This window comes from Ovis canadensis, chromosome 5 (assembly GCF_042477335.2).
Source record: "Ovis canadensis isolate MfBH-ARS-UI-01 breed Bighorn chromosome 5, ARS-UI_OviCan_v2, whole genome shotgun sequence".
In the NCBI taxonomy this organism is placed as follows: domain Eukaryota; kingdom Metazoa; phylum Chordata; class Mammalia; order Artiodactyla; family Bovidae; genus Ovis; species Ovis canadensis.
Genome location: NC_091249.1, coordinates 53,056,774 through 53,117,938, shown reverse-complemented (window position 1 = coordinate 53,117,938; position 61,165 = coordinate 53,056,774). Strand labels below are relative to the sequence as shown.

General features: G+C 45.2%; 1 protein-coding gene, 1 long non-coding RNA gene, 5 other non-coding genes and 2 pseudogenes across 10 annotated transcripts; 3 read left to right on the top strand and 6 right to left on the bottom strand.

The window, feature by feature from the left end:
- Window positions 1-3,484: 3,484 nt before the first annotated feature.
- LOC138441231 (uncharacterized) lies at window positions 3,485-5,541 on the bottom strand. The gene is made up of 2 exons (XR_011257284.1): window positions 4,915-5,541; window positions 3,485-3,971 (listed from the first exon to the last, which is right to left on the bottom strand). It is a non-coding gene; the product is annotated as an uncharacterized lncRNA (long non-coding RNA).
- Window positions 4,266-4,338, top strand: TRNAV-AAC (transfer RNA valine (anticodon AAC)). Its single transcript has one exon. It is a non-coding gene; the product is annotated as a tRNA-Val (tRNA).
- A 6,339-nt stretch (window positions 5,542-11,880) lies between the features above and the next one.
- Window positions 11,881-11,953, bottom strand: TRNAK-CUU (transfer RNA lysine (anticodon CUU)). The gene has a single exon. It is a non-coding gene; the product is annotated as a tRNA-Lys (tRNA).
- A 468-nt stretch (window positions 11,954-12,421) lies between these two features.
- TRNAA-UGC (transfer RNA alanine (anticodon UGC)) lies at window positions 12,422-12,493 on the bottom strand. Its single transcript has one exon. It is a non-coding gene; the product is annotated as a tRNA-Ala (tRNA).
- A 2,691-nt stretch (window positions 12,494-15,184) lies between these two features.
- TRIM7 (tripartite motif containing 7) lies at window positions 15,185-31,088 on the top strand. Of its 4 annotated transcripts, none has more exons than XM_069591825.1 (8): window positions 15,185-15,316; window positions 16,380-16,974; window positions 17,856-17,951; window positions 24,933-25,163; window positions 26,654-26,676; window positions 26,957-27,072; window positions 27,553-27,588; window positions 29,496-31,084. In XM_069591825.1, exons 1-8 carry the CDS (start codon window positions 15,279-15,281, stop codon window positions 30,005-30,007), a joined length of 1,647 nt encoding a protein of 548 aa, XP_069447926.1. In that variant the 5' UTR covers window positions 15,185-15,278; the 3' UTR covers window positions 30,008-31,084. The 4 variants fall into 4 exon arrangements, with proteins under 4 accessions (XP_069447926.1, XP_069447928.1, XP_069447929.1 ...); XM_069591828.1 differs by lacking the exon at window positions 15,185-15,316 and adding an exon at window positions 28,493-28,581 and having other exon boundaries at window positions 16,110-16,974; window positions 29,496-31,088; XM_069591827.1 differs by lacking the exon at window positions 15,185-15,316 and having other exon boundaries at window positions 16,104-16,974; window positions 27,553-27,637; window positions 29,496-31,088.
- A 2,485-nt stretch (window positions 31,089-33,573) lies between these two features.
- TRNAT-UGU (transfer RNA threonine (anticodon UGU)) lies at window positions 33,574-33,646 on the top strand. Its single transcript has one exon. It is a non-coding gene; the product is annotated as a tRNA-Thr (tRNA).
- A 4,436-nt stretch (window positions 33,647-38,082) lies between these two features.
- TRNAL-AAG (transfer RNA leucine (anticodon AAG)) lies at window positions 38,083-38,164 on the bottom strand. The gene has a single exon. It is a non-coding gene; the product is annotated as a tRNA-Leu (tRNA).
- A 3,649-nt stretch (window positions 38,165-41,813) lies between these two features.
- On the bottom strand, window positions 41,814-44,861 carry LOC138441570 (EP300-interacting inhibitor of differentiation 1-like; annotated as a pseudogene).
- Window positions 44,862-58,525: 13,664 nt separating this feature from the next.
- On the bottom strand, window positions 58,526-59,229 carry LOC138441220 (large ribosomal subunit protein uL1 pseudogene; annotated as a pseudogene).
- Between the last annotated feature and the right edge of the window lie 1,936 nt (window positions 59,230-61,165).

Sequence of the window (61,165 nt, the reverse complement as noted above, 5' to 3'; positions counted from 1 at the left end):
ATGGCATCAGGTCCCATCACTTCATGGGAAATAGATGGGGAAACAGTGGAAAACAGTGTCAGACTTTATTTTGGGGGGCTCCAAAATCACTGCAGATGGTGATTGCAGCCATGAAATTAAAAGACGCTTACTCCTTGGAAGAAAAGTTATGACCAACCTAGATAGCATATTCAAAAGCAGAGACATTACTTTGCCAACAAAGGTCCATCTAGTCAAGGCTATGGTTTTTCCAGTAGTCATGTATGGATGTGAGAGTTGGACTGTGAAGAAGGATGAGCACTGAAGAATTGATGCTTTTGAACTGTGGTGTTGGAGAAGACTCTTGAGAGTCCCTTGGACGGCAAGGAGATCCAACCAGTCCATTCTGAAGGAGATCAGCCCTGGGATTTCTTTGGAAGGAATGATGCTAAAGCTGAAACTCCAGTACTTTGGCCACTTCATGCAAAGAGTTGACTCATTGGAGAAGACTCTGATGCTGGGAGGGATTGGGGGCAGGAGGAGAAGGGGACGACCGAGGATGAGATGGCTGGATGGCATCACTGACTCGATGGACATGAGTTTGAGTGTACTCCGGGAGTTGGTGATGGACAGGGAGGCCTGGCGTGCTGCGATTCATGGGGTCGCAAAGAGTCGGACACGACTGAGCGACTGAACTGAACTGAATTGCTTTACAATATTGTAGTTTTTTCCATACATTGACATGAATCAGTCACCGGTGAACATGTGTCCCTTGGTCCTGATCCCCCCTCCAACATCCCTCCCCGTCCCATCTGTCTGGGTGGTCCCAGTGCAATGTCTTTGAGTGCCCTGTTTCATGCATCAAATTTGGACTGGTCATCTGTTTCACATAAGGTAATATACATGAATCAATGGTAGTCTCTCAAATCATCCCACCCTCGGCTTCTGCCACAGAGTCCAAAAGTCTGTTCTTTATATCTGTGTCTCTTTTGCTGTCTTGCACATAGGGTCATCGTTACCATCTTTCTAAATTCCATATATATGCGTTAATATACTGTATTGGTGTTTTTCTTTCTGACTTACCTCACTCTGTATAATAGGCTCCAGTTTCATCCACCTCATTAGAACTAATTCAAATCCATTCTTTTTAATAGTTGAGTAATATTCCATTGTGTATATGTACCACAACTTCCTTATTTGTCTGCCGATAAACATCTAGGTTGCGTCCATGTCCTCGCTATTGTAAACAGTGCTTTGATGAACATTGGGGTACACATGTCTCTTTCAGTTCTGGTTTCTTCATTGTGTATGCCCAGCAGTGGGATTGCTGGGTCATATGGCAGTTCTGTTTCCAGTTTTTTAAGGCATCTCCACACTGTTCTCCATAGTGGCTGTACTAGTTTATAGTCCCACCAACAATGTAAGAATGTTCCCTTTTCGTCACATCCTCTCCAGCTAAAGTGCCCTTTTTTAAAAAGACCCTAACGTGAACATCTTCAGCAGGTCTTGTCGCCAGCTTCTTCCTTAACTTCACATGAATTCATTCTTTTCCATTTATTGTTCCTCAGTCCTATAAATTCATCTCATTTTCTATTTTCCATCTGTAGAAGTCTCCCCACATACATACCAGACCACAACAGAAGTCGGCTGATTATATAAAGCTGGTTTATTAAACTTTCTAAGTGAAGGATAGTTATCACCTTCAGTCTCAGAAGTGTATGGAAAGGAAGAGTTAGGGAGAGTTTAGCATGACGCCCTCTGAAGACAGTGCAGACAGGAATTGGCTGGTAAAACAAGTAGAGTGCCTAGTACAGTCATAACTCACACATCCCTGGGGAGTTACTGTTACTACCATCTTTTCTTGGAATCGACGGGTCTAAACAAGCCAGCGTTGAAATAGTTTGGACTTTGGCATTTCGTGTGGCAAAAAGCTTGCAAATTCATCTGCAAAGTTGCTTCAGGGATTTTTTTTTTTTTTTTACCACCTTTACTGGGACTGGAAAACATTTCTAAAAGATTCTGACTTTTTCATTAAGAGAAAGTCCAAATATACACGTTTCTCTTTGCTGTCTCCCAACAAGCTGAGGGCACACCCTCCCCAGCTTTTTGCTACAATTTCTTCTTTTCTCTCCTCTCCCACCATTCCACAGAAGCCCCTCAAGCCAGGTCTTAACTGTTTGTAATCCCTCTGCTGCTGCTAAGTCGCTTCAGTTGTGTCAGACTCTGTGCGACCCCAAAGATGGCAGCCCACTAGGCTCCCCTGTCGCTGGGATTCTCAAAGCAAGAACACTGGAGTGGTTTGCCGTTTCCTTCTCCAATGCATGAAAGTGAAAATTGAAAGTGAAATCATTCAGTTGTGTACGACTGTTAGTGACTCCACGGACTGTAGCCCATCAGGCTCCTCCATCCATGGGATCTTCCAGGCTACAGTACTGGAGTCGGGTGCCATTGCCTTCTTCGATCCCTCTGCTAGTAAGTGACCTATGTAGCTCTCAGCATTCAACAGTTCAGACATCAGGCAAATGCAGGGTATTGCTCTTTAAAGGCCAAAGAGGCAGAAAGACTCTGATGTACGTTTTGGATTCTTTCAGGAACGAAGAGCTGGAGGTGTGAAGGAAGTGAGACTTCCTTGGGGAGAGGAGCTGGAAGAGCTCCAGAGGAGCTGGGGAGTCCAGACAGGAAGGGGCCTGCACCAGGGTCAAGGCAGCAGCCAGCCGGAGAAATGGCAAAGGAGCTGGATGTATGGTTTGTGCTCAGGGTAGGAAAGGGGTCTCCTGGATTTCTGTTTTATATGGGTTAATAACCAAGATCAGATACTGAAGATTGGGGCTGTTAGAGGAGGGAGGAAAGAGGTTTAGTCAGTTCAGTCTTGGACAGGTTGGGAGATGTCTAAAAGGACATGTCCAAAATGTCCAAGGCAGGAGGATCTAAAGCTTGGGGAGAGCAGTCACAGCTGGAGTCACAGATGCAGGGAAGGAGAGTGGGTCAAGTGTGAGCTGAGATCTGACCCTCAGGGAGATGGCCTCAAGTACATGGAGGAGTCCGATTAGGAGGAAACCCAGCAGCAAAACTTCCACTGAAGCCAAGGGAGTGGAGATGTGCAAAAAAGGAAGGACAAATGGGTAAAGTCAAATTATGGCTTAGGAAGGGAAAATCGTAACGCGTTCATGAATTCAGCCACTTGCAGTCTCCTGGCTAACCTTGAACTAGACTCTGACAAGAGAGTCTCCTGCCCTGTGCTTTGGGGGAGAGGGGCTTCCCTGTCACAGAATCCCTACTCACACATTAAGAATCCCCACTCAGTACGACTCAGCCTCTTTTCCAATTCCTGGTTACCTTGGTCTTTGGCCACCAGCGCTGGTGGCAGAAAAACACTTTGCAGTATTTTAAACCATCCATACTGCTCTTAAGTTTGCATACGTGTAAACTACATATAATATACGTTAAATTTCATCCCAATTCTGGGCATCGAATGCTAGGACTGATGAATTTTATTTTTATAAGGTACTTACGAGATTTCACTACATTTTCAAAATTTAATAAAAATGTCAGCTTTATTTAAGTAACATCGACTTAAAACTTGATATGTTTCAATCTCCCCTTTATTCTTAATAATTTTATATTATTTCTAAAAAATAGTTATTCTGAAAGCATATGTAAAATTAATTTCATTGTTGCTTTTCTATTTAACGTATATTTTGACAGAAATATTTTCATATCTCATGTACTTTGTATTTGAATCCTTTGGAGCGTAACTATCAACAGAGTACATATTATGTGAAAATTTAAACCCGGCAGCAGTCCCCCTCAGTTCAGTTCAGTTCAGTAGCTCAGTCGTATCCGACTCTTTGCGACCCCAGGAACCGCAGCACTCGAGGCCTTTCTGTCCATCACCAACTCCCGGAGTTTACCCAAACTCATGTCCTTTGAGTCGGTGATGCCATCCAACCATCTCATCCTCCGTTGTCCCCTTCTCCTCCTGCCGGCAATCTTATCCAGCATCAGCAGTCTCCCTAGAAGACAGATAATGAAAAGGGTTATCCACGTTTTACCTTCCCTTGGGCGAGGCTCGCTGCTTTCATTCACGCCTTTGTTTTTTAATTGCTGAACCTGACTGATTTCACAACCTACCAACCGGTCGTGCTCCACAAGTTTGACAAACACTGCTACCTGGGGCCACCAGGGGACCGATGTCCTAGTGCAGAATTGTTCCAAAGGCTCTGACCCAGCAGGTGAGGTAGGAGGAGGACCTGGGCAATGACAATGACTATACTCTATAAGCGATTTGGAAAGGATAAACTTCAGGTGTTTCCGTAGTGTAGTGGTTATCACGTTCGCCTAACACGCGAAAGGTCCCCGGTTCGAAACCGGGCGGAAACAAAGAAAAATGTTCTTATTTTCCCCAGCTACAACCACTTTCTTCTAGTTAATTTGTCAAGTTCTGTCATCTGTCCCTGGAATGTATGTGCGTAAAAGTATGCTTAGCTTTTACAGTATTATCCTACCGCTCTCTTTTCCAATCTATTACCAGTTCACTTCAAGCGAGTATATTACGGATCTCTAGGTCTGTAGCGCAAAAGAAGGTGGTCTGTCATGAGAGCCATCCTTCACAGAACTTAAAATCCTAGAAGATCAGAAGGCAGGAATGCCACTCAGAGACAAATGAAATAGTAAAGAGTACAAGTGCGTTGGCATCATATAGTGGAAGTCAGGCTGGGAAAGAGAGTTCACAAGAAAGAGCAGTAATAACCTCACCATCTATCACAATCACGCTGACTGTCTGGTCCTGTTGTTGGTGTCTCCCTCTCCTGCAGGTGAGGCCACTGAGCCACAGACACGTCACACGAGGTGACTAAATGTGGGGTAGAGGAAGTAGCAGACGGAGCTAAAGGACGGAGAATGCGGAATGAAACAGGGCACCGTGAGAAATTCAAGTTAGCCTAGCCGAGAAAGTACCTGGTTCTGCCAGAGACCTGCTGGTGACTGGTTCCCGCTCAGCGCTGACGGATATTAGCGCGACAACCTTCACCTTACGGGACACCACCGTGAGCGAGTCTGAGTTTTTCTATCCTGACTGGTTTCACTCCCGGCCTGCACCTACGCATCCGTCTTCAGCGGCAGAATAGAACAGTAAAAAGAACATCAGCCTCTCCACAGGTGTCTCGGTCAGCCGCCTTCTTCATCCGTCCTCACTTGCTGCGCATCTGCTGCGTGCCTATGCGACTCCAAGGGTGCGTTACGAAACGGGCTCCAGAGGTCAAGGGCAAAACGTCAGCGAAGGCTTCAGAGAAGCAGACCAGCGGTACTTGGGAGTCCCCAGGCCAGAGTTCCCGGCCTGAAAGATGTCTGCAGACAGGCACACGGTGTGGACTTCTGAAGAAGGGTAGCCTGCTTCTATGCATGGAAAATGGGGTTTACACTTTCATACACCTGACGGTACAACAATTTACACGAGCGAGAGGCAACTACTTCTTTCCCTCGGACTTGTCAAGCTTGAAAGTCAAATAGATAAAATATCTAAGTGGTAAATCAAATTCTTTTAAAATAAAGTTTCGCAGGGTTTTTTTGTTTTCTTTTTGCGTTGGGGCGGGGCGGGGGGTGGGGTGGGTGTTGGTTGTGCGGAGGCGGGGGGCGGGGTGGAAGGTTGGGATGTCGTGCTGCGCAGCTTGAGAGATTTTAATTGCCAGGCCAGGAATCAAATCCCAGGCCCTGGCAGTGAAAGCACTTTCACATCTTAAATGCAGACAAAGCATAATCAAAACTAGCTACGTGATGGCAAAGCTTGTTAGGTTACCTGCATTCACGTAACTTTCACAGACACAAAATCAATCTCATGCCCATATCTTTATCAGTGCTTTTTAAAAAAATACTTACTCATATGCCTTAGCTTGGTTTACAGATGTAAACCCGACCAAAACGGCTAGGGTCCAGATGTACAACTTAGAGCCGTAGAAGAGTGAAGAATTTTGGACCCCACGTGGAAGAATTTTCCCAGTTTCCCCTGCTCACTCAATTTCTTTTTTTTTTCCCCCTCATATTTTACTGACTGATTTGAGATAAATCAGTACAGTCCCTGCATCCCAGGCTCTGGACTGTTAGAGTGTCTCTTGCTGTACCCCCTCCAAGCCCACCCAAGACTCGGGGAGGCCAGGATCATCACTCAGTCCTGTCATTCTTCACCAGGTGGACTTTGGTCCCTGCCTCAGCTAACGTTAGAATATCCTCTGACTTCCTTGGGGAGACAATAAACAAATCCACTGCAACACAGTTAACACCAAAGAGGCAGCTGGGCTGGGTGATAAGCTCCACAGGAAGTTGTCTCATGTGGATCGTATTTCTTTTGGGTTACATTTAATGCTAACTTGTCAATGGGGCTTGAGAGCTTTATTAGTTTCATCTTGTTTCAATTAATGCTAAAGTTATCCTCTTGTTGATGCTTAAATTGTTGCTGCTGGTCAGTAGAAGCCCCTTTAAAATTGGCCCCTTTATCCTTTCAGCGCTGCCCTGACAATTTGAAAGCACACTTGTTTCCTGGTAGAAACTCACACTTCAGGCCTATCTTTAATTTTTCCTAGATAAAGAATAATTTTGGACCTCACTTGGAAGAATTCTTGAAAGAATCAAGTTCAGAAAAGTTTTTGTTTTTTGTTTTAGTAAAAAATAAAAGAATCAAATATGGGTGCCAGGACACAATGCATGGGACCAAAGGTTGGCTCCCCCACGTCTGAGGTTCCCTAGGAAAATCCTTTAAAGGATGTAAACGTACACTGAGAGCTCTATTTAATTGTAGCTTTGCTGGATCTTTACTTTTTTTTTTCCCCCCCCAAATAAGCCTCAATCAAACATACGCAACATTAATACTCTACAAAATTATTTACCTAAATCTCTCACTCAAAAGTTTGCTTTTATTTTTTAAACTTTTATTAAGAAATTTAAAATAGACAGAATGGTGTTAAGAAGTCCCAAGTACTCATCATTCAGCTTCAACACTTTTCTCTCTTTCACCATTTCTATTTTATCTCTACATTCACCAGTTCCCACCCCACTGGCTCCTTTATTTATATTCCTCATAGATCTCGTGATATATCCTTCTATAGTCACTCTATTGATCATCTCCCTTTCCCTCTGGTTATTCTGTTACTGTATAAAACTTCAGGGTTAGGAAATAATATTAATAGCTACAAATCTTGTGAATTGAATCCTTACATGGACAAAAAACTGTTCTAGATGCTGGGCATACATTGATTCTTTGCACTCTTGCAACAAACCTATGGTGTGCCACTGTTAAAGGGAAACTTCATTCATTCATTCATTCATTCATTCATTCATTCATTCATTCATTTACACTGCAGTGAAAAAGACAGGCCAGTGAAACAGACTTGCCCTCCTGATGTTTACCTTCTAATAGGCAATTAAAACAAACAAATAAGCAGACAGAAAAGTACTCTTAGAGAGTGATACAGACTGTGAGAAAATTAATGAGGGTTATCTGACAGAGTGGTAGGCAGAGGACAGTATTAGAGAGATAGTCCAGGAAAGATACCTCACAAGAGGTGACAATGAGCTGAGTCAGAAAGATAAGAAACAGCCACCTTACAAATATCTTGGAGAAAGGGATTTTGGGAGAGGGGGCAGCAGGTTCAAAGGCCCTGAAGTAGGCATAAATTTGGTGTATTTAAGGATGGGGAAAAATCCAAGACCTCCTTACCAAACCTTAGAGGTTAAAGAGCCACAGCTATACCCCCAAGGCTCTGCATTCTGATGACTGCATCCACACCATTTGCTGGTTTTGTTTGCAGATGGGTAGAAAAATGACTGGAGGACACAGGATTTTATGTGTTTGAGGACTCCCAGGCAAATGAAGAACACAGTAGGAATTTTTAACACAATGTGGAGTTTTTAGGATGAACACACAGGTTCATTCAGAAAATTTCAAATAAAAAATAAACATCAGCTCTAAGTCCTAGCTGTGTGACCTCACCAGTGCCCCCCTCACCTCATCGTGAATTGAGGGTTCAGATAAAGTCTGTAATTATCATTTAAAATGTTTTAGAGAATATCATCAGTGGCTTAGATGTGCAGGATGATGTCTTTAGGTGGCTTTAACTCACATAAGAACCAATGAAAGGGATTGTTCTGGTTGTTTCAAAATTTTCTAGCTTTATAACAAAAACAACAATATTTTAATTGAATTTAAAACCGTGAGAAAAATTAGACTTTAACATTTGTAACTATAATACAATGAATATTAATTACAAAATAAGTATATATTCCTTTCCCTTTTCAAAAGCCTTCCACTGCCCTTAGACACTGAATATCTCAAATGACAGCAGAAAGCGTTTCCCAAAATAGGCAGTGATTTTAATCCAATTGGTCCTGACACAGACTAGAGGAGCAGGTCATTCTGGGTCATCTTTTTTGGCCATTATTCCTTTTCCAGGGAGTCCTCCATAATTAGCTTGCTCTAGTTGACATTTTGTCTTCCTCCTTACCCAAAATTCACATTCCCCATGATGTTACTGAGATATGCCTTTTTCTAGAGGGACTTGCACCCTTAAACCAATGATATAAATAGCATTGAAATAATGGGGCAAGCATTTGATGATGATTGAACCATCTCTACTGATGCTACAGAGACCACAGAAGAATGATTTTCTCAAGTTTAGGAAAGGGAAACCAGTAACTGTTAAAGATACAGGAGTATTTTTATTTTTGATATTGGAATATTTTTAGACTGGTCAGAATATCCATCTACTTGTTCATGCTCAGTTGTGTCCGACTCTGCAATCCCATGGACTGTAGCCCACCAGGGTCCTCTGTCTATGGGATTTCCCAGGCAAGAATACTGGAGTGAGTTGCCCTTTCCTCCTCTAGGGGATTTTCCTGACCCAGGGATCAAAACTGCATCTCCTGTGTCTCCTGCATTGCAGGCAGGTTCTTTAACCTGGAGATAATTTTCTGTTTCAAATGAAATTTTTAAATAAAAATATTCAAGTAGATGGTTGATCGGTATTTACATATAAATTATATATAATTATTATTTGAGATCACTTCACAATCTACATGCATGATCTAATAATTTATATATGCCCTACATGATACCAAAACCTTATAGAAAATCACATACAAATTTAATTTCCTATACCTGATTGGAGTCTTCCTGCCCAAGGGAGAAAATTTGCCAAATAAAAAATAACTAAACAGCCCTTCCAATGATGTTATGGCTTTGCAAGTGAAGAAAACACAATGGCTCCCACAAAAACAGGTCTGAAAAGAGAAAAAATAGTGTTATCCTATACAGTTGGATTAGAAGTCGTAAGTTCGAGTGACAATGTGATCTTCAAAATCTTTTGTCCAAGTATGCTCCTATGAGAGGCAAAAGGAAGGTCTCTTCCTCTGTAGGTAGTATCCTGTAGGCCCTGCAATGGTTATTATCTTATAAGACAGACAATGAGGGACCCTGGCAATATTAAGGGGATAGGAACAGTCACGTTAGGTTTGTTTTTCAAGCAGCTTGATGCCACCAAAGCAGTGGAGAAATAATCAGTCTCATTCATGGCTGGTGGGAAGTAATAATACCCTGTAGGAGCCATAGCCTGGTGATTTGTCTATTTCTGTAAAATTGCGGCTTCATACATAATGAATCTTACTTGACCCAGGAATCTTACTTCTGGTAATTTGCCTTACAAATGTAAGTTCAAAAGTGCATGAGGACTACACTATATGCTTATTAATGCAGCATCACTTGAAATAGCAAGAGGTTGGAAACTATAAATATCCATCAGTAGGTGACCTGCTGAATGAACTAGGATTCCTCTAAGTGGGATATTAGACAGCTGCAAAAAAGACTGAGTAAAATTTCTATGTCTTGAGATAGAAAGAAAATAAAAATGTAACGGAGCTATAATTATATCTTTGTGTAAAATAGAGGAAAATAAAAATATCTTTGCATTAAAAGTTTTCTGGAAGAATATGTACATGGATACAAACTTGTTGCCTAAGAAAGGAGAATAGAAGTTGGATTCTTTTCATTGAATATTTTTATAGATGTTTCACTTTTTGAACAGTACAGTATATTACCTACTCAAAAGATGTTTTAAAAACTCATTTCGTGATGCAGCCTCTGTGGAAAATGGTATGACGATTAAAAAGAAATAAACATAGAAATACCTTATGATCAGCAAATACACTTCTAGATATATGTGCAGAAGAAGTGAAAGCAAGAACTTGAACAGAACAGGTATAAGCAAACCCATGTTCACAGCAGCATTATTCATAATTGCTGAAAGATAAAAGGAATCTAAGTGGGCTGATGCTGAACCTGAAACTGCAGTACTTTGGCCACCTGATTCAAAAGACTGACTCATCTGAAAAGACCCTGATGCTGGGAAAGGTTGAAGGCAGGAGGAGACAGGGACGACAGAGGATGAGATGGTTGAATGGCATCACCGACTTGATGGAAATAAGTTTGAGCGAGCTTGGAGAGTTGGTGATGGACAGGGAAGCCTGGCATGCTGCAGTCCATGGGATCACAAAGAGTCGGACAGGACTGAGCAACTGAATTGAGCTAAAGTGTCTACTGAGAGATAAATGGATAAACAAAATATGATATATACATACAATGGAATATTGAAAAGTGAAAATGTTAGTCGCTCAGTCATGTCTGACTCTTTGGGACCCCAGGGATCAAACCCAGGTCTCCCACAAAGCAGGCAGATTCTTTATCGTCTGAGCCACAAGGGAACCCCCTGTTGTTTAGCCTTGAGAGGAAGAAATTTAGAGCATGCTACAACATGGAAGAATCTTGAAGACATCATGCTAAGTGAAATAACCCAATCACAAAGGAAAAATAATTTTGATTCATCTTATATGAGGTTCCTAGAGTGGCACAGCAGTAAAGAATCCACCAGGCAATGCAGGAGAAGTGGGTTGGATCTCTGAGTCTAGAAGATCCCAGAGGAGGAAATGGCAACCCACTCCAGTATTCTTGCCTAGGAAATCCCAAGGACAGAGGATCCCTGGTGGGCTACAGCCCATGGGATCTCAAAGAGTCGGACACGATTTAGTGACTAAACAACAACAACAAAGAATAGCCAAATGCATAGAGACAGAGAGTAGAATGGTGGTTGCCAGGGACTTCGAGAAAGATAGATAGGGAGCTAATGTTCACTGGGTAGAATCGCAGTTGGGCAATACGGAAAAGTTCTGAGGATGGATGTTGATGAGGGTTGCCTAGCAATGTGAGTGTGTTTAGAGGCACAGAACTATGCATTTTAAAATAGTGAAAATGAACAAGATCCTACTGTATAGCACAGGGAACTATATTCACTGTCTTCTAACAAACCATAATGGAAAAGAATATGACAAAGTATATACACATAGACATATATACATATATATATATCTGCTGTATAGCAGAAACTAGCATATTGTGTATCAGCTATAATTTAAAAAAAAATAGTGAAAATGGTAAATTTTATTACATGCATTTTGAACAATTAAAAAAAATTTATTTACTTTTGGCTGCACTGAGTCTTCCTTGCTGGGCGGGTGCTTTCTCTAATTGCGGTGCACAAGCTTCTCATTGCAGTGGTATCTTTTGTGGAGCTCAGGCTGTAGAGTACCTAGGCTTTAGTAGTTGCGGCTACGCCTCCAGAGCCCCGGCTGAACACTTGTGACTCATAGGCTTAGTTGCCCAAGACAATGTGGGTTCCTCCCAGACCGGGGATCCAACCGACGTCCCCTGCACTGCAGATTCTTTAAACAATTTCTAAAATGTTGCTCTGTTAGTAGGTAAAGGATACAGTAACCAAAGAACAAGACCGTAACACCAAGCAGCCAACATCAACTTATACACATGGATCAGAACAGAAGTATTTCTCATTATCAACCTTCCGGTAGTTAAGAGCAAAATACACCTGTCGCCCAACGTGGGGCTCGAACCCACGACCCTGAGATTAAGAGTCTCATGCTCTACCGACTGAGCTAGCCGGGCACGGGAATCTCTGTTTCAGTAACTTTTACTTGAAGGAAGCGTTCCGGTTGAATCTAGCTTGAGGTTTGAAGTTGAACTTAATTGGGACAAAATTATGCCACTAAAGACAAGATTATTGACAGCCTGAGATATTTAAACTCTACCAATCATGCTTGACTGACCGTCCTTCCCACTTCCGTCCCTTTTCTGCTCGCCCTTTTCTGCCAGCACCCTAGCCCTTTTCCATCCCTGAGAAACACAGGCGCTGAGGAGGAATAATGTTTGCATCCTGACACCATCGAAGAGCTTACTCTGTGAATTTTCAGTCCGAAGTTTAAATGCACTGACGCGGGGTTGAGCCTAGAGTGGGTGAAGGCCGCCGCCGTGCCCACAACCTGTGCAAACTGCACGATTTAGGGTGGTTCCTTGGATTCTGCATTTCTAAACTCTGGGGTCGACAGACAGCAAAACGGAAACCACTGCTTGGCCTGGAGATGCCGGGGATCGAACCCGGGGCCTCATACATGCAAAGCATGCGCTCTACCACTGAGCTACATCCCCAGCCTGCCGCAAAGCTTGCTCTAATTTCTGTTAGGTGGTTATTGGTAAAAAGCACAGTCGAAGAGCATCTGCTAACTGTGACAATCGAAAGGCTGCAAAGGCCAGCGGCCAGAGCTGGGAGCTATTCCAGGGTCCTCTACTGACTTCAAGTGAGTGGACTTCGACCGAGATGACCAAGGGGAGCACAGGACCAGGATAAACACTTGGAGGCAGCGGTGAAAAAAGAAGGGAAAGTCATCCAGCACGAGGCCCAAAAATGAACTGTGAGCCGAAAGAAGGAAAGTAAGATTAGGTGCAGGATGCTACGTTTGTTAAACAAAGAGAAGAGTTGTTCAGTCGCTCAGTTGTGTCCAACTCTGCCACCGCATGGACTGCAGCATGCCCGGCTTCCCTGTCCTTCACTATCTCCCAGAGCTTGCTCAAACTCACCTCCATTGAGGCAGTGATGCCATCCAACCATCTCATCCTCTGTTGTTCCCTTCTCCTCCTGCCTTCAATCTTTCCCAGCATCAGGGTCTTTTCCAATGAGTCAGTTCTTCGCATCAGGTGGTCAAAGTATTGGAGCTTCAGTATCAGCCCTTCCAATGAATATTTAGAGTTGATTTCCTTTAGGATTACTGGTTTGATTTCCTTGCTGTTCAAGGGACTCTCAAGAAGTCTTCTCCAGCACCACAGTTGGAAAACATCAATTCTTTGGCATTCAGCCTCTCTACTGTGCGGCTCTCACATCCATGCATGACTACTGGAAAAAACATAGCTTGACTCTGCAGACCTTTGTCCGTAAAGTGCTTTTTAATGAGCTGTCTAGGTTTGTCATAGCTTTTCTTCCATGGAGTAAGCGTTTTTTAATTTCATGGCTGCAGTCACCACCTGCAGTGCTTTTGGAGCCCAAGAAAATAAGTCTCTCACTGCTTTCACTGTTTCCCCACCTATTTGCCATGAAGTGATGGGATTGGATGCCATAATCTTAGTTTTTTGAATGTTGAGTTTTAAGCCAGTTTTTCCACTCTGCTCTTTCACTCCCATCAAGAAGCTCTTTAATTCCTCTTCACTTTCTGCCATTAGGGTGGTGTCATCTGCATATCTGAGGTTATCGATAATCTTGATTCCAGCTTGGGATTCATCCAGCCTGGCATTGCACTTGATGTACTCTGCACAGAAGTTAAATAAGCAGGGTGACATATACAGCACTGATGTACTCCTTTCCCAATTTGGAACCAGTCCATTGTTTCAGGTCTAGTTCTAACTGTTGTATCTTGACATGCATACCAGTTTCTCAGGAGGCAGGTAAGGTGGTCTGGTATTCTCATCATTTCTTTAAGAATTTTCCACAGTTCGTTGTGATCCACACAGTCAAAAGCTTTAGCTTAGTCAATGAAGCAGAAGTCGATGTTTTTCTGGAATTTTCTTGCTTTTTCTATGGCTCAACAGATGTTAGCAATTTCATCTCTGGTTCCTCTGCCTTTTCTAGATCCAGCTTGTACATCTGGAAGTTCTTGTTTCAAGTATTGTTGAGAAGAGGGAGAGTAGTAAAGTGTGCAATATTTGTATAAAGTAATTCAGAATTGCAAAGTTGACGCTCGGGGTTGGAAGGGGGCTGGGGCATAGGCAATGGGCAAAGTTTTTCACTGTTAAATGCTCTCTACATCTGAATTTTGAGCCATATTTAAATTAACTGAACCCAAGAAAAGTTTATCAAGCTCTGTTGTGTACCTAGAACTGCTGTAGAAAACTGGGAGTTCGGCCATAAGCAAAACTGACATAGTTCATTACATCTATCAGCTCTGGTTTTGGAGGAGGTTGAGTGCTAAAGAGAAAATAGAGCCAGCCTTGAGGGAGAGAATGGAGTAAAGTGTGATTCTGAGAAGGTGACATTTGAAGAAAAGTGTTGAAAGAAGATGGAATGTGAGCCATGAAAGTGTCTGTGAAAAGAGAGGTCCAAGTAAAGGTGAGAGCCAGTTTAAAGGCCCTGAGGTAGGAGCTTTGTGACATGTTATTGCAGGAATAATAAGGGGGTCCATGCAGCAGGGGAGAGTGACAGGAGGCAAGGGGATGCATCTCCTATCACTTTGTATGCAGGGGGTGGAGAGAAAGAATGGATAGTGCCTTTAGACAGTGTGAAGACTTCAACTTTTACTCTGAGAGAGGTGGGAGCCACGGGAGAATTTGAGGAAAGGAGGGCCCCTATCTGACTTGACATTTTAACAGGATTGTTCTCACAGCTGGATGGAGAAGATAGGATAGGAGAGGGACAGAAGGGGAAAGAACTGTTGTGATCATCAAATTATAGGTGATGATGCCATGGAAGAATTGAGATGCTGAGGACTAGGGGTGGGTCCTGTGCATTTCCCCTCTCTTGGGGAGCCTCAGAAGACTCACCGATTTGGGCCTGAGCACCTGGATGGATGGAGTTGCTGTTAAATGGAGTGTAGTGGGGAAGGCTGTGGGAAGAGCAGGTGGAGGGGCAGACAGAAGTGCACTGTGGATGTGACGAGTGTGTAACTCTCCCTTAGAACGCTTCATGTGGAGATGCTGCCCAGTGAGCTGGCTGTGGGAGCCAGGCATCCTAGGAAGAGTTGGGCTGGGGATTTGTGCGTGGAGCAGGGAGAAAGTCTTTCAAGCAAGAAAGTGGAAGAGATCACAAGGAAGTGAGCGTAGACAGAAAGTCCAAGGACCAAGCAAGGGCAGGGAGAGGAAGAGGAAACAACCGTGGTGACCAAGAAGCTGGTAGGAGGTCGTGGAAGCGGGAGAAAAGCCAGGGAGTACAGTACCCCGGAAGGAAGGCATGGTGCCAGGAGGAGGAAGCATCCGAGGAGAGACGAGGTAAAGCCTAAGAAGCCGCCTGCTTTCACCTTTGGGTTATGATCTCTGCGGTCACCGGTCACCTTGACAAGAGCAGTTTCTGAGGAGGCTGAGGAAGAAAATCTGCTTAGAGTGCCCTCCAGAGGGAGTGATGAGAGACGTGTGTGTGTTAGTTGCTCAGTTGTGTCCGACTCATTGTGACCCCAGGGACTGTCCATGGAATTCTCCAGGGAAGAATATTGGAGTGGGTAGCCATTCTCTTCTCCAGGGAATCTACCCGATCCAGGGATCAAACCCGAGTTTTCGAATTGCGAGCAAACTCTTTACGGTCTGAGCCACCAGGGAAGCCCCTAAAGGGAGACCGGGTGTGAGTAAATATTATTGGCAGCTCCAGAAGGGTTGCAGAGAGCTGTACAAATAAAGCTAAAGAGACAATAGAGGATTGGGTTTTGTTTTGCTTTTGTTTTTTTTAGGGGAGGAGGATAACACTGAATAAAGCGGGGGGATTGCTTTTAAGTGTATTACTTGCATTAAAAAACAAAAAGAATAAATGGGCAGGGGAGGACACAAATGCAAGAAAGGTAGCTACAAAAGTGGATAAAAGGCCACTCATGGGGGTGGCGGTAGGAGCAAGAGCCAGGTTCCAGACTAAATTTAACTTAGTACAGGGCCGGACAAACCTGTGCTCCGGGAACCCGACACTGTGGTCGGGCGCCAGACCCTCGGGCTGTGCTGGGTCGGCCTCGGGCAGCAACTGGGAGTGGCGCCCAGGAGGGCGTGTGCTTCCACCTGTCCCGGCCCGTTTCTCACGGCTGACGGAGTCAGGCTTGGACAGCGTAGGCTAGCATTAGAGCTGAGATAAGGGAGAGACGGAGAGAGGGCCGCGAGACCTCCGAGGCTGCTGGCCAAAGCAGGGTATTGAGGGGGCTCAGCGGGAATGCAAGGCACTGGCCCGGGCTTAGATCCCCTGGACCTGTGCTACTCCGCCGGTTGACAAGACGCACCCTCCTCTAGCGTTTCTCAGCCTGGAGCACTCAGCTCTAGTCTCTGCCAGCCGGCGTCAGCCTCGCCTTTCCTCTTTCAGCGGCCGCTCGGACTCCCGCCCCGGCCGCGCACTGTGGGCTCCGGCAACTTCCCCAGCGCCGCCCGACTTCGGTGAGCTGGGGGCGCGCATGGCGGCAGTAGGGCCGCGGACTGGCCCAGGCGCCGGGGCCGAGGCGCTGGCGCTGGCAGCAGAGCTGCAAGGAGAGGCGACCTGCTCCATCTGCCTGGAGCTCTTCCGCGAGCCAGTGTCCGTCGAGTGCGGCCACAGCTTCTGCCGCGCCTGCATCGCACGCTGCTGGGAGCGCCCGGGAACGAGGGCCACCGCCGTGTCCCACACGCTGTCCTTCTCGCTGCCCTGCCCGCAGTGTCGCGAGCCCGCGCGCCCCAGCCAGCTGCGGCCCAACCGGCAGCTGGCCGCGGTGGCCACACTGCTGCGGCGTTTCAGCCTGCCGGCCGGAGCGCCAGGAGAGCGCGGGCCTCCGGAGGCTGTGGCGGCCGGGTGCGCGCAGCACGGCGAACCGCTCAAGCTCTACTGCCAGGACGATGGACGGGCCATTTGCGTGGTGTGCGACCGCGCCCGCGAGCACCGCGCTCACGCCGTGTTGCCGCTGGACGAGGCGGTTCAGGAGGCTAAGGTGAGTGTCGTCCCCACCCATGAAGGTTCTCGGGACCTCCAGTCCCTGTTCTAGTATTCCCGCGCACGCAGGAAGGCCCAGGTGAGCCCCTGCTTTTTTTTGTCCTATCTCATGCTGCCTGGCATTAGCTTCGGGACTCAACGCAGCTCTCCCTCTGTCGCCAGCCTCCCACGCCCTTATCATTTCCTTTGGGGCCCATACTGGACCCACTGCATGATACCCCACAGATATGGCGATTTTCTGTCGGTCCCCGGCTTCTCGTAGTGCCTCCTTCACACTCCCACATCTGCTACCCCTACTATCAACCCTTACCACGGGCATAGCTCTGTTCAGTGTTCTCTCATCTCTTGTGGTCAAGTGAGACGACCTTCCCAGGAGGTTGGGCTAAGGGGGTGAGTGGATCCAGAGTTGAGTAGAGTGCCAAGAGCCGGCTGTGATTCTCCGTGCCTGCTGCCTCCCTTTCCTGCCAACTTGCTGGGGTGTGCACTAGGAGGCCTGCGGCACAGTCCCCGGTCTTTCTTTGCTCTGACTCTGCTCCAGCCCTCCTACCCAGAGGGCTTTCTGATGCTGGTGAGGAGAGCAGAAAAGAGGACTAGGCAGACTGGGCAGCTGGAGTGCTTGGATTTCAGCCTAGATTGTGCACAGATGATCTTGGAGACCGGAGACCCTGAGGTCTTTGGAATCAGCTTGCAGTTGCCCTGTACCCTTAAGTGCAGCCTGTGTAGGCTGCATCCATCCCAACTTCCAGAGGTGGCTTCAATCCTGCCTCCTCCGCCTCAGTGAACAGGGCCTTCACTTTCTTCTGGGTGGTTTCAGGAAGGCCCAAGTGGGGGTTTCAAGAATCTTCTCCCCACAATGTCTTCCTTCTCACCCTCCTGCAGGAGCTTCTGGAGTCCAGGCTGAAGGTCTTGAAGAAGGATTTGGAGGACTACGAGGCCTTTCGTTCCACAGAAGAGAAGGAGAGCAAGGAGCTTCTGGTGAGAATGGCAACCCCCACGTTGGCTCCCCCTCCCCCAACCCCATGCCCCAGGCCGACAACAGAGGGCCACCTACCACCCTGGATTTGAAGTGTGTGCCTGTGGAACAGAGGTGGATTTTAGAAATATCAGTTCAGTTCAGTCGCTCAGTCATGTCCGACTCTTTACGACCCAATGGACTGCAGCCCACCAGGCCTCCCTGTGCATCACCGACTTCTGGAGTTTACCCTAACTCGTCTCTGGTGAGTCGGTGATGCCATCCAACCATCTCATCCTCTGCCATCCCTTTCTCCTCCTGCCCTCAATCTTTCCCAGCATCAGGGACTTTTCAAACGAGTCAGCGCTTCACATCAGGTGGCCAAAGTACTGGAGGTTCAGCTTCAACATCAGTCCATCCAATGAACACTCAGGACTGATATCCTGTAGAATGGACAGGTTGGATCTCCTTGCAATCCAAGGGACTCTCAAGAGTCTTCTACAGCACCACAGTTCAAAAGCATCAATTCTTTAGTGCTCAGCTTTCTTTATAGCCCAACTCTCACATCCATACATGACTACTGGAAAAACCATAGCCTTGACTAGATGGACCTTTGTTGGCAAAGTAATGTCTCTGCTTTTGAATATACTGTCTAGGTTGGTCATAACTTTCCTTCCAGAAAGTAAGCGTCTTTTAATTTCATGGCTGCAATCACCATCTGCAGTGATTTTGGAGCCCCCCAAAATAAAGTCAGCCACTGTTTCCACTGTTTCCCCATCTATTTACCATGAAGTGATGGGACTGGATGCCATGATCTTCGTTTTCAGAATGTTGAGCTTTAAGCCAACTTTTCTACTTTCCTCTTTCACTTTCATCAAGGGGCTCTTTAGTTCTTCTTCACTTTCTGCCATAAAGGTGGTGTCATCTGCATATCTGAGGTTATTGATATTTCTCCCAGCAATCTTGATTCCAGCTTGTGCTTCTTCCAGCCCAGTGTTTCTTATGATGTACTTTGCAAATAAGTTAAATAAGCAGGGTGACAATATACAGCCTCGACCTACTCCTTTTCCTGTTTGAAACCAGTCTGTTGTTTCATGTCCAGTTCTAACTGTTGCTTCCTGACCTGCATACAGATTTATCAAGAGGCAGGTCAGGTGGTCTAGTATCCCCATCCCTTTAAGAATTTTCCACAGTTTGTTGTGATCCACACAATCAAAGGCTTTGGCATAGTTAATAAAGGAGAAACAGTTGTTTTTCTGGAACACTTTTGCTTTTTCGATGATCCAACAGATGTTGAAAATTCAATCCCTGGTTTCTTTGCCTTTTCTAAAACCAGCTTGAACATTGGGAAGTTCACAGTTCACGTATTGTTCAAGCCTGGCTTGGAGAATTTTGAGCATTACTTTACTAGTGTGTGAGATGAGTGCAATTGTGCAGTAGTTTGAGCATTCTTTGGCATTGCCTTTCTTTGGAATTGGAATGAAAACTGCCTTTTTCCAGTCCTGTGGCCACTGCTGAGTTTTCCAAATTTGCTGGCGTATTGAGTGCAGCATTTTCACAGCATCATCTTTTAGGATATGAAATATCTCAACTGGAATTCCATCACCTCCACTAGCTTTGTTCATAGTGATGCTTTCTAAGGCCTGCTTGACTTCACCTTCCAGGACGTCTGGCTCTAGGTGAGTGATCACACCATCATGATTATCTGGGTCATAAAGATCTTTTTTGTACAATTCTTCTGTGTATTCTTGCCACCTGTTCTCAATATTGTCTGCTTCTCTTAGGTCCATACCATTTCTGTCCTTTGTTGTGCCCATCTTTGCATGAAATATTCCCTTGATATCTCTAATGTTCTTGAAGAGATCTCTAGTCTTTCCCATTCTATTGTTTTCCTCTATTTCTTTGCACTGATCACTGAGGAAGGCTTTCTTATCTCTCCTTGCTATTCTTTGGAACTCTGCATTCAGATGGGTATATCTTTCCTTTTCTCCTTTGCTGTTTGCTTCTCCTTTTTTCACAGATATTTGTAAGGCCTCATGAGACAGCCATTTTGCTTTTTTGCATTTCTCTTCTTGGAAATACAATGGTATGCATATCATATAGTGTGACCATATAATTTATTATGTAACCAGAGCTTTTGAGAGTAAAAGGGGCAGCTAAAATATTTTCAAACATCTGGCTTAAACTGGAACTGTCCCAGTGAATCAGGAAGTATAGTCCCCCTAATATGACATAACACCTCAGTTAGGGTCTGTGGAGCATCTTGTAATTGAATACATTAACATTCCTGTAGAGAAACATATGAACGGAAAATAAGTAGCCTTCCGTCAGTCTTAGGGTAAGTTTTACCACCAAAGGAGTCATGAAAGAAACTTTTTTTCATTTTTAAATTTTAGATTTTGAAATTGAGGCTAGGAGAGAGGGAGTTGGGGGTGGAGGAGGGGATGGCAGAGCTGTTCCCCACCCAGTAGAGGGCAGAAGGTTTGGGCACTTGGGTTTTCAGCAGCTGACTGTGCCAGCACCCTGGTGCCCAGAGCTTGGGGTGGTATTTTGTCTTCCTTGAAGTGAAACAGGAAAATGAAATGGGGTTCATTTTGTTTAAGGTGGGAAAATGTGGGTCACTGTTATTTTCTATCTCGAAAATTCAGTTCCTGCTTGTTAGCGCAGGACTGTCTAGTTGTGAAGTTGGAAAATGGAGGGAGAGGAATCTGAGGACCCCTCTATCCTTAAAGGGAGGAGAGGTGGGGTGAAGGGAGGCATGTGTACAGATGCCCCAGTGTTCTTTCCTGATCCTGAACTGCATCGGGTACACTTGCATCCCGTGCACTCCTCAGGCCTTCTCTTCTGAACATTCACTTCCCTCCATAAGGAAGAACTCACCCCTCCACACCTCCACCCTCTCTGCTGGAAAAAGGAATAAATGTGTGGCTCTTTGGCCATTGCTGTACATCTGTGACCAGAGGGCCTTCTCCAGCTTGGGCAGCTTCATGGTCTCTGATCCTACATCCTATGGCCTTGCTTAGCACTTTCTACTTTGTCCTACACCCACCCAGCCAACCCCTCTCTGGCCCATGCATTCTTTATAACTGCAAAATACCTGCTTAATGAAACAATTATTGCTGTCTTGAGAACAAAGAGAAAGAACATTTTATTTGAAAATGCTCTTACTATTTAGAGAAGTGGTTCTCAACTGGTGGCAGTTTGGGGCCCCAGGGAACATTTGGCAACGCCTGGAGATATTTTTGGTTGTCAACACTGGGACAGAGGTGCCACTGGTGTTTACTGGTAGAGGCCAGGGTACTGCTTAAACATCCTGCAAAGCATAGGACAAAGCCCTCCACAACAAATAGTTATCTAGCCTCAAATGTCAATAGCGCCCAGGCTGGAAACCCTGATTTAGAGTATTTTGGCAAATATTGTTACACTTGTGTTATTTCCACTTGTGTTATTGTGTAAGAAGCTTGCACTTTGAGGTCAGACTCCCTGGATTAGAATCCTGACTTCCCGCTTCCTGGTAATTCACCTCTCTATCTTCGTCTCCCCATTTGTAAATTGGGATGAGAGTATATCCATGCCATTGGGTGATTGTCACCACTGAGGGAGCTGATACCTGTAAAGTGCCCCGTGTTGCTGCTGCCTGTTTGCCCAACATCCTGAAGACTAGGCAGCAGTGACCTGAACCCCGGGTCACCTGACTTCAGAACTCACTTACAGTCTGCTCTTCTAGCTACTCTTTCCTCCCATAACATTTTCAGGGAAAAGGAACTTTGACATTTGAGCTTGTCCTGGAGGGATGGGATTCTTCTCACTGGCCACGAGAGGCCCCACTTGTGATATCACACAGAGTCCCTCCCATGTGTTTGTGTAAAGAATCAAGAGGATTGGGGCGAGAGTCTGGGTCTAAAAACAGAGGGGGAGAAAATCCCGTGAATAGTAATAATGGAAAGAATAGAATATAAAGCTTGCACACAGCATATTCTCACTTAGGTCTTGTGGATATACTGTTACCTCTGATCACTGGCATTGATTTCACTTTCTTCTTTCTTTGCTGTTGTGTTCATTCGCTAAGTCCCGTCCAACTCTTTTTGACCCCATGGACTGCAGCACAGCAGGCTTCCTTCACCATCTACTAGAGTCTGCCCAAACTCATGTCCATTGAGTCAGTGATGCTATATAACCATCTTATCCTCTGCCACCCCCTTCTCCTTTTGCCTTCAGTTTTCCAATGAATTGGCTCTTCACATCAGGTGGCCGAAGTATTGGAATTTCAGTTTGAGTATCAGTCCTTCCAGTGAATATTCAGGATTAATTTATTTTAGGATTGACAAGTTTTATCTCCTTGCAGTCCAAGGAACTCAAGAATCTTTTCTATCACCACAATTCAAAAGCATCAATTCTTCAGGTCTTAGCCGTCTTTATGTTTCAACTCTCACATCCATACGTGACTACTGGAAAAACCATAGCTTTGACTAAACGGCAATCACTTTGTCAGCAAAGTGATGTCTCTGCTTTTTACTACACTGTCTAGGTTTGTCATAGCTTTCCTTCCAAGGAGCAAGTGTCTTTTGATTTTATGGCTGGAGTTACCATCTGCAGTGAACTTGGAGCCCAAGAAAATAGAATCTGATTTCCACTTTTTACCCCTCTATTTGCCATGAAGTGATGGGACCGGATGTCATGATCTTCGTTTTTTTAATGTTGAGTTTCAAGCCAGCTTTTTCACTCTCCTCTCTCACCCTCATCAAGAGGCTCTTTAGATCCTCTTCATTTTCTGTCATTAGAGTGGTATCAACTGCATATCTGAATCTGATATTTTTCTCAGCAGTCTTGATTTTAGCTTGTGATTCATCCAGCCCAGTGTTTCAGCTGATGTACTCTGCATAGAAGTTAAGTAAGCAGGGTGACAATATACAGCCTTGATGTACTCCTTTCCCAATTTGGAACCAGTCCATTGTTCCACGTACGGTTCTAACTGTTGATTCTTGACCTGCATATGGATTTCTCATGTGGCAGGAAAGGTGGTCTGGTATTCCCATCTCTTTAAAAGTTTTCCAGAGTTTGTTGTGATCCACACAATATTCAGCCTGGCAGCAACAGAAGCAATGTGGAGGCCTGATGCAGCATCATCCTTGAAGGAAACCAGTTACTTGGTAGCAGATGGATTGCCTTGGACCTCTTCCACCCTGGAAGGGACAGTATTTTATCTTGGCTGAAACTGACACATATTCTGAGTAAGAACTGTCTTTGCTGCCTGTGGAGCCTTAGTCAGCACTACTAAGGGCTTATAAACTGATTCATCAGCATGATTTATGATCCTAAATTGGGTGTCTGATTAGAGAGGGAATTTAAATATCAGAAGTGCTTTGAGGGACTTCCCTGGCAGGTCCAGTGTTTAGAATTCCATGCTACAACTGCAAGGGCATGGGTTCAATCCTTACTTAGGGGACTAAGATCCCACATGCCATGTGGCCAAAAACACACACACACACACAAAAAAAAAACAAAACAAAAAGCTGTGAAAGCGGAGTTATTTAAAATTTACTTCCAATTTTGCAATTTTGATACTCTATTAGTAGATGTTTTAACACTGAATATGCTTCTTTAAATGTGAGACCTGACACCATTTCTCCATACCTTGCTTCAGCCTTGCAGCCTAACAATGACTTAGGGTACTATGTTGGCTTGTCCGTCTGACAGCCAGTGACACTGCTGGTTCACTTTAAGTTTCTGTGACATTGTTGGTTCACTTTAAGTTTCTATGTCTTAAAACGAATTTTCACCGGCACCCCCAGCTCCACAAAGGTTTTGCTTCAAAGTCACACCTTAAATTTGCCTTGTAAATCATCTATTAAATCATTGCCAAAAATGTTGAACTGAATAGAAGTGAGAAGAGTTCGACAGCGTTATGTTTGAGATCTCACTGTGTGCTATAAAAGGTGCTTTCCAACTCTGCAATTTTAATGTTTTCCAACTTTCCAACTCTAGTAACTTGAAACCATAATGTGTTTGGATTTCCACAGAATAAAGATCATAAATTTGGTCACACGCACAGAAAAGTGGGTTGGCTACTGCAAAATTGCCTTCCTTGTAGTGGCTGGCATGGTTTTATCAGACAGGTTACTAAACAAACATTGAGGAGGCCATTCCTTACAGGATGGTTTACGATAATATTTCTCAGTTCAGTTCAGTTCAGTCGCTCAGTCGTGTCCGACTCTTTGCGACCCCATTAATCGCAGCACGCCAAGCCTCCTTGTCCATCACCAACTCCTGGAGTTCACTCAGACTCGCGTCCATCGAGTCCGTGATGCCATCCAGCCATCTCATCCTCAGTCGTCCCCTTCTTCTCCTGCCCCCAATCCCTCCCAGCATCAGAGTCTTTTCCAATGAGTCAACTCTTCGCATGAGGTGGCCAAAGTACTGGAGTTTCAGCTTTAGCATCATTCCTTCCAAAGAAATCCCAGGGTTGATCTCATTCAGAATGGACTGGTTAATATTTCTAGGAGAGCTGAAACTGTAATTAGGTCTCGGTTTGGTGACATGAGGCTTAGCATAAGTGACTCCATTTAGAGCCTGTTGTCTTGTTTTTAACACAAAGTAAATGTGTTTGGGGACCTCAGCTTAATCTTTACAGTAACTACAGAAGGCACTGATTTATCCCTTCCATTTTTCAAATGAGGAAACTGCAGCCCTGGGTGGTTCTGGAGTGACTTTGAAGTTGTCCTAAGTTGATGGGAGAGCCCAGGTCTAAAGTGACACACGGGCACAACTATGACAGGGGAAGGGAAAGCACATGTTGAGGCTACTGCATGCTCGGAACTGTGATACTTAAACTAGCGTGTGTGCACTGTGGGTATGTATACGTGAGTCTCTGATCCCTGAACACTGAGGGAGATGGACCTTGTCCTGTGAGATGGCACAGAGGCTCCCATCCAAATGGGATGGGATCGATGACCCATCAATGACCACATCCCTTGCCTTCTTCAACTTCACTTCTCCTGAGCCAGAAGCAGATGGCAGCTGAGCAAGAGAAGGTAGGAGCTGAGTTCCAGGCTCTGCGGGCCTTCCTGGTGGAGCAGGAGGGTCGGCTCCTAGGCCGCCTGGAGGAGCTGTCCCGGGAGGTGACACAGAAGCAGAATGAGAACTTGGCCCAGCTTGGGGATGAGATTGCCCAGCTCTCCAAGCTCAGCAGTCAGATCCAGGAGACAACTTGCAAGCCTGATCTTGACTTTCTCCAGGTGAGTCTGGGTTGGCCAGGGGTATGAGTCATTAATTTTAAGGCAGGAAGTTTGAATTTATCCCTCCCACTTTTCAAATGAGAAAACAGCAGCGAGAACAGAATTAGTTTAGTAGAAACACACAATCTGGAGCCAAAGGGTATTGAAGAGAAAAGCCCTGATTTTCCTGGTGTTAGCAGTCTAAAAGGATGTGATTTAAATTTTTCTTGACCATGATCCACAATAGTATATCTTACAATGCATTCTATTATATATATATGTGTGTGAAAAAAGTCTCAGAAAATAACACCTGTACTACAGGTGATGCACTTTAATGTTTTCTATTCTATCATATGTCCTTCTAAAATAAATAGTCACAATCCACTAACTAACTTCACAAGTCACAAATGGACAAATGGATCAAGAGAGGTCATTTAAGGGAGTTCCCTGGTGGTTAGGACTCATGCTTTCACACAGATCAGGGAAATAAGATCCCACAAGCCATGCAGCGCCACCCCCACAAAAAAGAATGGTTATTTAAAAGGCACTGGTCTAAGAATTTTTTTCACCTTGTTTTGTGGACATGACTGAGCAGCAAACACTTTATGTCCCTGGATATGTTCCAATGTTTCCTGGTTTATAGTCTATGTGAACTTGAATAGAATTTGTATCTTGCTGTTGTGTAAAAGTTGTATAAATCTTAATTATGTTGGATTGGTTCTCAGTGCTTTTCAGATCTATTATATCCTTCTACTTATCTGTCTTCATTTTATTAATTTTTGAGAGTCTGATATTGAAACTTCAACTAAAAATCTTATCTACTTAAAAAATAATTGTGATATATAGTGGAACTGTATGTAACTTTGTTCTGTATTTTCCAAGTCTCTGGTAAATGTGTTATCATACTTACATAATTTAAAAAACAAAAAAGAAGAAAAATAATAATATATGGGGGAAAAAAAGCACTGATCTGAGTGACCAGTTGTTGCATAGGGGCTGTCAGTTGTCTTGAAAGTGTTAGTCAGTCAGTGATGTCCAACTCTTTGCAATCCCATGGACTATAGCCAGCCAGGCTCTTCAGTACAGGCAAGAATACTAGAGTGGGTTGCCATTTCCTTCCCCAGGGGATCTTCCCTACCCAGGGATCGAACCCAGGTCTCCGGCATTTTAGGCAGATACTTTACCAGCCTCTAGAGAAGCCCCATCCGTTTTCTTAGGCGATGTTAAAAGCAGAAGCAACGTTGAGTCCTGGCACTTGTCTCCAGTGATGACTCTGTAATGATGGGAGCAGTTGCAGAGGTGTGGGCAGGGTTGAGGGGTCTACCTTGTTGATGAGACATGCAGTGGTCTGCCATATGAGGAAGCTGTTGCCACATGGGGCCCATGCAAGCAGTGTGTGTGTGGGGTAATGCATTTCTGTATTGCTTATTCCTCTGGAAGCAGGGCAAGGAACCAGTTTTATTTTCTCAAAGATGAATGCTGATTTGGTTTTCTCTCATCTTTCCTTCCAGGAATTCAAAAACACACTAAGCAGGTGAGTGGACCTAATAATACCTGAGGCCTCTCTAAGGTGGCTCTTCTCTTCTACTGTGCTTCCTCTTGTCATTCCCCATCCTGACTTCTCACCTCCTGTTCCCCTCACCAACTTACCTGAGTACCTTCTGAGGCAAACATCTGCCTGCCTGGCCTGGTATTCGGCACAGGGTCAGGCTCTTCTTTTCACCTTTCTTTACCCAGAGGACCTCACTATGCTCTCAAGCCCAGTGGGAGTGGGACAGTGGTGGTGGGCCTTCTTCAGGGTCCTTGTCCTGCAGGTGCAGCAATGTGCCTGCCCCCAAGCCAACCACAGTCTCTTCTGAGATGAAGAATAAAGTCTGGAATGCTTCCCTCAAGACCTTTGTCTTAAAGGGGCTGCTCAAGAAGTTCAAAGGTAGGGGCCTGTGTGGGGGGCTGGGCCTTGCAGGCTTGGTGTTGGTGGTTTAGGGTTCTAAGGATGTGCCTTTCCAGAAGCTGTGTGATAAAACAGGAACTAGTGTGTCTCTCAAAGCCAGATTGGTTCGGGCAGTCAGTGGTGGCCAATTTATTTAGAACCCCCATCCCTACCCCAGGACACAAAGCTTCAACTGAAGACAGATGGAGTCGAGGGTGATTAGGGGCAGAAAGAAGGATGAGGAAGGAGAGCTCAGCTCAGCATGGCTGCAGACAAAAGAGGGGGAAGTGGGAGAGGTAGTTAGACTACTGTCCGCTTTCTACCCTTGTGCTTGGCCCGGTACCTGCCTGTCATCCCTAGGTTATCTGGGGAGTGAGTGAGTCAGTGGGGCTTACAAGTCGAGAGATGGTGTCACTGTCATTGCCAGATAGAAATTTTCCGTGTCATTCATGCACAGCCTGCTCTGTTTCTTCTCTTCAGAGGACCTTCGGGGAGAGCTGGAGAAAGAGGAAAAAGGTACGATGGTTGTTGTGACAGTGAGTGCCTGTCATTCGGCAGTGTGCAGGTACAGTAACTGTCTCTGGGCTATGTGCCTGGTTGCTTCCTTCTGCCCATCTACCTAAGCAACTCTGCCATCAGCTGTCCTTTCTCCCTTATCCTCATAATTACGATTCCTTCAGGTCACAGTGGGGCCCATAGGCCTATAAAGCTATGGGTCATTCCAGAGTAGGAGTGCCCTGCACCTTGGGGTATTTAGATCTGGAAGTGCTTGTCAGTCACCTGGACAAAACTCTCTTCCCTGTTTCTACTCCCAGACAGATGGAGACCTCTTCTGGGGACAGGGGTTGTGTGCTGGGTCAGGGGTCAGACTGAAATCAGGAAGGGAAGCAGTTATTATTCTTGCAGAGTTCTGGGGTGAGTGGGATCTAACCCCAGTGGACTGGGAAAGTGGGGAGGGGAAGGCACATATTCCTGATGCTGATGACTAAGCTAAGTCATATCTTACCTAGTAAGCTGAGTCAGACTATGTCCTCCTCTGCTCAAGACTCTGTGACAGCCCTGCCTCTCCCTCTCACTCAGTAAGGGTTGGGGTCCTTGCTCTGGTCTTCAAGGTCTCATGAAATCTAGCCTCACTGCATACTCTTCCCCTGGTTCACTCTGTGCAGTCACACATGAACTTGCTGCTCCTGGAATGCAGCAGGAGCACGCAGCTATCTCAGGGCCTTTGCACTGCACTGGCTGTGCCAGGGCCTGGAACACCCTTCCCCCAGACAGCCACCTATCTGGCTTTCTCATCTCCTTGATGTCTGTGCTCATATGCACATTTTCGGTAAGGACTTTTCTGGCCCGTCTAGTTGAAATTACAGCCTGCTCTCCTGATCCCTTTATTGTTTATTGTCTCTCCTCCTTCTCCCCATAGCAAGGAAGCTGCAGGAGGGCAGGGATATTCCTCTGTGGGATTCACAAGGCCTAGAACAGACCTGGAACATAGTAGTACTTACAGCAAGTGTGCGTATTTTAACTTTTCATTATGGAAGGTTTCAAACATACACTAAAGTAGAGAGAAGAGCATAACAAGTATTATGTACTCATCATACACCTTCTGCTGCTGCTGCTGCTGCTGCTAAGTCGCTTCAGTCGTGTCCAGCTCTGTGCAGCTCCATAGACAGCAGCCCACCAGGCTCCCCTGTCCCTGGGATTCTCCAGGCAAGAACACTGGAGTGGGTTGCCATTGCCTTCTCCATGCATGAAAGTGAAAAGTGAAAATGGAGTCGCTCAGTCATGTCCGACCCTCAGCGACCCCATGGACTGCAGCCTTCCAGGCTCCTCCATCCATGGGATTTTCCAGGCAAGAGTACTGGAGTGGGGTGCCATTGCCTTCTCCGTCATATACCTTCAGCAATTATCAACTCATGACTAGTATTTTTCATAAACATCCCTACTTACTTCTTGCCACTGGATTATTTTGAAGCAAATCATAGATAACTGTGATTTCATATATATCATTTCATATATATCTCAGTGTGCTGTCTCTATAGAGACATTTAAAAAAGCATAGAGAGGAAACCATGGTTATAAATAATTAATGATTCTTTCCAGTATCTAGTGTCCAAAATTCCCAAGTGTCTTTTTGCTATAAAATACAGTTTAATAATACATATATGTTTTAAGTAAAATTTTACATAGTATCACAAAGGTAATACAATATCAAAGAAAACTTGATGGAAAAACTTTTCCATAAATTATGATACAAGTGTTTTAAATTGGATTTATTGATTTGAATTGAGATCCAATCAAGCCCATAAACTGTAGTTGTGTGATTTCAACATATACTTATTTGAGGGGACAGTGGGGCGAGGGAAACTGCATGGGAAGTCTTCTCTCTGTCTCCCCACCTCCCCTAAACCACCCATCCCCCGCAGTGGAGCTGACCTTGGACCCCGACTCGGCCAACCCCCGCCTCATCCTCTCTTTGGATCTTAAGAGTGTGCGCCTTGGACAACAAGCCCAGGACCTACCCAGCCACCCGCGCCGCTTCGACACCAACACACGAGTTCTGGCTTCCTGCGGTTTCTCTTCTGGGAGGCACCACTGGGAAGTGGAAGTGGGCTCCAAGGACGGCTGGGCCTTCGGCGTGGCCCGTGAGAGCGTGCGCCGCAAGGGTCTCACGCCCTTCACTCCGGAGGAGGGCGTCTGGGCGCTGCAGCTCAACAACGGGCAGTACTGGGCGGTGACCAGCCCTGAACGGACGCCCCTCAGCTGTGGGCACCTGTCCCGCGTGCGGGTCGCCCTGGACCTGGAGGTGGGGGCTGTGTCCTTCTACGCTGCAGAGGACATGCGCCACATCTATACCTTCCGCGTCAACTTCCAAGAGCGCGTGTTCCCTCTTTTCTCTGTCTGCTCCACCGGCACCTACTTAAGAATCTGGCCTTGAGAGTCATTGCCCGGCCTCCCAGAGGGAGTAAACCAGTCAAGGGTGAACTCCTCCCAATCCTGGCTGCCCATGGGAAGGGTTGTTGCCCTCGGATGGAACCTCCTGGACACTTTGGGTCTGTCTTTCTGACTGTTGCCCCAGGCTACCTTAGAGGGGTTTCTGCAGACCACAACATCAAAGACATGAGATTGGGCTACTGAGGAAAACGGCTCTAAGGTTAATTGAGCAGGGGAATATATGGCCTCGGACTCTCCCTTCTGCCTCTTGCCTGTTGTCCTGGTGACGATTTGGCATGAACTGTAAGGAGGTGGAGGTGGATGAGAGGAGCCCAGCTCCATCAGATGTGCTTCCTATCACTACCCCAATTCAGCAGGACCTCTAGTTCCATGGAATAAAACCAAGCTCTGGCTGTGCAAGGGGGCAGCTTCATCCCAGACCACTCAGCTTCATGATCCGTTCTGCTTTGCCTTCTTGTCAGCTGCCAGCTTTGCCTTCAGAACCTGGATCTGGCTAGCTTGCCAAAGTCCTCTACTCAGGGAGGAGCATGGTATTCCCAGCCCAAAGGAGAGTCTAGGCCAGAACTGAAAAGAGACCCTTGATATGTACAATAGGAATAGCCCAGGATAACAGCCTATTGGCATTGCTGTCACTCAACACAGCTTAGCCTGATGAGATTATATGTATATCCTTGGCCACAATGACAGTCCCACATTCTCACATTTGCCTAAATCCTTTCCAAGTGCCAAAGTACAGTCTCCCTTGGGTAAGGAGACCAAAGATTATGGAAATTTGAAACTCAAGGCAGCACTTATAATTTTACAGAAGCAATTAACTCCAGCATGGAAATGTGCAGGGCACAGACATACCCCTGACAGACAGTTCCTGGAGCTTCGCAAATGTATGCCAATGGCAGAAGACCCTGGTTTCAAGGTCTGCTCAGTCTGTACCCTGGCCTGTGTTATTCCCTTGGCTAATTGTTCCCCAGCTTCTGTATGGCTGCATTTCTGGGAGGGTGGAGGTGGGCTGTTCACTGCTTAGTATGCTCCTGGAAAAGGAGATGGAAATACAGACTGTGAGCTCATTTGTATGGTGCCTTGGCCAATTCTTAACTCCCCCAGTTTGAATGCAAGAGCAGTTGTGAGCAAAGTTTCTGCCAGACTAGGTTGGCATGTGTGTCTATGTGTGTGAGGAACATGTGTATGTGTGTATATGTCTTAGATCTCAGGAATGGGGTGCAGATATAAATTTTATAGAGGGCATTTATAAGTATGCATATAGGGATTAGGTACGGACAGACCTAGGTCAGTATGGTCACACCCTATTATTGTTTTGTTGTTGTAAAATATTAATATTAGCCACCCCATATTTAGGTGAAGGTCAAAGGTTTCCTTCCCCCATTACCTAGCTACCTAGCTAGATGAAAGCCAGTCTCAGACCTAATTCTGTCCTGCACATATTGTTGGCATGCAGGGACAGTGACAATTAAATAGTCTGACTTACAAGTATATTGGAGTTTCCATGCTCTGTCCCTGAGATGCTTCAAGCACACTTTGCATACAAGGGACTGCAGGAGAGATGTTTTGGTCAGGCCAGCATGACACTGTTCTAGAGGTAGACCCGGTGGACATAACACCAGACAATCAGAATCCAGTGTCCTATAGGCTGGGGACAGTGTCATTTAAGAGTCCAGCCTACAGCAGCATCCCAAAGGGTAAATCCTATGTTGTATAGCTCTAGAACACTGTACCCAATCCATGTATTTGAATACACTGATTTCTACAAGGGAAATCACCAAGCCCTCATGTATGGCTGTATGGCTTGTATGGCTTTTTGATTGAGTGTCACAATTACCCTTTCTATCCTCTAATAACTGTGCTGAAGTATGGCAACACATTATGGATCACAGAAGGTAGGGTGACTGGTGGAGGTGCCTGTAAGATCAGGTCTGGGCACTGACCTGTAGGATCTGGCTGTCTGTGTGTCTATTTTCAGCTTTTATGTTTGTGAATATGACTATATGTCTATCAGAGTTTGTAGAATAACTAGATAGATATATACATATCTGAAGACGTAACAACAGTACATAACAATCACACGTGGTTGGTAAGAGAGATGTTCTCTCTTGGTCTCCAGGGTGGTGCAATGACTTAGGATGTCACAATGTTGGTGTGAGTATGCCTGTGTATACATTTTACTCTTCCATCCTGTGACCGTTGTAAGCTCTCTGAGATGTCTGGACCTCTGAAAGCAATGACTGGCCTAATTTGGTTTCCTTCTGACACCACCTGTTCATTGGTCCTGGATCCTTGAGAGCTACTTTGATATGAGAACCCACATCCTTGACACCAGACCCTCACACTAGTCCTCAGCATCCAGACAGGAGGGCACCTAGGGAACTTCCTTGGGCCTGGCTACCCAGTGATCAAAGTCATCTGGCCTTGAAGGCACCAAAGAACAGATTGGGCCATCAGACCAAGTTCCACCAACTAGCAGACACACTTTCTGACCATTTCCGGGCTAGGGTTCCTGTCCCTTACCCGGGCTTTCAACCTCTGCCCTTTGCTCCGTGGGTCGTTTGGGGGGCCCTGATGGACCCAGATCTCCCAAAGTCCAAGACAGCCTTCTGCTGCTGCTGCTGCTAAGTCGCTTCAGTCGTGTCCGACTCTGTGCGACCCCATAGAGAGCAGCCCACCAGGCTCCCCCGTCCCTGGGATTCTCTAGGCATGAACATTGGAATGGGTTGCCATTTCCTTCTCCAATGCATGAAAGTGAAAAGTGAAAGTGAAGTGGCTCAGTCGTGTCTGACTCTTCGCGATCCCATGGACTGCAGCCTACCAGGCTCCTCCATCCATGGGATTTTCCAGGCAAGAGTTGCTTTTCCCTAATTTGCTTTAAGTTGCGATAGACAGGAGAACCCACATCCTTGACACCAGACCCTCACACTGGTCCTCAGCATCCAGACGGGAAGGCACCTAGGAAACTTCCTTGGACCTGGATACCCAGTGATCTGGGTCTCCTGTCCTGATGCAGTCGTTAACACTGACCACCTGATTTTCCCACCATTCTCTACCAATCTCTCCCTCCTGATCATCTCTTCTACCAGCCTAGCTGGATTCCTCTCAGGACAGGCATATTGACACCGTTCCTTTAGCCTTCCCCTCAGGGCTTCGGCCTTGAACCCTATTCTGCTACACAATTACTTGTTGACCTCTCTACTCAAGTCTCGCCCCTGATCCCCAGGCCAGGCGGAAGGCCCCCGGCCGACCAACAATTCCGCCCACTAGTGGCCCCACCCCCTTTCGCAGCGCGCCCCGCCCTCACCCGATCCTTCCCAGCTTCCGCCCACCCACATGGTCCCTCTCTACGCTGGACTTTGTCCCGCGATTTGCGGCTCGGTCGGTGACACTGACACTTCCTAATGCTGCAGAGTCAGCCGCGGCAGCAGGACGGGGCGGTCACTGGCTGAGGGGCGTGGGCCCCGCCTCTTCGCGTCGCTCTTCTGTCTGCGGCTGCGCGGTGATCGCAGCGGTATCAACTGCTCGTGCGCAGAGTGCAGAATCGCAGTTGGCTCCATAGCTCAGGGGTTAGAGCACTGGTCTTGTAAACCAGGGGTCGCGAGTTCAAATCTCGCTGGGGCCTAGGTGTGTTTTTCTTTCTCTCCACCCCTCTTTTTCTGGAGAGGGGAAGACGCGCTTGCCAAGACTTTCCGCCATACTGAAAGGCTAGACTTAAATTAAGCAGATCTGACTGTTTTTGCCCCTCAAGTGGCCGCCACTTATCGCTCCCTCCACTCCTCCCCCAGCCTTATCTCTTTAAGAACCAGACCCACTGCTCCCTTGGACTTGCGATCACAGATTCCGCTGGCTCCGCGTGCCTTCTCCCCAGCGACCCCTCTCTCGCTTCTTTCTGGGCGTCGTCTTGGCAAATTCATAGCGAGTCTTTTTGTTCCCCTCCCGTCACTCCACTCGGGCCAGGGGCTTTGCCGTGTTCTCTAATTCGTTCTTCCTTGCGCAGGGAGCACCTGTGAACGCTCCACACCCACCTCCGTACTCTGGGAATTTATTATTTTTGTTGACAGTGGGGCTGTGTTTAAGACCCCGGCAAGTCTGCCTTTGGTCCCCGAAATCTGGCTTCTTCAATGAGGTGGGCTTCCAGTAGGGTAGTCACTTGAGGGTTGAAGAATCCCAGGAGTTAGGGCCGCACAAATGTCCCATCGTGCCAGTGTGGGGCAGGTCCATTCGGCTCTTGAGGCAAAGCGTGATTCTTTGGATGAGATCTGCCTTGTGTGACAGAGAGAAGCGGGTCCCTCCTCTGCCACGCACCCCACCTATCTCATTTACCCCTCCTAGGCGTCCACCCAGGTTCCCACGAGCAGTATTCTCTCCTCTGGTGATACGGCCCGGGCTCTATTTTCCAAAGCTGATCCAAGCTAGACCTCACGTAGACTGACTCACTCAGGGCTTTTCTGAGGGTCCTCATCCGCCGGATGGCGCGGCGGGATTAATCACGTCTCTGCCTCTGCCAAGACCCTCACCCCCTGCCATGGGGCATGCCTACGAAGGCCACGGCGGGCGGGCATCCAAGACCGTCAGCGGGCCTCGTTCTGCCCATTGGGCAGGGCCCCCATTGTTCACTTAGGATTTAGGCTTATTTTGTGCACTTGATTTCCATTCACGGCATTAATAAATCAATCAGACAGGTCATCATGAATTACTGCTTTTGGTTTGTTAGAAGGAAAACCAAAGCTGTTTTTTTTTTAAAAGACTGGAAGTGGATGTGACAAAGTTGTAGTCTTTAGGTCCAGGTATCACGAATGTGGATTCTTTCTTTCCTTCTTTTTGTTGCATTTTTCTTTATATAATTCTATAGAGAAGACAAGCGAATGCTTACAACACCGAGACAGTAGTGGCCAAGGACGCACAGCGGCGGTAAGCAGAGGTGAGCCCATCTACCGCTGAACGCGCAATGGAGACACAGCTTGTGGGGATGCGGTGCGTGAGCTGAGAGGAGGAGCACTTGAGTGGAGAGGTCAGTGCAGAGCGTTGAGCTAGATCTAAGAGAATGGCAATAGGAAAAGAGAGCACTCTCTCCGCCACCCTCCCACCCCCATCCCGGAGTGGATTTACCAGCATTCATCTCCCACGCTGTTTTGTAGCAGCCACCTGTGTAGGGGGATTTCTCTGCTAGTGGCGCAAAAATACACTTTGGGGTCAACTCTAAGTGGATTTTCGTGAATTTTTCTAGCAAGGAATCAGAATAACCGTTTTTTCACAACTAGGTTACCCAGTGGAATTGGAACGGGAAAGCACCCGCACCGTCTGGGCCTGCGGTTCACCCGGCCTAAGACTGTTCTGGGACGATTCCGGCCGAATGCAGCGAGGGCGGATAGGCGGGACACGCGGCCTCGGCGCCGCGCTTATGTGTGCGCGAGGGCACGGAGGCGAACTTCGCCGGGTGTGCACCAACTGCCGCTGCCGGTCACCCTTGAAGGAGCGGGGTTCCTGGTCATCTCATGTATGCTTTTCATTTCTCATTTTTCTACATTTTCGGAATACTTTGCAAATAAGTAGTTGTTTTAGAAAACATTTTCATAAAATGATAGAGAAAAGCCCCCGCCCCCTTACCAGGCTCTCGATAGGAAGCGATTATCCAGATTTCCTTTCGTCTGCGGCAGCTACTGATCTAGTCTACCCCTCCTCGTCCCCGACTCTCTTCAGGGACCCTCAGGCTCTCCCGGCTTCTGTGCCCTGCCTCCAGTTCTCCAGACTTGCGCCTTATTTGGGCTCCACTGGGAAAAGAGTCCCCACAGTGGAAGGGTGCCCCTGCCTGCGGCCCGATAAACCTTAGCAATGAGGCGCTCGTTGGCATTCCAGATCTCAGAGGGGCCGAGAGATACCGAGAATTGATGCTGAGTGAACTATCTACAGCTGAGACGGCGGACGTGGATATCATCGAACTGGGATAGGTCGGGCGTGAGAGAGAATCCGAGATGCACAGAACATTTTCAACGTGCCAGAAAGAAAAATTGGTTTTCTCAGTGGATAAACGAGTCCACATAGAGTCATACCAGGGACTGACCCAATCATTCCCGAGCCGGGGGCAGGCTGTTTTGTCTACAGGTTACAGTTTTCGCCTCTCACGCGAGAGGTCCCAGGTTCAGACCCCGGGCCAGCCCGTTTCTTATTTTCCTTTGTCCCTTTCTTTCTAAAAATATCTCATGTGGACAGTTTTTGGTCCTGGACAGGGAATGGGCATTACCAAGCGTTCGGGGATCGGAAGAAAGTACGGGTAGAAGAGTGGGTGAGGCGCTTCAGAGCCCACGGTTCCCGGTGAGAGACTGGGAGCAGAGCCTCCCGCGGGTGTTTCCACTGACCGGGTCGTGGGACCATTCTTTCCCACCACAGAACTGTATATTCACTGGTCCCACCAGTTTTCCTAAAAATCAATAGTGTCACAAAGATGACCAAGCTCAGGCGTTTCTGTATTGTAGTAGTTATTACCTTCATCTAACAGATGAAAGGTCTCCAGTTTGAAATTGAGGGGAAACAAAGTTGGTAGCATCCTGAGGTGTTGGGTTTTTTTTTTTTCCCCCCTCACTATTGGAAATTTATTACTTTGAGGTAAATTTAGTCCCAGTCCAGGATGTCCCAGTCCAAGACATCCCATCATCACCTTTACCTGGTTACAGAGGTGTACACTTTTCCAGGGAAGAGAAATTTAACATTTACACCTCTGGATTCTCATTCTCAAGAGGCATTAACCCATGAAAGTGGTATTAACACACCCCACTTTCAGTTTGGGACTTTGCACTCACTGAGTTGGGTGATTTTGCTTGTTTTCAGTCGCTCAGTCGTGTCCAACTCTTTGTGTTGCCATGGACTGCAGCATACCAGGCTTCCCTGTCCTTCACCATCTCCTGGAACTTGCTCAAATTCAGGTCCATTGGGTCAGTGATGCCATCCAACCATCTCATCCTTTGTTGTCCCCTTCTCTTCCTGCCTTCAGTCTTTCCCAGCATCAAAGTCTTTTCCAATGGGTCAACTCTTCACATCCGATGGCTGAAGTATTGGAGCTTCAACTTGAGCATCTATTTTTCAAATGAATATTCAGGGTTGATTTCCTTTAGGATTGATGGTTTGTTCTCCTTGCAGTCCAAGGGACTCTCAAGAGTCTTCTCCAACACCACAGTTCAAAAGCATCAATTCTGCATTCAGCCTTCTCTATGATCCAACTCTCACATTCATACATGGCTACTGGAAAAATCATAGCTTTGACTAGACGGACCTTTGTCAGCAAAGTAATATCTCTGCTTTTTAATATGCTGTCTAGGTTTGTCATAGCTTTTCTTCCAAGGAGCAAGCATCTTTTAATTTTGTGGCTACAGTCACCTTCTGCAGTGATTTTGGAGCCTAAGAAAATAAAGTCTGTCACTGTTTCCACTTTTCCCCTTTCTATTTGCCATGAAGTGATGGGACTGGATGCCATGATCTTCCTTTTTTGAATGTTGAGCTTTAAGCCAGCTTTTACACTCTCCTCTTTCGCTTTCATTAAGAGGCTCTTTAGTTCTTCAATTTGTGCCCTTAAGGTGGTGTCATCTGAGTATCTGAGGGTATTGATATTTTTCTCAGCAATCTTGATTCCAGCTTGTACTTCATCCAGTCCAGCATTTTGCATGATGTACTCTGCATATAAGTTAAATAAGCAGGATGACAATATACACCCTTGTCTACCCCTTTCCCAATTTTGAACCAGTCTGTTGTTCCAACTGTTGTTTCTTGACCTGCATACAGGTTTCCCAGGGGGTAGGTAAGGAAGTCTGGTATTACCATCTCTTCAAGAATTTTTCAGTTTGTTGTGATCCACACAGTCAACGGCTTTAACATAGTCAATGAAGCAGAAGTAGATGTTTTTCTGGAAGTCTCTTGCTTTTTGTATGATCCAAGGGGTATTTCGCTGAAAGCTGGCAAACACAGTCTCATGCTCAGAATAAAGGTAAGGTCGCGATTGAGCGACCAATATGCATAATCTTCTTTTGTGAAGGATTGAGGGAACGGGGCGAAAAGTTCTCAACAACCTGGCAGCGGTGGGATTCGAACCCACGCCCCCGAAGAGACTGGAGCCTTAATCCAGCGCCTTAGACCGCTCGGCCACGCTACCGCACTGGAAAGCAGGTTTTTTTGGTGTTGTTTTTCAATTTAGATAACGTCCCCAGGCTCCCGAGGGAAATCGTGTGTTCCGGTGCCTCTACAAGTCAGAGCAGAACCAACCACACCCCAACTAGCAGAATTAGATTGGCGAAAGTCTCGGGAGCGGAATCTGCATCCTGCGCTCCTCTGACAAAGGATGAGTCGTGAAGCCCAGACCACCGCACACAATGGTTTTGGGAAGAACATTCAAGTCACTCCGACATTTCACTTTTGGGAAGCGGGCGTGGACGCAGGGGAAGACTTCTACAGTATCACTTGTTTTATTTTTATATTTTAACTGTGATCTTCTATTGTTTTTATAAATTAAAAAAAAAAAAACCAGAATGGAACCCTGCACTACTTCTCCCGGTTCTTTTTTGTTTACCTCATAACATTTTTTTGGTAATAACACGGACACATTCAGAAGTGGCTCATTAACGATCGCGTGGCCACCATCTCAGAAGCCTCCATCCTTGCAGTTTTGTTGCCTGATGTTTCCACCCTTGAAACAAATGTTCCAGGTGGAGGTATAGGGCCTTGACAAAACAAGCTTGATTGCACACTATATGGAGACCTCCCCGCCTCCCCGCCCCTCACCAATCATAAAAACCCATTTCTTAAAAAATAGTAAATCCTAGAAAAATGTATAGAAAAAAATCCCCTCGCAAGCCCCAAACTCAGAGATAACCATCAATATTTGGTGAACTAATCTCCAGTTTGATTTTCTGTTGTTTTTTACCTGCACCAGTGGAGAAGGAGGTGACAGAGGATGAGATGGTTGGATGGCATCACCGACTCAACTGACGTGCACTTAAGCAAACTCCAGGAGATAGTGTAGGACAGGGAAGCCTGGCATGCTGCAGTCCATGGGGTCTCAAAGAGTCCAACAGGATTTAGAGACTGAACAACATCAGTGAGGCTATGTCTTTACTTGTGATCATGCTACAGATATAGATTTGAATTAAGCTTTTTTTTTTTTTAATTATCTATCTCCATGCCAGTGCATAACTTATGACAAGCTTAATTAGAGGAGGAGACAGAGGGAAACTTCAGATACTGAGGTAGATTTCTGGGCAGGTTTAAAAATCTTTAAGTGTGGACAGACGTGAGTGCTCACGAAGTCTTTTAGATGTAGGGCTTTCCTTTCACTTGACAATTTTCACTTAACAGTTCTTACATTATGAAGTTGAAATAGTCTTTTACCTGTAAGTAAATGAAAAATAGAGAGCGAGAGAAATAAACAATTTCTCTAGAGTATAAAGATGTTAGAAATAGTTTGTTTTCCTTTCACAAACATCTTAATGTATAAAATTTGAAACTTCGTTAAGGAAGTCTTAATTCTGACTTTAAAAAATTGTCAAGACAACCAATTTTATTGATTTATAGATCACAGTAGCTTTCTAAACATTTAAGATACAAGTACAAGCAAAATCTCAGATACTCTTGGAAATGCATTTTTGGATACAGCACACATGATATATATGTCTTCGGGAGCTTGATTATCCTTTTGCAATATTGAAGAATACTCAGTTTATTACAAATTTAGCCTTTGATAACCACAACTTGAATAGAGCACAAAGTGGAATCTTCAAAGGTTTCTCAATATACCTCCGTCTGGGGAATTCCCTGGTGGCCTAGCAGAATTGCACTCATCTCATACGCTAGCAAAATAATGCTCGAAATTCTCCAAGCCAGTCTTCAACAGTATGTGAACCGTGAACTTCCAGATGTTCAAGCTGGATTTAGAAAAGGCACAGGAACCAGAGATCAAATTGCCAGCATCTGTTGGATCTTTGAAAAAGCAAGAGAATTCCAGAAAAACATCTATTTTATTGACTATGCTAAAGCCTTTGACTACTGTGGACCACAACAGACTGTTGAAAATTCTTAAAGAGATGGGAATACCACACCACCTGACCTGCCTTCTGAGAAATCTGTATGCAGATCAAGAAGCAATAGTTAGAACTGGACATGGAACAACAGACTGGTTCCAAATCGGGAAAGGAGTATTAAGGCTATATATTGTCCCCTGCTTATTTAACTTAAGGCTTCCCTGGTGGCTCATAGGTTAAAGCGTCTGCCTGCAATGCGGGAGACATGGGTTTGATTCCTGGGTTGGGAAGATCCCCTGGGGAAGGAAATGGCAACCCACTCCAGTATTCTTGCCTGGAGAATCCCATGGACAGAAGAGCCTGGTGGGCTACAGTCCACGGGATTGCAAAGAGTCGGACACGATTGAGCGACTTCACTTTCACTTTATTTAACTTCTATGCAGAGTACATCATGAGAAATGCTGGGCTGGATGAAGCGCAAGCTGGAATCAAGATTGCTGGGAGAAATATCAATAGCCTCAGATGTGTAGATGACACCAACCTTATGGCAGAAAGTGAAGAAGAACTAAAGAGCCTCTTGATGAAAGTGAAAGAGAAGAGTGAAAAAGCTGGCTTAAAACTCAACATTCAGAAAACTAAGATGATGGCATCTGGTCCCATCACTTCATGGCAAATAGATGGGGAAACAATGGAAACAGTGATATGCTTTATTTTGGGGGTTCCAAAATCACTGCAGGTGGTGACTGCAGCCATGAAATTAAAAGATGCTTGATCCTTGGAAGAAAAGTTATGACCAGCCTAGACAGCGTATTAAAAAGCAGAGACATTACTTTGCCAACAAAGGTCCATCTAGTCAAAGCTACGGAGAAGGTAATGGCACCCCACTCCAGTACTTTTGCCTGGAATATCCCATGGATGGAGGAGTCTGGTAGGCTGCAGTCCATGGGGTCACAAAGAGTCGGACACGACTGAGCGACTTCCCTTTCACTCTTCACTTTCATGCATTGGAGAAGGAATGGCAACCCACTCCAGTGTTCTTGCCTGGAGAATCCCAGGGACAGGGAAGCCTGGTGGGCTGCCATCTATGGCGTCGCACAGGGTCGGACATGACTGAAGTGACTTAGCAGCAGCAGCAGCAGCAGCAGCAGCAGTCAAAGCTATGGTTTTTCCAGTGGTCATGCATGGATGTGAGAGTTGGATTAAAAAGAAAGATGAGCACCGATGAATTGATGCTTTTAACTGTGGTGTTGGAGAAGACTCTTGAGAGTCCCTTGGACTGCAAGGAGATCCAACCAGTTTATCCTAAAGGAAATTAGTCCTGAATATTCACTGGAAGCTGAAGCTGAAGCTGAAACTCCAATACTTTGGCCACCTGATGGGAAGTGCTGACTCATTTGAAAAGCCCTTGATGCTGGGAAAGACAGAGGGCAAGAGGAGAAGGGGACGACAGAGGATGAGATGGTTGGATGGCACCATGAGTTTGAGTAGGCTCTGGGAGTTGGTGATGGACAGGGAGGCCTGGCATGCTGCAGTCCATGGGGTCGCAAAGAGTCGGACACGACTGAGCGACTGAACTGAACTGAACTGAACTAGCAGAAAGGACTCTTTGGAATTGCTACCAAAAGCACAGTTTCAATTCTTGGCGCTGTGAGACCAAGGGGAAACTTATTATTGAAGCATTGGCAGGTAACTATTTAGAATGAACCCTAGAGACAATGGAATGCTGGATCTTTTCCAACTAGTTTCCTCTTATAGCATCGTTTAACTACTATCATATAGATAACCTAATCATTGTTTTTCAGTCAAATGATTGACAATCATGAATGGAAAAAAGCTCTTCGATAAAAGCCAGCTGATCAAAGAGGTCTTCTCCTAATGCATCTGAAACCCGCCATCCAGAGCTGCTTCTCTTGCTCTGGATATTCTCAGAATCATCTTATTGGCTTCTTCTGGGGCTGCTGAAATTCTGTAGTCTGCACCACTTGATTGCTCCTCTTCCAGATAGTCCTAGTTATCAAATTCCCAGCCTTCCTTGTGTCCACCTACCCCATCCCCCCTTCTCGAAGCCAGGGCTGGCAAGCTGGCCTGTCTGCTCCCCAGACTTGGGCCAGTTAGCAAAACCCTGGTCCCTCTCTTGCTCTGCCATTGGCTGTGTCTCCTCCTGCTCGATTGGGCCTCCTGGTCAGCTCTGGCGAGTCTCCTTTGTGGGTGGTTCAGGGATGCTCCTGGCTCCAGCTGCCTACGTCCATCAGTGGAAGGTCAGTCTTGCCATGTATCAGGTCTGCCTGCATGTCAATACTCTCTTTATAGAGCTGGGACTGATCGTACATTTCCAATATTAAGCAAGTGGCTCAACCTCCCAAAAGGTGATTATACCAAGAAGGGAGCTACGCTTTGAGACAAGTTTTTTTTAACTCAGATTTTTGTCATTTAAAAAAATGACAGATTTTTGTGTCATTAAATATTCCAAAATCTCATTTGTCTTTTTTTCCTGATTATGAATATTTAACTTTAATTTAGAATCTAGAATCTAGATGGCACAGTCTTACATTTCCCAGAGTGCAAAACTTCACTTGAAAGCTCAATTTCTAGAAGACAAAAGTAGCCAGATTTCTGCCCCTGGCCCCTGACTTTGAATGGGAGGTTGGAAGAGAGGATGGTAACCAATACTAGAGTGGAGTACACTGAGATAACTGCTGCATTGTGTGGCCTTATTCTTGGTGCTTATGTTAAACCTTAATGTAAAGATTATGGTGTGATTTTTAGAACTGTATAGCTGTCTGTTTTTCAGCCAACATGTGTGTATTTCAGGCCTCATGGGCTTGCAGAGATGGCCTCGGCTAATTATTTTGTGTTTTAATATTAATAACACGAACTTCCACTCAATCATTTTAATAACAGGGCCTTCCTCTGCTCTACAGTGAGGACCTCAGTGTGGATTAGAAAATGTGTCTGTAAAACTACATGGAATCATTGATTGACCACAGCCCCTGTAGCAGTGCTTTTGCTGTCTACATATTGCTTCCCTGATGGCTCAGATGGTAAAGCATCTGCCAGCAATACAGGAGACGTGGGTTTGATCCCTGGGTCGGAAAGATCCCCTAGAGAAGGGAATGGCAACCCACTCCAGTATTCTTGCCTGGATAATTCTATGGACAGAGGAGCCTGGTAGGCTACAGAGCTGGACAGGACTGAGCAACTGAACAGACTGACAGTCTGAAAAATGGCCCTTGACTTGACTTCATTGGCACTCTGATCTCAGACTTCCAGCTTCCAGAACTGTGAGAAGTCATTTTTTTCTGTTTATAAGCCACCCAGCCTGTGGTATTGTATCACAGCAGCCGGAACAGACTAAGACAGGCTTACAGCTACAAACAACATGAATGATTTCTTTGACATTAATATTGAGCACAATAAATTGGATGTAAAACAGTTTGTAAGGGCTTCTCAGGTGGCTCAGAGGTAAGGAATCCACTTGACAAGCAGGAGACCCAGGTTTGAACCCTGGCTTGGGAAGATCCTCTGCAGAAGAAAATGGCAACCCACTCTAGTATTTTTTTTTTTAAGTTTTTATTTATTTGGCTGTGCCAGGCCTTCGTTGTAGCACGTGGGATCTAGTCCCCTGTCCAGGGATCAAACTCAGGCTCCCTGCATTGGGAGCTCGGTCTTCTACCCACTGGACCACCAGGGAAGTCCCCACCCCAGTATTCTCGCCTGGGAAATCCCACGGACAGAAGAGCCTGGTGGGTTACAGTCCACGGGGTCGCAAAGAGTCAGACTTAGCAACTAAACAAAACCAACAAAACATGACTTTGTGACTAAACAGCAACAAAAAAAACGGTTTGAATTCAGTTGATTTCATACATATGACACTCAAACATGAGTACAACTAATCAGTGGTGACAAGTTAGAAATTTTGTTACTGTAGGGAAGGAAGTACTGACACTGACAAGTGGCATGAGGAAAGTATTTTGGGTGCTGGAAATGTATTAATCTGGGTGACACACACAGACACAGACACTTATGTATTCACTTAGTTGTGCACTTACAAGTTTTGCACATGTAAGAGTACACAATAAAGATATCTTTGCACAAAATTATGAAGTATATGAGTTAATTAATGAGAAAAACCACTGCAGTAGTTTTTTATTACTGCATAACAAATTTCCACAAGTTTAGTGCTTAAAACAACACAAATTTATTACCATATAGTTTTTGTGAGTCAGGAGCCTGGCGACAGGTTAGCAAGGTCCTCTCCTCATGGCTTACCAGGTAAAATCAAGATGTTGGCTGTTGCTGCTACATGGCAGCAGGCTCAGGTTCTATCCCATCCTCACTAGCTGTTGACAGAGTTCAGTTCCTTGCTGTTGTAGGACAGAAATCCCCATTTCCTTGTTAGCTGTTGGCTGGGGGCTCCTCTAAGAGCCCCTCTGCTGGTTCACTGGCCCTCTCACAGTAGGGTAGTTTACTCCTCCTTTGAGGTCATGGTAAGGCCTCTCTCTAAGAACTGACCTTCTTCTAAAGGTTCCCACCGATTAAGTCAGGCCCACCCAGATGATTCCCTTTTTGATTAGCTCAAAGCCAACTGACCAATGACCTTAATTACCTCTGCAAAATCTCTGCTTCTATAAAAAGTAACATGATCCTGGGAGTGACATCCGGTCATAGCCACTCATGGGAAAAGGATTATACTAGGCATGGGCACCATTGTGGGAACCTGTATCTATAGATACATCACATTTTCTTTGCCTTCAGGAAGTGCTGCCAGCATCCTCCCTGAATGCTGTTCAACTCACAAGCCCACAGGGTAGCTCCATCCAACACTATTGCCGCCATCATCTCTCTCCAGGATTGTTGATACACCCTTCATCAGTAACCCCGACAACACCTCCTTCCAGAACATCAGAAAGTTGTCCATTTCTTCTCTGCTTAACTCCTTTAACCAAGCTCAAAGGGATGTGTGGACAAAGCCCAGAATTTGCAGTAAGAAATAAAACACAATTGACACTGGTGATGGGTGTTAGGCAACAAGGGGGAAGACCAGAAAGTAATAGGTGAGGAGGTACCTGGCATGACAAACTCACCTGGATAGAATCCTTTCAAACTGTGTGGGTAATTTCTTGTCTCATTGAAGAAATCACTTAGATGAATCTTTTAGATAAAATAATAATTTTAGCTAAATAACGATCATCTAGATAAGAGCATTCTTAGTTCTTCTAATAATGATATTCACAATGTGACAGAAGGAAACTCTTCTGTCAAAGCTTGAGGACACAATTCTGCCGGTTCTGGTTCTATTCCCAACAGGCAGAGGGAACCCCTTGCTGTTGGCGCCCTCTACTGCCAATAATCTGTGGTTGCAATCTTGGAAGAGAATTCTTTGGAGGTGAGGGGGCGGTTCTGTGAACCTGGATGGGTAAAAAAGAACAGAATTCATATTTTTCCTAGTCACTAAGTGAAATAGAGTCTTTATTTCAGTTCTTAATGCAGGCAACAGACCCCAGTAGGATTAACAGGACCTGTGACTTCACTGCCAATAGAAATTGCAGATGTTTTCACATCGCATCATAGTTGTAAATACTTTTTATCATTTATGCCCCTTAGTATTTAAAAAAATTACGGTAATTATTAGATATGCTTCTGGATCTTGTTATTAAGTGTGTTTATAAAACAGTATATTTATTTCTATACTGACAATTGATTTAAAAATATTTGGTAACTGGTGGCTCAGACAGTAAAGTGTCTACCTGCAATGTGGAAGACCCTGGTTCTATCCCTGAGTCAGGAAGATCCCCTGGAGAAGGAAATGGAAACCCACTCCAGTACTCTTGCCTAGAAAATTCCATGGATGGAGGAGCCTGGTGGGCTACAGTCCATGGGGTTGCAAAGAGTTGGACACAACTGAGCGACTTCACTTTCTTTCTTTCTTTTCAGTAGAATTGGGTTCTTTAAGACGCTATGTATTTTGTACATATAAAACATGATTCTGAGAGAAGGTCCATAGTGTTCACCAGACTTACCAAGGGGTTCATGATCCCAGAAAGGTTGAAGCTCTTGGAAATAGTGCAAGAGAGGTGGAATGAAACCCCCTTTAATAAAAGAGCAGTGACTTTCCAAGAACCAGGAGGGCCCAGAACCTAGGGTGGTCAGGGAGAGTTTCACACTTGGAAAGTAACAAAGAGGTGCTGGTGGTCTCCACTAGCACACTGCTGGGGAGAAGTTGGTGGAAACTGGCATGCCATCTGGGACTGGTCAGACTAGAGTTGAGTCTACTTCTGCAAGAAATGTCCCTTGTCAAGAGTATGGGCTGGTCAGGATTTGCTTGTTGAAGGAATGAAGGATTATGGCAAGCCACACTTTTACTTTTTATTCATTGATATACTCAATTCATTCATACATTTCTGTGACCTGCTCCTGTTCTAGGCCCTCCTCTAGATCTTAAGCATAAAGAGATGTGTGCCTTAGAGAACTCAGGGACTTGTGGGTAAGATAGGGTTTCATACTGAGAGACAAGTGCTGCTGCTGCTGCTGCTGCTGCTAAGTCACTTCAGTCGTGTCCGACTCTGTGCGACTGCATAGACGGCAGCCCACCAGGCTCCGCCATCCTTGGGATTCTCCAGGCAAGAACACTGGAGTGGGTTGCCATTTCCTCCTCCAATGCATGAAAGTGAAAAGTGAAAGTGAAGTCGCCCAGTCGTGTCTGACTCGTAGCGACCCCTGGACTGCAGCCTACCAGGCTCCTCTGTCCATGGGATTTTCTAGGTAAGAGTACTGGAGTGGCGTGCCATTGCCTTCTCTGGAGAACGTGCCCTAAATGGAGGGGGGAGAGGCAGAAAGCTGCAAAGGGAGGAGTACAAGTTTTCAGGCACATGGGAGAGCCAGAGTGCAGCAGGGGCTGCATTCATGATTCTGGTGCAGCCAGGTGCATTCTTATACCAGACCTCACCTGTGGCCCCCAGGTGGAGTGGGGTGGGACTGGGTGGGCGGAGGGAGGGGAGTGAGTATTGCTGGAGGTGCATGCTCGGAGAATAATGGGTCACAGTTTCAAGGACAGGGTCTGCTACATAATTTGAAGGGCACAGAGCAAAAAAAAAAAAAAAAGGAAAAAAAAGGAAAAACGTAGGGACTCTTGTTCAAACAAGCAAGAAAGTTTAAGATACTAAAGCTAAAAGCATAAATGCAAGGCTTTCCCGCTCTTCTGCAGTCTTTCTCATGACTTGTCATGGTGGATTTTGTGTTTTTGTTTGTTTGTTTTTTGTTTTGCTAATCAATGTCATTCTAAGTAAAGAAAAATTAAAAACTTAAATTATTAGCATGGGCTTTTTATTCACCTTTTTATTATGCAATGCTGGTTTTAAATGCAGATAAAAGAATATTTCATTCAAATATAGAATTGCCAGAATCCCACACGATCCTCATTTGGTAGCTCATAAACACACAGGGACTTCATTCTTGTTGTAACAGTGGAAATACTACACAAAACTAGCTCAACTATTTTTATTTCACTTCTTGAAATGACATTCTACCTTCTGCTTACTGACAAGAAAGGATTGAAGGAGTAATGGGTCTCCCTATCTTTCTCTTTCCTTGTCTCTCCTTACTCAGTCCTAAGCTAACAGCTTACCTTGAATTCAACTTTGAGTTTTACTGAATTCCCATGCCTTATGGAGAAGGAAATGGCACCCCACTCCAGTATTCTTGCATGGAGAATCCTGTGGACAGAGGAGTCTGGTGGGCTGCTGTCCATGGGGTCACACAGAGTTGGACATGACTGAAGCGACCTAGCATTAGCATGCCTTGTGGGCCCAAGAGATATTGCTGATTGTGTACAAATGGGGTGGCAAGGAACACGGCACATATAATGCACAACAGTGCATAGATCTCTGTTCGTAGGCATGCTTCATTGTCCTGCTGCTGCTGCTGCTGCTGCTAAGTCTGACTCTGTGCGACCCCATAGACAGCAGCTAGCCTTCAAAGACCAAATCATAAAGAATTTCAACACAGCAGGGCCTTAAACCAAGCCACCCTCTTATCAGCTGTGGCCTTGAACTGGCACTGGGGAAGAGGAAGAGTGCTAGGCTGCATGATACGGTCTTTGTGTCTGGCTTCTTTCACTTTTTTCTTTTTATGGCTGAATAATATCACACTGTATAGCTATGAGTGTGTGCTAAGTCACTTTAGTCATGCAATCCTACGGACTGTAGCCCACCAGGCTCCTCTGTCCATGGGATTCTCCAGGCAAGAATACTGGAGTGGGTTGCCATGCCTTCTTCCAGGCCCAGGGATCAACTCATATTTCTTTAAGTTTCCTGCACTGGCAGGCAGGTTCTTTATCTAGCATCACCTGGGAAGCTCTTTATAGCTGTACTACATTTTATTTGTCCATTTGATGGACATTTGGGTTGTTTCCACTTGTTGGCTATTAGAAATAATACTAGTATGAATATTATATGTGTAAGTTTTTGCATGAACATATGCTTTTCATTCTTTCTGTTATATGCCTAGAAGTGAATTGCTGGGTTGTATAGTAACTTTTTGATACCAGAGTTAAACTTAACACATGAGAATCCCAGTGCTACCATTTATATGAAATCTCCAGAAAAGGAACATCCATAGAGACAGAAAGCAGACCAGTGGTTGTCTGTGCCTAAAGGAGAGAGTGAAGTTTGACTGCAAATGGGCATGCAGGAATTTTTTATCATAACGGAACACTTAAAATTGGATTGTGGTGATAGTTGCAGAAATCTGTAAAAAAGATTGAATAAAGAATCACAAAACTGTATACTTACAGTGAATGAACTTTGTTGCACATTAATCATACCTCAAGAAAGCTGTTACGAAATGCTAAAACAAAAAACCAAAGCCACAACAGTGTGCAGGCATTTTTCAGGGAATGGCATGGGTGACAATTGTAGTGTGCAAGATTATTTAAATGACCCAGAGACATAGTGTTCATGTTTCACTTTAATGTCGCTTAGCAGGTGTGTGTCTTGCACCTTGAAAGTTGAAATTTATTGATGGTATTGCTTGCAGTGAAGCTAGAGTAATTATATAAGTAACAAAGCTATGAGTAAATTTAAAGAAATGTCAATTAAATGAAGTGAGCAGCCATTGTAAGACTGGAGAAGTTGAATGAGAGTGATGGAAGTCATCCAACGTAAAATTGCCAAAACAGAGAACTTACCAAGAGATAGTTTAAAAAATGAAAACTGAATGTCACAGAAATAAAATAATCCAGTTTATGGTGAAAACAAACACATCCACCCCATGGTGTGTCTGCATGAGGTGCCAGTTTAGCTATGTTTTGTGCATGATGTGAAAGCTATTTACTGGTGCTTGAACAAATAGGAGATTTTCACCTTTTATATGCTACAACTGTCTTTTTTGTTTTGGTTGCATTGGGCCTTTGTTGCTTCACTGAGCTTTCTCTGGTTGCAGTGAGCAGGGGCTACTCTCTAGGTACGGTTGCCTTTCTTGTGACTCATGGTCTCCAGAGTAGGGGTTCAGTAGCTGTGCACATGGGCTTAGCTGCCCAGTGGCATGTGGAATCTCACCAGAGAAAGGATCAAACCTGTGTCCCCTGCATTGTAGGTGAATTCTAAACCTCTGGAACACCAGAGAAGTCCCTACAACTGTCTTTTAAAATTAAACTTCAAAGGATTCCATTTATAACCACTCAGGACTGCAGAGAAGTTGTAGTGTTAAGAGTGTGTGTGACTTCTGGACTGCTCCCACCTGGGGTGGTGTCAGGCCTCCCCTCTGCATCCTCACTATCAGGATGGATCCTGGGCAAGTTAGCCATCATCTGGAGGCCCCAGATTTCTCATCTGCAGAACAGATGATAGTAGTGTCTTTCTTATAGGGTGATGAGGAGGGTTAAATGAATTAACAAGTGCAAAGCACAGCTGAGAAATGCTTACTGGATCAGCAGGTGTGCCAGGGTAGGCTTTGTTTTAGGTTCAGGGGATACAACAGGAAGGCAAGGAGACAGAGGAATACCCTGCTCTCCAGCACAACAATCAGAGGGGTGGGGGGAGGGATGGTTGCACAACAGGAAGACACAATATACAGACCAGCAAGAATGGAGGATGGCTGGGAGGAGGACATCTGAGGTAGGACCAGAGGAAGCCCTGGGAGGGATTAGAACAATGGAAGACAAAAGGGGGAAGTACTGAGGGGCCTTGGCTTCCCTGGTGGCTCAGACAAGGTAAAGAATCTGCCTGCAGTGCAGTAGACCTGGGTTTGATCCCTGAGTCAGGAAGATCCCCTAGAGAAGGGAATGGATACCCACTCCAGTATTCCTGCCTGGAGAATCCCATGGACAGAGGAGCCTGGCAGGCTACAATCCATGGGATCACAAACAGTGGAGGGGACTAACACACGGGCCTGACGTGGGTGGGTGGATGTGTGGGTGGGGGCCTGCGGGGCTGAGGTTTCTGTGTATTATCATCAAGGATACTAAATAAAAAATAAAAGTGTTGGTAGTTGCCCCATTTTCCTGCAGCCTAAGCTTCTGCTTTTCTATTAACTGTTACAACTTATGTAAAGCAGATGGCCCCTGAGCCTTTCACTCTGAAAGCTCTTTTAGGAGCTCTTTCAGGTGGGACATGGACCAAGGAGGGTTGAGGTCATCCTGGGGTCCCTTTGAAACCTGCTCCTCAGGCTTCAGGTATACCTGCTCGGAGTGCAGAGTCTTCTCTCTCCTTTTCCCTGCTCCTTGTGCCTCACTCCAGGCTCATTAACAGGAAAGTTTCAGCAAGAGAGCTGCTGGGAGAGGCAGGCATCCCTTGGGACATAAAGGTCCCTGGTCTTGCTGAGAAACTTACCAAGGATGCAAGTTTGATAGAAGGAGTCCCTCCCTGCCTTGGAGTCTTGGCTGCTCCCAGTGGGAAAGCACTCACCCATCTGATGGAAGCCGCATGTCTTTGGCAACAGCTCCAGGGAGATCTGCCAGGGCTCCAGGGTGCAGGACAGTTGCTGCTCTTCCCATCATAGAAGCAGGAACTTCCCCTCTCTGTTGCCAGGGGAATGTCCCCCTGGCATTCCTTTCTCGACTGACATGCCATGGCTTACACTTCTCTCCTTGAAGGGCTGTTTAATGGGAGCATCATCTGAATAATCCCCTCCTAGGGCTGTTTTGAGGATCAGAGGGAGCTAGGTGTGTTCACTGGTTTTCAAAACTTAACTGACTGTAAATATGATGTCCCAAATTAGATAGGATAGGATAAGATGAAGCACATGACAAACGAGGGATTGGGAAGGGGGTGACATCTTCCACCCAGGGACTGAAAACAGCTTTCTGGAGAAGGTTTCAGACTAGCTCCCCATGTACCCAATTCATCTGACATGGAGGTGTTGACTTGAAAAATATTCTCAACCTGAATTTGAGAATCATGTTTTATTTGGTGGGAAGTTTTAGGACTTCAAGCCCTGGAGAAAGCATCTCAAGTAACCCTGAAAGAATTTCTCTGAGGAGTCCGCTGGGGAGCTAAGTTATACAGAAGTTTTGCAACAAAGGGCAGGTAGGTGGAACATCAAAAGATGATTGTTAAAGAAAATCAGATATCCCAAGTTAAGGAATGTAATGCTTTTCTATTCATGGGAAGATGCAAGACTCTGGGCTCACTGAAATCATTCCTTTGATATGCTCCTCAGCTGTCTGGGGCCAATATCTTGTGTTTTCATATGGCAGTTTCCTCAGGGTTCCCCCGGAGAAGGCAATGGCACCCCACTCCAGTACTCTTGCCTGGAAAATCCCATGAATGGAGGAGCCTGGTCGGCTGCAGTCCATGGGGTCGCTAAGAGTCGAACACGACTTCACTTTCACTTTCACTTTTCAGCTTCATGCATTGGAGAAGGAAATGGCAACCCACTCCAGTGTTCTTGCTTGGAAAATCCCAGGGATCCCACCAGAATCCCTGGTTGGAGGCCATCTATGGGGTTGCACAGAATTGGACACGACTGAAGCGACTTAGCAGCAGCAGCAGCAGCAGCAGCAGCAGCAGCAGCAGCAGCAGCAGCAGCAGCAGCAGCAGCAGCAGCAGCAGCAGGGTTCACTGTAGGGAGTAGCTGCAGTCTGATGACCACTAGATGGCAGGCATTCTTTGTTTCCTTCCTGAATTCCTTCAGGGCTCACCCTTGGGATGACAGCAATTCCTGGTGACTGTGACTTCCTTTGTTTACTGATAAGGCAGGAAATATTCTGATGCTCAGAGATCAGCCTTTGGCTCAGGTTCCCTTGACATTTCTCCTGGCCTTCGGTCACCCTGGAAAGGAACCTGAGAGATCTGAGGTCCTTTTGACCCCCAGAGGTCGAACTGAGCACAGAGGCAAAGTCCAGACTTAGTGGGGGGAGCTTTGCTTTGGAAGTTTCACAGGTAGGATCATTCTGAGTCTGGTGTCCATGGGACAACTATGATGGCTGGTCTCTGCCTATTTGGAACTCCATGTGGATTCAGTTCCAGGGCTGCACGGCTTGGGAGACCTGAGCATGGAGTGTGGGGACATGCTCTGTGATGCCAGCCAGCCATCCCCATCTCTGAGCTTGTTTTCACATCTGTAAAATGAGAGGGCAGAATAAGTTGATCTTGAAAGGTCCCTTCTGGCTCTGAAATTCCCTGCTCTTGTGGCATTTAAACTGGCCTTATTTTCAATAATGTCTCTGCCGAGCATCCTGTCCATTATCAGGGTGAGTGAAAGGCCAAAATCAAGAGGTCATTTTCTGGACTGCCTGAGTACTGTTGGAAAAGTTGGCCTCTGTGACATGTAATGAGGCACCACCCTTAAACTGCCCCCAAGCACCTCCCCACCATTGTTCTTCATTTTACCCTGGGCCTGGGACACAGAAGTTCAGAAAAGAAGCAGTCTGTCACCAGAGCTGTTCCAACTACAGGTTCCTTTGCTCTGGGTTGGGACAAATTTGGCCGTTGTCTCAAAAGGACCCACATGGGGGTCTCTGAAGACAGGGAGGGCCTGGGAAAATTGCCCTCAGGTTTCCTCACCCTACTCCCATTAGGACAGAGTTGGGGTGAGTGTACCAGAAATGTTCTTCTCATCAGTTAGTTCTCAAAGGCAAGAATTCAGGGAGCAAAATGTAGATGAATGGTGTAAAGTGCTGCAATGAACAGGAGGGAGCCTCAGAGGTTATATTTCAAAAGCCTATAGCATTTTTTTTGGCGGGGTGGGGGTGTTCCTTATCTGGGTTTTCTTTTCTTGTTTTTTCTTTGAAATTTTTTTTAAAAATTGAAGTATAGCTGATTTACAATGTTGTGTTTGATATTTTATATATATATATATATATATATATATATATATATCTCCTTTATCAAATTCTTTTTCATTACAGGTGTCAACTGGGAAACACACACCACCTAAAAGTTGAGAGATATGTTTCATTCAGTGGACATTTTTAGGACATCAAGCCTGGGAGGCAGCATCTCAAGTAACACTGAGAAAACATCTTTGCAGAGGCAAGAGGGGAGCTTGGAAATATGAGTTTTGCAACAAAGAGCAGATGGTTGAATAAAAGGTTACTGTTAATAAAAATAAACTAGATATCTCAGGTTAAATATAACATTTTTCTGGAGAAGACTCTTGAGAGTCCCTTGGACTGCAAGGAGATCAAACCATCAATCCTAAAGGAAGTCAACCCTGAATATTCATTGGAAAGAAGATGCTCAAGTCCAATACTTCAGCCACCTGATGTCAACAGTTGACTCATTGGAAAAGACCTTGATGCTGGGAAAGATTGAGGACAGGAGGAGAAGGGGACAGCAGAGGATGAGATGGTTGGATGGCATCACTGACTCAATGGACATGAGTTTGAGCAAACTCTAGGAGTTGATGATGGACAGGGAAGCCTGGCATGCTGCAGTCCATGGGGTTGCAAAGAGTCGGACACGACTATGCGATTGAACTGAACTGAACTGAACTGAGCTCAGCTATCTGGGGCCAGTATCTTCTGTTTTCACATCCTGAGTTTCCTAAAGCTGCACCTGTGCAGGGTGGCTGCAGACTGGGAACCACTAGATGGCAGGCATTCTTTGTTTCTTTCCTGAGTTCCCTCAGGGCTCTCCCTCAAGGTGACTGAGATCGGTGATGACTGTGACATCCTTCGTTTACTGATACGGCAGGCAGCATTCTTTGTCCACAGAGGTTATTACAAGATATTGAATATAATCCTGTCTGGGTCTTACCTGAAGCCTCTTTGCTTCTTGATCACTGACTTCTCAGTTCAGTTCAGTCACTCAGTCATGTCTGACTGTGGCCCCATGGACTGCAGCAATCCAGGCTTCCCTGTCCATCACCAACTCCCAGAGCTTGCCCAAACTCATGTCCATCGAGTCAGTGATGCCATCCAACCATCTCACCCTCTGTCATCCCCTTCTCCTCTTGCCCTCTGTCTTTCCCAGCATCAGGGTCTTTTCCATTGATTCAGCACTTCCATCAAGTGGCCAAAGTATTGGAGTTTCAGCTTCAGCATCAGTCCTTCCAATGAATAATCAGGGCTGATTTCCTTTAGGATTGACTGGTTGGATCTCCTTGCAGTCCACAGGACTTTCAAGAATCTTCTCCAGCACCACAATTTGAAAAGCATCAGTTCTTTGGTACTCAGCCTTCTTTATGGTCCAACTCTACATCCATACATGACTACTTGACTGGATGGATATATGTTGGCAAAGTGATGTCTCTCTCTCTCTCTCTTTTTTTTTTTTTTTAAATATACTGTCTAGGTTTCTAATAACTTTTCTTCCAAGGAGCAAGTTTGGCTATCAGTAGGGAACAGTAAAATTAATTGTGCTTCATCCACACAATGGAACACACTGAAGTTCTTGAAAAGAATGAAAGAAATTGTTGCTTTGGGAGGTGAAATAGACAGCAGAAGGAGGAGAAAAGGAGACATTTTTCACTGGATGTCTTTTTCTCTGTTTTGTATTTATTACCTTTTAAAAATGAATATAATAATTTATATTAAAAATGCACTTGGGGAAATGGGGCAAAGAATGGAGGGCTTCATAGAAAAAGCAGACTCTTCTTTCTTAAGGATGCCTAAGTGATTGTCAAAGACAAAATGCACTAGAAAGCTAAAGAGATTATTTTATTCAGACTATTATAATACAGAGAATGTTTAGTAATGAGGAAAGTCTCAAAGAAGAGGAAGAAAACTGGGGTTTTGTAAAACAAGAAAGTCATTGAGGAAGAGCGGAGGCAGCTCTTAGACTATGCGAGAATGAAGTTGTCTTTCGTGGTTAGTCCCTTAGCCATTTGTGGAAACAAAAAGGTGGAGGGATTGCTTAATCATTCCTAGTTTTAGGCAACTCATGAACCATCTCATCCAGTTTCATGGCTTTAAATATCATCTGAGCTCTGAGTTAAAAGTCATCCAAAGTTTGGAAATATGGCTGGAGGATAAATGCATATCCTTTCAATGTTGTTTCACAAGCTCATCTAAGGTTTATTTAATATTCTAGGCATATCCTTTCAATATCTGTGTTTCACAGGATTATCAAAGGATTATTTAAAATTCTAGAATTTGACATTCTAATATGTATGTTTGACTTTGCTACTTACTATTTTATTAGAGCTTAGACATTGTGAGGTTCTACCCTGAGCTTGTAAATTTCTGTCAGATGGAAAAAATAATCCCAAAGATTTAACATATTATTCTGTAGTACACTGACTTTTAAAAGATTTTTTTACTTTCAGCTCAGTTCAGTTGATTTGCTTAGTCGTGTCTGACTCTTTGCAATCCCATGGACTGCAGCATGCCAGGCCTCCCTGTACATCACCAACTCCTGGAGTTTACCCAAACTCATCTCCATTGAGTCAGTGATGCCATCCAACCGTCTCAACCTCTGTCATCCCCTTCTCCTCCCGCCTTCAATCTTTCCCAGCATCAGTGTCTTTTCTAATCAGGTGGCCTTTCCCAATAACCTCTTCACATCAGGTGGCCAAAGTATTGGAGTTTCAGCTTCAACGTCAGTCCTTCCAATGAACCCTCATGACTGATCTCCTTTAGGATGGACTAGTTGGATCTCCTTGCAGTCCAAGGGACTCTCAAGAGTTGTCTCCAACACCACAGTTCAAAAGCATCAATTCTTTGGCACTCAGCTTTTTTATAGTCCAAGTCTCACATCCATACATGACTACTGGAAAATCCATAGCTTTCTCTAGATGGATCTTTGTTGGCAAAGTCATGTCTCTGTTTTTTAATATGCTGTCTAGGTTGGTCATAACTGTTCTTCCAAGGAGCAAGCATCTTTCAATTTCATGGCTGCATTCACCAGCTGCAGAGATTTTGGAACCCCCCAAAATAGTCTCTCACTGTTTCCACTGTTTCCCCATCTATTTTCAATGAAGTGATGGGACCAGATGCCATGATCTTAGTTTTCTGAATGTTGAGCTGTAAGCCAACTTTTTCACTCTCTTCTTTCACTTTCATCAAGAGGCTCTTTAGTTCTTCTTCACCTTCTGCTATAAAGGTGGTGTCATCTGCATATCTGAGGTTATTGATATTTCTCCCAGCAATCTTGATTCCAGCTTGTGCTTCCTCCAGCCCAGCATTTCTCATGATGTACTCTGCAAATAAGTTAAATAAGCAGGGTGACAATATACAGCCTTGACATACTCCTTTTCCTATTTGGAAGCAGTCTGTTGTTCCATGTCCAGTTCTAACTGTTGCTTCCTGACCTGCATACAGATTTCTCAAGAGGCAGGTCAGGTGGTCTGGTATTCTCACCTCTTGAAGAATTTTCAACAGTTCATTGTAATCCACACAGTCAAAGGTTTCAGTTCAGTTCAGTCGCTCAGTCGTGTCCAACTCTTTGCTACCCCATGAACTGCAGCATGCCAGGCCTCCCTGTCCATCACCAACTCATGGAGTTCACTCAAATTCACCTCCATTGCGTCGGTGATGTCATCCAGCCATCTCATCCTCTGTCGTCCCCTTTTCCTCTTGTCCCCAATCCCTCCCAGCATCAGAGTCTTTTCCAATGAGTCAACTCTTCACATGAGGTGGCCAAAGTACTGACGTTCCAGCTTTAGGCTTGGGCATAGTCAATAAAGCAGAAATAGATGTTTTTCTGGAACTCTCTTGCTTTTTCAATGATTCAACTGATGTTGGCAGTTTGATCTCTGGTTCCTCTGCCTTTTCTAAATCCAGCTTGAACGTCTGGAAGTTCCCAGTTCACGTACTGTTGAAGCCTGTCTTGGAGAATTTTGAGCATTACTTTACTAACGTGTGAGATGAGTGCAATTGTGTGGTAGTTTGAGCATTGTTTGGCATTGCCTTTCTTGGGATTAGAATGAAAACTGATCTTTTCCAGTCCTGCGGCCACTGCAGAGTTTTCCAAATTTGCTGGCATATTGAGTGCAGCACTTTCTTTTCTTTTTTTAAAAAATTATTTATTTTAATTGAATGCTAATTACTTTACATTATTGTAGTGGGTTTTGCCATACATTGACATAAATCAGCCATGGGTTTAGATGTGTTCCCTATTCTGAACCCCCCTCTCACCTCCTTCCCCACCCCATCCCTCTGGGTCATCCTAAGAGTGCAGCACTTTCACAGCATCATCTTTTAAGATTTGAAATAGCTCAACTGGAATTCCATCACATCCACTAGCTTTGTTTGTAGTGATGCTTCCTAAGGCCTGCTTGACTTCGCATTCCAGGATGTCTGGCTCTAGGTGAGTGATCACACCATCGTGATTATCTGGGTCATGAAGTTTTTTACCTCACCTAGCATTTTATCCTGTTAACTCTTTATTAGATAGCCCATACTCTCAACTCTTCAATTACTCTTTGAACCATCTTTACCATCCTATTGCTTGCTTCATCAATTAATATAAATGAAATAAAATACTTGACATGTTTCTTTTATGTTTATATGAAAGTCAGGTTTTTACCTTTCAAAAAATTATGCTTGGACAGCTTTGGAGGTCCCATATACTTGCTTGAGTGGACTCAGCTGAGGCAGCATGTAAACTTTGCTGAAGAAGTGTATCTCAGAGCTACTTAAACCCAAGCATGGCTCTCAGAATAATGATTCCCTGGGGGCTAGGAATTTTTTCTTTGCTGGCTCTCTGGTTTTATTTTCTTGTTGTTCTTGATGTTCTGTATTTGTGTCTTTGCTTTTGTTTTTAGTTCTTGGGAAAGATTAGTTCTGTGCTGCACATGACTGATAATTGATTCTCCATTGATGGCAGCAATAATTGAGAATCTGTTTTCATGCATTTGCTGATATATGCTAGATGGATGATAGGGGAAAATAATTCTTATTGTATGTGTTTGCATTTGCTATTTAACTTAAGGCCAGGCCCTGTGAAGTTCCATATTAACTTGTAGATTTATGTCCAGCAGAAAACACAGCTACAAAGGTTATGGTTTTATTGTCTTATAGGACTTTCACCATTTGTGTACCTTAGAAATCTTATTCTAATATTCTTTGATTTTTTTAAAGGAAATTTTCTGATAGTTCATGCAAACTCAGTTGCTTTTTTTTTTTTTTTTGATGGTTTAGTATGGTTTATTAAGCTGTGCCTTAGTACAGACGCTGGGGCTTGCCCATGGTGCTCTTAATGTACAAGGCCCTGACGTTCTGCCAATTTTTCTTGAGCAATGATACCAGGAAGTTGACAGCTAAGTGGATGTTGTACACAAGCTCATCATCTGTCATCTTCACATGGCCAACAGCCACTGCCAGACACAGCACCTTCTTCATCTGGAACTTGATCGTGGACTTCACTTCGTCAACTTTGGCCACCATGTTCTCATTGTGGGTCAGCAAGGAAGGGAACTTGCCAGCCTTGTTCAGGCCTGGGCCCAGGATTCGGGGGATCTGCTTGATCAGAGACTCTGAAGCCAAAAAGGCATCATATTTCTTGGCCAGCTTCTTGACCAGTTTCTTATTCTTGTTGAGTTTTTTCAGTGCCTCGATGTCCATGTGGGGGATATCCACAGCCTTGGCCTCATCACAATGCTGCTGGTCCCCCAAGACACACACGGAGAACTTGGGGCGGGGAGTGGGCTTAAGCCTGACGGTGCCCGAGAAACGTTTGTCCTTCTGAGGGTCATAGTTCAGGCTGATCTGAAGCTCCACCGTCTCCAAAAACTTTCTGCGCTTGCGCTGGTTCCCGTGCAGGACTTCCCGCACTGCCTCGTAGAGGGTGTCGAGGGAGACTTTGCTGCTCATAGTTCCCTACACCGCGATAACCGGAAAAGAGCTCAGTTGCTTTTAAAACTGTTTTTACTGTCTGATAGCTTCCCTGGTGGCTCAGATGGTAAAGCGTCTGCCTGCAATGTGGGAGACCGGGGTTCGATACCTGGGTAGGGAAGATCCCCTGGAGAAGGAAATGGCAACCCGCTCTAGTAGTCTTGCCTGGAAAATTCCATGGACGGGAAGCCTAGCAGTCCATGGGGTTGCAAAGAGTCAGATATGATTGAGCAACTTCACTTTCACTTTTCCCATTCACTAATGAGTTAAATAGAATTTAACGGAAGGGGATGACAGAGGTTGAGATGGTTGGATGGCATCACTGACTCAATGAAGGTGATTCTGGGTAAACTCTAGGAGTTGGTGATGGACAGGGAGGCCTGACATGCTGCAGTCCATGGGGTCGCAAAGAGTCCGACACGACTAAGCGACTCAACTGAACTGAACTGAAAGTAAAATTTTTTAAAAAAGTCAGTGTGCTAGTTTATAATATAAGAGCTGCAGAAAGGGTTTTCAATTTTCTAGAAGAAAAGTAACATGATTGCAAGATGTCTATATTTATTGTTCTGAGAGCTCTCCACCACACTGAAGATGTTTCATCAAGAACAACTGTTTGAATTATACAGTCTTGAAATAAAATACATATACAAAAAAAAAAAAAAACAACTGTTATCAGAGCTGCTGTAAGACATGTATCTTACTGCAGATAGTGTCACGGTCAACTCCTCAAACAGGAGACTGAAATGATACTTCTGTTTTAGAAGGTTTTAGTGTAAAGAACTTTTCAATGTGCATAATACAGCCTTGATTCTTGAATTTAAGAAACACCATGAAACTAATCTATCAGTTTTTCTCTGATACTGCCTGCCAGAATGTGCTGCGAAGAATCTTTTTTCCATTCTTACCACTTCTGAGTGAGAGAAGAGGAAAGGGTGGAAAGGGTCCAGTGTACTAACAGGCAATTCAGTTGATGCTCTGTGTTCCACTTCCTTTCTGCTTTCAGTCATAGGCATTTGTCTTGGCAGCTGCAGCAGTTTGATGAGGAAAGGAAGTGGCAGCCCATCAATCACCTCTTCTTGAAGCCATACTTTTTGCATTTAAGGAAGAAATCTGCCTTAGAGCTCCCCAAACTGACAATCTTTGGGCAACCATCTCTATCTTTCTCTTGGGTGATGAACGCCAGTATCAAACTCAAGGCCTCTACCAATCACACAGCATCCCTGGTGAGAGCCACAGCTACACACATTGCATATACACATCAGGGTGCAAGATGCATAGCGGACTCACAGAGACTCACAGATCGCACGCTTGCCATCACATTTTCCACACAGTAGTCCAGTGGTTTGAGGTGGGAAGAGTGGTACCTTCAAATCAAGACCCTAAGGAAGTGATGGGAACCCTGAACTCCTCAGGTCTCAATACCATCCCTACCCAGACTGGGGCACAGGAGGCTCTCACTGACACCAGCCTCCTCACAACAAGAGCAAGAATTGTGTTTTTGACTGTACAAAACCCCAAAACTTTGACAAGCTCATCCAGAAAAGGGATGCATGATTCAATCCTTCCCTTAACAGTTTTTTTTAATCATCAAGTTTATCTTTTATATATTTATTTATTATTTATTTTCTATTGGAAGATAATTGCTTTACAACGTTGTGTTAGTTTTTGCTGTACAACAATGTGAATCAGCTATAGTATACATATATCCTTTTCCTCTTGAAGCTCCCTCCCACCCACCCATCTTACCCCTTTAGGTCATCACAGAGCACCGAGCTGAGTTCCCTGTGCTATACAGCAGCTTCCCACTAGCTAGCTATTTTATACGTGGTAGTATATAGATGTCCACTGGAGAAGGAAATGGCAACCCACTCCAGTGTTCTTGCCTGGAGAATCCCAGGGACGGGGGAGCCTGGTGGGCTGCCATCTA

Bases quoted from the DNA above. Each gene is read 5' to 3' on its own strand.
- TRIM7 (XM_069591825.1), top strand. From the start codon at position 15,279: ATGGTGCCAGGAGGAGGAAGCATCCGAGGAGAGACGAG. The intron at 17,952-24,932 runs GTGAGAATGGCA...CTCCTGAGCCAG, and splicing joins AGGAGAGCAAGGAGCTTCTG to AAGCAGATGGCAGCTGAGCA. The intron at 27,073-27,552 runs GTAGGGGCCTGT...TCTTCTCTTCAG, and splicing joins GCTGCTCAAGAAGTTCAAAG to AGGACCTTCGGGGAGAGCTG.